This window comes from Primulina huaijiensis, chromosome 1 (assembly GCF_012295235.1).
Source record: "Primulina huaijiensis isolate GDHJ02 chromosome 1, ASM1229523v2, whole genome shotgun sequence".
Lineage (NCBI taxonomy): Eukaryota > Viridiplantae > Streptophyta > Magnoliopsida > Lamiales > Gesneriaceae > Primulina > Primulina huaijiensis.
Genome location: NC_133306.1, coordinates 8,149,211 through 8,221,299, shown reverse-complemented (window position 1 = coordinate 8,221,299; position 72,089 = coordinate 8,149,211). Strand labels below are relative to the sequence as shown.

The 72,089-nt window shown below is 36.5% G+C and overlaps 5 protein-coding genes and 2 long non-coding RNA genes across 8 annotated transcripts in view; 3 read left to right on the top strand and 4 right to left on the bottom strand.

The window, feature by feature from the left end:
• Positions 1–12,762: 12,762 nt before the first annotated feature.
• Positions 12,763–18,642, top strand: LOC140989616 (uncharacterized). The gene is made up of 3 exons (XR_012177545.1): positions 12,763–12,933; positions 13,238–13,372; positions 17,972–18,642. It is a non-coding gene; the product is annotated as an uncharacterized lncRNA (long non-coding RNA).
• A 1,337-nt stretch (positions 18,643–19,979) lies between these two features.
• LOC140981142 (photosystem II 10 kDa polypeptide, chloroplastic) lies at positions 19,980–21,619 on the top strand. The gene is made up of 5 exons (XM_073447433.1): positions 19,980–20,218; positions 20,334–20,392; positions 20,494–20,549; positions 21,235–21,287; positions 21,393–21,619. Exons 1-5 carry the CDS (start codon positions 20,059–20,061, stop codon positions 21,485–21,487), a joined length of 423 nt encoding a protein of 140 aa, XP_073303534.1. The 5' UTR covers positions 19,980–20,058; the 3' UTR covers positions 21,488–21,619.
• Positions 21,620–26,496: 4,877 nt separating this feature from the next.
• LOC140971008 (NAC domain-containing protein 21/22-like) lies at positions 26,497–29,661 on the bottom strand. Its single transcript, XM_073433040.1, has 4 exons — positions 29,285–29,661; positions 28,781–28,922; positions 28,279–28,475; positions 26,497–27,178 (listed from the first exon to the last, which is right to left on the bottom strand). Exons 1-4 carry the CDS (start codon positions 29,549–29,551, stop codon positions 26,615–26,617), a joined length of 1,170 nt encoding a protein of 389 aa, XP_073289141.1. The 5' UTR covers positions 29,552–29,661; the 3' UTR covers positions 26,497–26,614.
• Positions 29,662–35,425: 5,764 nt separating this feature from the next.
• On the bottom strand, positions 35,426–35,938 carry LOC140971000 (secreted RxLR effector protein 161-like). The gene has a single exon (XM_073433029.1). The coding sequence runs from the start codon at positions 35,936–35,938 to the stop codon at positions 35,426–35,428; it is 513 nt and encodes a 170-aa protein (XP_073289130.1).
• Positions 35,939–53,555: 17,617 nt separating this feature from the next.
• LOC140981136 (uncharacterized) lies at positions 53,556–54,705 on the top strand. The gene is made up of 2 exons (XR_012176040.1): positions 53,556–53,668; positions 54,378–54,705. It is a non-coding gene; the product is annotated as an uncharacterized lncRNA (long non-coding RNA).
• A 329-nt stretch (positions 54,706–55,034) lies between these two features.
• LOC140981129 (uncharacterized) lies at positions 55,035–57,230 on the bottom strand. The gene has a single exon (XM_073447412.1). It carries the CDS (start codon positions 56,982–56,984, stop codon positions 55,269–55,271), a length of 1,716 nt encoding a protein of 571 aa, XP_073303513.1. The 5' UTR covers positions 56,985–57,230; the 3' UTR covers positions 55,035–55,268.
• A 9,213-nt stretch (positions 57,231–66,443) lies between these two features.
• The window catches only part of LOC140981119 (uncharacterized), a 6,975-nt gene continuing 1,329 nt past the window's right edge, over positions 66,444–72,089 (bottom strand). The window contains exons 4-17 of one of the 2 annotated variants that reach the window (XM_073447399.1): positions 71,555–71,963; positions 71,273–71,391; positions 71,104–71,181; positions 70,742–70,882; positions 69,803–69,847; positions 69,201–69,367; positions 68,939–69,017; positions 68,748–68,833; positions 68,374–68,503; positions 67,913–68,045; positions 67,671–67,730; positions 67,537–67,640; positions 66,875–67,070; positions 66,444–66,647 (exon numbers count right to left, since the gene is read on the bottom strand). In XM_073447399.1, coding sequence (XP_073303500.1) covers positions 66,445–66,647; positions 66,875–67,070; positions 67,537–67,640; positions 67,671–67,730; positions 67,913–68,045; positions 68,374–68,503; positions 68,748–68,833; positions 68,939–69,017; positions 69,201–69,367; positions 69,803–69,847; positions 70,742–70,882; positions 71,104–71,181; positions 71,273–71,391; positions 71,555–71,963 — 1,950 coding nt within the window. In that variant the 3' untranslated portion in view covers position 66,444. Of the gene's footprint in view, positions 66,648–66,874; positions 67,071–67,536; positions 67,731–67,912; positions 68,046–68,373; positions 68,504–68,747; positions 68,834–68,938; positions 69,018–69,200; positions 69,368–69,802; positions 69,848–70,741; positions 70,883–71,103; positions 71,182–71,272; positions 71,392–71,554; positions 71,964–72,089 lie in introns of both variants that reach the window. The other variant, XM_073447391.1, reaches the window with a different exon arrangement.

The window sequence follows — 72,089 nt, the reverse complement described above, 5'->3', positions numbered from 1 at the left end:
TTCTTTCCTTACAGCTTCCCTCTTCTGCTTCTGGGCTTCCTCCATGTTGATATATTTTTCTGCCCAGGATAATAAGTCCTCGAAATCCCCGGGCACTTTTTTGGTCAACGATTTGAAGAATTCACCCTCCCTCAAGCCTTGTATGAATGCCGTAGTTTTTGTTTCAGTAGCGCAAGTAGGTACATCCAAAGCCACTCTATTAAATCTTTTGATATAAGCCCTCAAACTTTCATCCAGGCTCTGTTTGACTTCGAAAAGACTAAAAGCAGTCTTCTTGTATTTCTTGCTGCTACTGAAGTGGTGTAGGAACACCTTCTGGAAGTCTTTAAATGAATCCATACTCTTAGGAGTCAGTCCTTCGAACCACCTTTGAGCTGAGTCCACCAAGGTTGTAAGGAACACCTTACACTTGATTCGATCTGTATAACAGTGTAACATAGCCATGTTTTTAAACCGGGCTAAGTGCTCATCAGGATCCGCATTACCATCGTAATCTTTGACTTTGGCGGACTTGAAATTCCAGGGAAGAGGTTCCCGGACAATGATATCAGTAAATGGGCAACCCTTAGCAGTAGCTCGCGAAATGCTACGACTCTCCAACTGCCCTTCCAGAACTTTCATTTTCTGCCTTAATTCAAACAACCCCTCAGCCACGGTAGGTGATTTGGATCCAGCACTAGACTCCTCATCCTCTCCTCTAACTTCCTCCTCTCTCCACTCTTGCTCTTGCTCCTGCTCATGCTCATCAACTTTCCCCCCTCCCGGTGGGGTAACTTGATGAGAAGTGTCTTTCCTGGCCACAGCTTTCTCCACCGCTTCGGAGATTATTCTAGCCAACTCCTCCGGGGTCATGGTAATAAGATTGGGTCCTGTGGGAGGAATACCACCACCCTGCCCCGAAGCACGCGTATTATCCCCGTGCGCCCGGGAATTATCTTGGTTAGTTCTTCGAGCACGAGCCATATCAACGCCTTAATCTCAAGATTCCCACAGACGGCGCCACTGATGTGACTTCGTTGAAATGGGTGAGCCGGGTAAGGAGCTCCAACGAGTCAAATCAATAATTTATAGTTTTTAGGAAATTTGAGTGAAGATAATGGCTTCAATAGCACCTGCAAACAATGAAAAGAACTCGTGAATGGGCGCCGGAGGGGTGTCCGGCGTGGCCACTCCGATGTTTAAGTCAGCAGGTTGGAGATGAGTCAAGGTAATATTTGGTGGAAAATATGTGTAGTACTTAAGAGTTCAAAGATTTCAGAATCTGTAAATGACATTAATACCTGCTATTTATAGTAGAAGATGAGGTAGGTACCTCGATTCCAGTGCTACCTATTAAGTATGGTAGGTCGGCTGCCCATACCCTATCTTCTGATGACTTCTAGGACACTCCAAACCCAAGTTGTTCTGACAGATTAGACGTCCTGTATCAATCATACTCGAGTGTGGTTCAATTCTTGAGGTGGCTCGGGCAATTGATTACCCGGCTACTTATATGAGAGCTCGGGCGATGATTGCGTGGGAGACCGGGCTGACCGGGAGACCTGACTATTCGAAGAATACTTGGGAAATATGTAGTGATCGGGCTCTTGATAGTGTCCGGGTCATCAGCGACCCGGATCTTTATGGGGGTATCAATATACTTTGAGGAGTTACGTGCTTTCACCGTATAAAAAAAAGCTTTCACATTCACAACAATAGATTTTAATGTTCCTTAGTAAAAAAACATTATCTCATTCATTTCAAGGATCGAGTTAGAATGATTATATAATTTCCAATATGAATCAATAATTATTTTGACATAATAAAATAAATCAATAGAAATGTTAAATCATGATTTTAGATTAATTGGAATAGAAATGAAGAACACGTACAGTTAGAATATATGAAGAATTAAAATATGTAATATTTCTCATGATGAAATTCTGAAGGCCTAACATTTAATATATTGTGTATGAATTGTTAGTCTGTCGGCTGCTACTACAACTGATATCGTGACTACCTGATCAGGAGTCAGCTGATCAGTAGATCAGTTCAGCTGGACATTATGAGTTCAAACTGATGTCATTTCAATTTGAGATACTTCAGTTGATGAAGATTTTTCAGTTCAGTTAAACGAAGTTTTCAGTTTTAATTACTAATTCGTTTACTGAACTTTATGTCATCGGTTTTAAATCTTCTTTCAATTACGATATCATGATTATGTTTGATCAGTTTGGTTTTTCAGTTCTCTTGCAGATTTAATTGTCAAACTTTAAAACTTATAATATTCCAACACACTATCAGTGATACTTAGGGAATCATGGGGTGATGCTACTAGACGCTCTTACCATGATTCGATGGGTTTAATCAGAAATTGATTTCTGACATTCTTATGATCAAATGTTGGTGCATGGAATGATGCAAATAGGGGTAAGCCTGAATAAAAAAAAATTTTATGAATCACAAAGAGTTGTGAACCCATGACTAGATGTAATTCTGAACCATTGAGGGTCACACAAGCACTGGATCATTTGTTTTCGTTGAGAGAATAAATTCAAGGAGTTGAATTTATATAAAATTATGAGATAGTGAATTCATGAAGTTTAATTTATGATAATTAAAATTTGAAGTAAATTCAAAGAGTTAAATTTATAAAATTTGAAATTTTAAAATATTAAACTCAAAGGTTAAATTTATAAAAGATTAAATTAAATACAGTGAGAAGTATGTATAATGGGCTTGTAGGAGTACAAGTCCATCATGCTAAATAATTAAAGTTCTTAATGGGCTCTAATAAAATAATTTATTAAACTAGTTGGACTAGTTAAATTAATTAACTAAGCTCATTAAATTTAATTAAGGAACCATTGATAGGTGTTGTTTTTACGTGTTTTATTGCATTAGTTTTGTGTGTGTTTGCATTGTGTGTGCGTGCATTTCATATACATTTTGTTCGTTTTAGAATTAGCATATGCATATGATTGTGTCTAACTCGTACGTGATGAATTTGCAGGTGAAATGACCGGAGAACTGAAATCGGGACAGAAATATGCAAGCCACAAAAAACTGGAGAGCACTTGGCAGGAGCGAGTAGGGATTTCTGGAAGTGTTGACAGAAGAGTTGGCGCCCGAGCAGTAGGATCTTACCGCTCGAGCGCTAGTGGTGCCTTTGCCAAGTGAATATTACAGAAGACTTGGCACTCGGGCGGTAGAATCTTACCGCTCGAGCATGAGTGCCACACCTTAGAAACAGAATTACAGAGGAGTCGTCGCTCGGGCGATAGAATCTTACCGCCCGAGCGGTACTCAATTTGGAATAAAATATTGAAGATGATTTCTTGCCTTCAGGGGGAGGTTTCCAAGTGTGGTTGTACAAAGGAACCCTAGGGACGAAAAATTGGGGACTTTTCAGCAGCCAAGAAGTTGGAAGGAGAGAAAAAGCTTCGACAAAGCTTGGAGTTGAAGATTTTAAGATTTTCGGGCAACGTTCTTCGCGTTTTCGTCACGTCTAGTATTTCTAGTTTAATTCCTCTTATTTAAATACTGTTTTGCTTAGTTTGATAATAAATTCTAGTAGCTAATTTTCATTATTTGTTGGGATTTAAGGGGATCCTAACCCGAAACCGAGTTTAGTTAATTCATCTATCGACTTTTGATTTATTCTTGATTGTGCTATTATTTTCACTGCATTGTTGAAGCGTAGCTAATTTGAATAACGATTTCATATTGCGAGTGAGTTCGAGAGAATATCCCGTGATAGGAACTAGTAGCATAATCCGTGGATTTACAATTAACATAGAAATATGAAGTCGGATGCACGTCGATAGTCATAGTCTAGTAGGTCGAAAGCTAGGGGATTTTATAGAACGACATGCAATTCACATTTGATAAATAATTAAAGAGATTTAATTAATTCATTGTGTTGAATTAGTTTGGCATAGCTCGAGAGGACGTGTTCAATTGGATAGGAAATCCTGTCGAAAGCGTAGATTATTGTCGAACGAATTAAGTAAATTAGCGAGGGGTAGGTGAACCGAGATTCCCAACAAATTCATTTCTTATTGAATCTTTACTCAACCATTTTAGCTCATTTATTTCATCATTTAATTTGTGAATAATTTTGTTGAGCTTTTATTTAATCTGTAACGTCCCGAAAAATTTGAAGGTCCACGTAAACTACACGCATGCAAGTTTTCAATTTATTGTGTATTTTAATTAAATTATTTTAATGCATTAAATGCATGGTTTTAACATGAATATATATGTATATATATACATATATATATATATATATGATAATTTCTTGATTAGTTAAAGTTTCACGCATTTGAGTTTTAAGTTGCATTTCGCGCTTGATCGAAGAACGGAGACCGATGATATTCAGAAAATTATTTTTATGAAGGGATTAATTTTTATTAATCAATATGGAGTGTTTTTTTAGTGTATTTTTCAAAAATGGGCTTTATTGGATATTTTTACCCACATGATTATATTTTTAACCGGTACGCAAAATTTTGCGAGTCGGAGGACTTTTTGGGGGCTCGGGCAATATTTTCAAAAACATACCTAAACGAAATATTTTTCGGGAACATTTTTATGATGGTCGGGCTTGATTTAATGCTTAATGGGCCTAACAATTCTTTTATATCCTTTAATCTTTATTTTTGGCCCATTAGTACATAATTATATATTTTAAAAACCCACTAAACTAAGTCTAAACCTAATCCTCCATAATCAGCCGCCCACCCCCACCATTCAGCATCTTCTCTCACGTCTTCTTCATCAAAAAAATTCCAGCAAGCTCGGCCATTGAGGATTTCTTCAAGAAAGCTGCCTACCGCCTCTCCGTTTCACGTCCCACACGCGTATTTTCAAGCTTTTGATCATCTAAACGCTAAGGCACGCTTGTATTTCGTTTTTCTCATCATTCCCGCCATAGTATTGCTGAAATATATGTAAATGCATGTCCATCCTTTGATCTAGTGTTGTGTTACGTTTTTTCGAGTTTTGTCACGAAAATTGCACCTTTATGTTGCATACTCATGTTTTATTGATTTGTGCAAGGGGCTGTCGATTTTTCAGAGTTTCTAAGGGGGGTATATGCTGTAAGACGAGGTGACACGGTGCTGGAGGTTTAAGGGTGCATGGTATAGGAGAGGGCCGATTGGTTGGCTAGGCGGCTAGAACTTTCCATGGCGTTCGGTGAGGGTTCGGGAAGGCGCGGTTGGGGAAGGGCTGAACCATGCTAAGGTGAGATCCAAGAGGGTCCAACCGAGTCTAGGGGTGGTCCATAACCAGTTGGTCACGGCTAGCAAGTAAGTGGACAAGTTAGGAGCCGGTTGTGTTCGGGTAAGGCACGGTCGTGCTTGTTCTTGAGGAATTGGCTGCGAAGCTTGTATGGGGCTGAGACTGTGGGTTCAGTAGGTCCAGAGGGACCCTAGGGTGGTCTAAGAAAGGTTGATGTGTGGCTGGTCCCGTTAGGTGCAAGCTAGGATCGAAATTATGGAGGGTAGTGCAACTAGTGTTTTCGAATGGGACTTTGCTGAAAATTCCAGCAGCTTGTAGCTCATTTTCATGGGTCTTAGTGGGCTGTAAAAATGTGGTTTAGGGGCTGGTAGGATGTATTTTAGGCATGGTTTAAGTTTGGGAAATTTTGGTTGAGTTTCGGTTCGATTCGGGTTAAAACCGTGACCCCGGTCCAAGTTTTAAAACGAATCGATTAAGTGTTGAAACGGGCTCGAGTTTACCTCTAAGAAATACTGTTAAAAATGTTTTGGGACATTTTAAGAAGTTTGGTAAAATTCGGGTCAATTTTAGAGGTCCAGGAGAAAAACAGTAATTTTTGGGTTCCCGGGGCAAAATGGTCATTTTGCACCCGGGATGATATTTTGGATACTGGCAGCGCCCTGAGCACAAATTATGATATTTTAAATGATTATGTATCATGTTTACGATTTTTACGTTATTATGATAATTATGATGCATGCTTGGTTTAAAGGAAAAATTACGTATACACATGTTTTTATTAGGTGATGAATATGTCGACACATTTTGAAAAAAGTGATTTAGTCGTGACTAACATGATGACACGATGACATGTAAGGCCCGGACTCAGTGGGCGGGTAATGCCGTCGCTGATAATCTTCGCCGCCGGGTACCGCGGTTACACGTAGACGCATCCATCGACTGACGTGATGACATGATGATACGAAAGTCACAGCTAATGAACGGAATTCAAATTAAGATTTTAACACGTATATGTTGATATGATGATACATGCTATTACCATGTTTTGAAAGGTCACGGTTATGCATGCGATATGATAACATGATGAGACATGTTTTGACACGTTACGATTTTGCATGACACACTTATGTTCATGTTTTTAAGCTCATGAAATGTATGTTGATTATGTATTTTTCACTGCTGTGTGCTACGTAATGTACTTGTTATTATTGGTACAGGTGTGTTGAGTCTTTAGACTCATTAGGCGTGTGTGATGCTGGTGAGCATTTTGATCAGGGGACCGGAGGTGCCGAAGACTGAGTAGGCAGGCGGGATGTGCGTTGACACGACCCGAGGACCATTATTTTTCCGCATATTGATTCATGTGTTTTGAGAGGAGTTACACATTTTTATATGTTGATGATATTACGATTTTTACACGTTTACGTTTACGTTGATTTTGGATGACGTTAGTCATTTTTAAACTGCGTTATTTTTACAGTCAAGTGTTTAATATCATTTTTAAATGTTATATTTTTTCTGCATGCAAAATATTTAGATGTTTGTTTTCGAAAAATGAGCTTGTAAAAAAAAATATTTCCGCATTTTAAAACGAGTAGACATTCAGTTGGTATCGGAAATAATTTTTTTTTAAAGCTTGCAATTAAAAAATAACATTTAAATTAATCGTATTTATTTGTCAATAAAAGTAGCTAAGTTTAAAAATAGGAGACGTTACAGTTGGTATCAGAGCCGACCTCTCCTAGTACGGTGTGGGTTCGGGGACGAACCAAGTAGAAGTTGGTGAGCATGTGAGGCCCGGGGCCGAAGAGGGCGGGGGTGATCGCCGGTGCCATGAGGTTGCACAGACAGTGAGCGGCTCCTGGCAGGCTTCTAGGCGGAGGGAACATGAATGAACCGATCTTACACCGGAAGGAGAGGGATTCCGAAACTGTTCAATGTAATGGACTGTACAGTTGAAGCTGACTTAAAAGATTTGATATGTACTCTACTCATACCACGAAGGTGCATCTTCTTTTTGGTAGCTCATCACATAAGAACTCCAAAGTTGAGCGTGCTTGACTTGGGGCACTTTTGGGATGGGTGACCTCCTGGAAAGTTTCCTAGGGTGCGTGTGAGTGAGGACATAAGCACGCTGGAAAGACTCGTCTTGGTACAGTGAGAACAGTTGTCGAATCTGGGGCGTTACATAATCCTTGTAGTAGTAAACAATCATCCGAATTATCGTTATTAAAAGTTTAATAACTGAGAATAACAATTGCAAAATACATTCTCTAGAAGAACGATACTCGTACTCTTGTACACTATATTATTACTTGACATCATCCACTTGCGATTATTTCGACCTTGAATATTATTAATTTTTACTAAGGATCTTACAGTGCAAGTTTTGCTCGATCAAGTTTTTGGCGCCATTGCCAAGGACTGTTAATCCACAATTTTATTCATAGTTATTTACTTTAGCATTCTTGATTTTGTTTTGCTTGACACCTTCGATTTATTTGCAGGTATCCATCTCGGTGCATGCCAAGATTTCTAGAGTCTGAACTAGAGATATTCGATCCCGAGATTGAAAGAACCCTACGCAGACGAGACAACAACAAAGGCTTAGAGACATGATGAACAGGAACGAACGTCAGTAAGAGCAGCTTCATGAAGATCTAAGAGTCGAAGAGTCAAGGCGCATACCCATGCTGGAGTACGCACAACCTTCACTTGATGGAGCACGTCCAAGCATAGTGTGACCAACCATCAGGGCAAACAAGTTTGAGATCAAACCAGCCATTATTCAAATGATTCAGAATACGATCCAGTTTGGAAGGAATGCGCTAGATGACCCAAACACTCACATCGCCGACTTCTTAGAAATTTGCGATACTTTTAAATATAATAGAGTTTCTGATGATACTGTTAGATTACGTTTATTTCCTTTTTATTTGCGTGACAAAGCTAAAGTCTGGTTGAATTGTTTACATGTAGGTTCGATCACAAATTAGGAAGATATGGCCATGGTGTTCCTCTTGAAATACTTTCCTCCATAAAAAACTATGAAGCTGCGAGTGGACATAACTACCTTCTCTCAATTTGAGCAGGAGTCACTCTACTAGGCTTGGGAACGCTACAAGGACTTACTGCGGAGATGCCCACATCATGAGTTGCCCCTTGGATTAGTTGTCCAAACTTTTTACTATGGTTTAATTTTGTCTAACCGTACCATGATAGATGTTGCGGCCTATGGAAATCTGCTGAGGAAAACGGCCGAAGAAGGGTATGAGTTAATGGAGGAGATGGCTGCTAGCAGTTATCACCCTCAATCTGAGAGGAACAATCAGATGAAGAGTTCAGGAGTTCACCAGGTAACTGATTTTTCTGCTTTCACGGCACAATTTGAAGCACTTAATAGGAAAATAGATAGCTTGAATGTAAACGGGATAACGATGCGCATGCAAGAGATATTCTGTGATAAATACGGAGGAGAACATTTTGTTAAGGATTGTCAAGACAGAGGTCCTTTCTATGTGCAAGATGAGACACCATTAAATCAAGTGGGGATTCAAAACCGCCCTAGGAATGATCCATACTTGAACACATACAATCCTGGTTGGAGACAACATCCCAACTTCTCATGGGGTGGTCAAAACAGCCAGAATCGGCAGCATGGAGGACAATAGTATGGTAAGCAACCGATGTATAGACCTGAGCCTAGAGATGATAATTCTAGTTTGGAGCAAATGATGTCTAAATTTATCTCATCCATCGAAACTAGACTACAGAACTATGATGCATCGATAAAGGGGTTAGAAAATCAGATAGGACAAGTTAGCTAAGATGATTGCTAGTAGAGATCCGGACACCTTGCGAAGCAACACCTAGACTAATCCGAAAGAGCAAGTGAATGCCAGAGCATTGAGGAATAGAAAGGTACTTGAACAGGAGGGGAAGGAAAAAAGGGAGCCAAGAGAGGGAGCGGCTGACACACACACATATAAGTCTTCTAACTCTACACCCACACCCACTGCACAATCTAGAATTTTTATCCCTCCACTTTTTCCAGCAGCATTAAAAAAGGCAAAAATGGATGCACAATTCCGCAAGTTCCTAGAAGTATTCAAGAAATTACACATTAATATTCTTTTTGTTGATGCTTTGATGCAAATTTCTAGCTATGCTAAATTTCTGAAAGACTTCTTAGCGAATAAGAGGAAGTTAGAAGATCACATGACTGTAAGCTTAACTGAAAATTTCTCTGCATTGGTACAAAACAAGATCCCACCGAAACTAAAAGATCCAGGAAGTTTTTCTATTCCTTGCATGATTGGTGATGTTGTTTTTCATGAAGCTTTATGTGATCTTGATGCGAGTATAAATCTTATGTCTTTATCTGCATTCAAGAAACTCGGATTAGGAGAGCCTAAGCCAACAAGGATGTCCTTGCAACTAGCAAAAAAATCAGTCAAATATCCACAATGAGTCATAGAGGACGTGTTGGTACAGGTGGAAAAATTTATATTCCCTGCAGATTTTGTGGTACTAGACGTGGAGGAGGATATAGAAATGCCTTTAATTCTGGGGAGACAATTCCTTGCAACTGGCAAGGCCCTGATTGATGTGCAAGAAGGGAAGTTGAGATTAAGAGTAGGGGAAGAAGAAATTACTTTTGGTGTCTTTAATGCTCTTAAGCACACACTGCGCACTGATGACAGTTTTAGAATCGATGCTTTGGATTCACTTGTGAACAATTTTTTGCAGGACGCTGTGAAGGACCCATTGGAAGCCACCCTCACTACTGAATTAAAGGAGGGTGACTTGGACGAAGAAAAAGCAGAAATAGTGGCATACTTTAATGTCAATCATCCATGGAGGAAGTCAATAAGGATGATATCGGAGGATTTTGGAGATCGAAGAGACTTGACCCCTCCGAAATCAAGCATTGAGGAACACCAACGCTTGAGCTCAAGTCACTGCCTCTGCACCTAAAGTACGTATACCTAGGTGAGAATAATAATCTACATGTCATTATTTCGGCTGCTTTGACAGATGCTATGGAGGGAAAAATGCTGCAAGTTCTTAGGTAGACATCAAGGGAATAAGTCCATCAATCTGCATGCGCAAAATCCTGATGGAAGAGAAGTATTCACCCCTCGTGCAACCTTAGAAACGACTCAATCCAAAGATGCAAGAGGTAGTGAAAGCTGAAACTATCAAGCTTCTCGATGCAGGTATTATATATCCCATCTTCGATAGCGCATGTGTAAATTCTGTTCAGTGTGTGTCTAAGAAAGGTGTGATTACTGTGATCACTAATGAAAATAATGAACTTATTTCCACTAGGACTGTTACGGGGTGGAGAATGTTTATTGATTATAGGAAGTTGAATGATGCCACCCGTAAGGACCACTTTCCCCTCCTCTTTATTGATTAGATGTTAGAAAGGCTAGCGGGACATGAGTTTTATTGTTTTATAGATTTGTATTCGGGATATAACCAAATCACTATTGCACCTGATGACCAAGAAAAAACCACTTTCACTTGTCCTTATGGAACTTTTTCTTTCCGATATATGTCCTTTGGTCTTTGTAATGCCCCTGCTACTTTTTCAGTGATGCATGACTACTATATTTCATGATATGATTGAAACTTTTCTTGAAATATTTATGGATGACTTTTATATCTTTGGTGCAACGTTTGATGAGTGTTTGCAGAATCTGAATGCAGTGTTTAAAAGGTGCGAGGAGACAAGTCTAGTGCTAAATTGAGAGAAGTGTCATTTCATGGTACAAGAGGGGATTGTGCTAGGGCACAAGATTTCTAAAAAAGGGATTGAGGTGGACAAAGCTAAATTGGAAGTCATAAAAAACCTACCATGTAATGCCCGAGATTTAATTACTGTAATCAGAAGTGGATTAATTAACAGTATTGAGGTTTTAGGAGCTCGAGTGGGGTAGCCGGGCGTCGGTGCAATACAAGCCAAGAAGTTGGACAGAACCTGTGGCGCCCGAGCGGTAGAAAAGGACCGCCCGAGCGCCAGTGCACCACCAGCTTTGCCTTTTGACAGAACGTTTGGCGCCCGAGCGGTAGGTTTTGACCGCCCGAGCGCCAGTGGATAACAAGTGAGCACTCGGGGAGAACGTTCCGCGCCCGAGCGGTAACTTATGACCCCCCGAGCGCCGCCTGAGAAACAAGAAAAATGTGCCACGTCGCTTGGACATGCAATTGATATATATATAAGTTTCTTTCTCCTTCAGAAAGCTGAAGAAAGGAAACGAGAAAGCTACGGAAATCCTTACGCATTTTAGTTTAGAAATTTGAAAGTTGCCCAAAATCCGTCCGTCAGAATTTAGATCCGAACATATTTCCGTGTTCCTCTTGTCAAGAGCTACAAAAGGACGTAAGTTTTCTTATGTTTTGTTATGGTTTGAAATTATGATATTGAAGGAATTGGATAAGATTCATATATGATGTTCTTGGCATGTTAGACATCGTAGAATCGAAGTCAGATTGAGAAACGGACTGATTATGGAATTGTTATGAATTTTCAGGGTATATTGATTTATACCGGACAGACTTGAATTGTGACTGGATTATTGATTGTATTGGATATTGGTTATGGATTGTAACTGTTATCTGGTAATGTTGTATTGACGGGGATATTGAGATTTTACCGTTATACCGTGGATTTTGAATTAAATCCAGAATAATCAGATTCAGTGTTGAATTGAGAATGGAATATTGATATTATGATTCTCGATATATCGTTTCAGATTTACAGAGACAGTCTTGAGTTCAGAACTGATATTGCTTCAGACCGAGTCTACAAATGGAAGGTATAAGTCAATGTGGTATTGGGCGATCGACTTGAGTCGGTTTAGACTTGAGTTTCCCTAAATCACATACTTTACTTTATTAAATTGATGTTTGCATGGATTTGATTGATGTACTTGTTCTCTTGATTTATAGATAGCAGGTATTAGACGAGTAATCTTATGACAGAAGTGCCTGATGGTAGCGGGATCGCCACGGGCACATTGCACGATGTCACAAGATAGTGTATTGGCGAAAGTGCCAAAGTCTGTCACCGGATGATTGGCTATCGATGTGGATAGAATTGTAGCTTTTTCTATTACTGGTGATCGGTACCGTATTGATGTGGATAGAATCGTAACTTCTTCTATTACTGATTATCGATATCATATCGATATGGATAGAATCGGAGTTTCTTCTATTACTGGTGATCGATACTATATCGATGTGGATAGAATCAGAGCTTCTTCTGTTACTGGTGATCGATACCATATCGATGTGGATAGAATCGGAATTTCTTCTATTACTGGTGATCGATATGGAATGCCAACTTTTGGAAACCGGGATCCCTAGACTAGGATTGAGTCTAGTCTGAATTGTAAAGTTGCGAGCATTGTCGACAGTCTGATATTGATTATGTTTCAGATTTTGATACATATTGTTGTTATCTGTTACATGCTTTATATTTGTTTATATGATTTCATGTTTCGTTGATTTATGATGGGATTATATTCTCACCGAAATTATCCGGCTGTTGTCGTGTTTGTATGTGTGCAGGACAACAGGTGGGACAGGTTCAGGGTTGAGGAGATGAAGAGAGATCGTGATTAGAGTGGAGGCTCCAGACTTGGATTAGAGATAGGGTTGGACACTTGATATTAGCTGTTAAACCTTAGTTGAATAAATGTATGTGATACAGGACTTGTACTTTTATACTGAGATGTATATACGTTTTATTTCACTACGTTCCGCATTTAAAAAAAAAAATTTTAGACCCTGTTTTATAATTGATTAAATAGTCCCAATGATGATTAAGAACATGATTAGCGTCAGGGTCCCCACATACCACCACCATCATCAGTGAAGGGAGTTAGAAGTTTCCTAGGACATGCCAGTTTTTACCGGCGTTTCATTAGAGATTTTTCTAAAATTTCTATCTTCCCTACTCATGAAATATGTGCCATTTGATTTCAATTTTGACTGTTTGCAGGCATACAAGAACCTCAAGGAGCGCTTGGTGACAACTCCTATGTTGGTGGCACCGAAATAGGATCTGCCCTTCGAGATAATGTGCGAAGCCAGTGATACGGAGGTTGGTGCTGTTGTAGGCCAAAGGCGGAACAAGGTATTTCACACAATATATTATGCGAGTAAGACTTTAGATGAAGCACAATTAAATTATGCAACAACTGAAAAAGAATTACTTGCAGTAGTATATGCACTTGATAAATTCCATTAATAAATCATTGTGTTTACTGACCATTCCGTACTTAAATATTTGCTTGCTAAGAAAGAGGCAAAACCACGATTGCTTAGGTTGATCTTACTTTTACAAGAGTTTGACCTCGAAATAAAAGATAAAAAAGGTGTAGAGAACGTAGTAGTTGATCATCTTTCTAGGCTTGAGCATGTTAGAAAAAATTGTGAAATTGATGAGATAAATGATTGGTTTTCGGATGAACAGCTGTTAGAAGTGAAAAATTGTCCATGGTTTGCGGATTGAAAGAAATTCTTTTATGACATGAAATATTATTTTTGGGAAGAACCCTTCCTTTTCAAAATCTGTACAGATGTCATGATAAGGAGATGTGTAGCGGAAGAAGAGATGAGATTGATTCTTAGCCACTGTCATGACCGCGAGGTAGGTGGTCATTTTGGACCCACACGAACAGCATCCAAGGTACTCGAATGTGGCTTTTATTGGCCAACTCTATTTAAAGATGCACGTTCATTTGTCCTCTCTTGTGATAGATGCCAACGCACATGTAATATTTCTAATCGCCATGAGATGCTTTTAAATAATATTATCGAGTGCGAAGTCTTTGATGTTTGGGCGATATATTTCATGGGACCGTTTCCAACTTTTTTCACGAAAAAATACATTTTGGTTGTGGTTGACTATGTTTCCAAATGGGTGGATGCAGAATCATATGCCGCAAATGATGGTCAAGTGGTGCTGAAATTTTTAAAGAAAAATATTTTCAACAGATTTGGAACACCACGAGCAATCATTAATGATGGTGGCACACATTTTTGCCATAAATGTTTTGAAAAACTTTTGGGCAAATATGGGGTCACTCATAAAATCTCCACTCCCTATCATCCCCAAACAAGTGGTGAAGTGGAGGTGTCGAATCGGGAGATCAAGAGGATTCTGGAGAAGGTTGTGGGGATAAATCGAAAAGACTGGTCGTTCAGGTTAGATGACACGCTTTGGGCATATAGGATTGCTTTTAAGACACCTATAGGCACGACACCGTATCGGCTACTTTTTGGAAAAACGTGTCATTTACCTGTTGAGTTAGAACATAGAGCTTATTGGGCAACAAAAGCACTGAATCTTGATTTTGCCCTTGTAGGTGAACACATGTTGCTACAGTTGGACCAATTGAAAGAATTCGGGGGTCAAGCCTATGACCTGACGTTGACCTACAAGGAGTGTACAAAACAAGCACACAAAAAGCGCATTACACCGAAGGAATTCAAAGAAAGCGAAGCGATGCTACTGTATAACTCCAATTGCGCTTATTTCCTGGCAAGCTCAAGTCAAGGTGGACGGGCCTTTGTTTCCCTCGGGAGCCACAACTTTGAGAGATGGAAAAAAATGAGCCGTTCATAGTCAATGCTTAATGACTGAAACAATATTTGGGTGGCACAATGGAGCCACAAATTGGAGTCACTCGATTCCAAAATAATCAGAGCTGAGAGGAACCTACAGTCTAGCTCTAGACTATAAATTGAGAACTAATTTCTTTCTCTTTCCATTAATAATTTTTTTTCTTCCTTTTATTTATTTAGTTGTGTTTTTTTATTTTTTTTAAATTAGATTTTGATTGTTTTTATTTATTATATTGATTTTTTTTAAAATTTGTGAGTGTTCGCGACCGAGCGGTAAATCTTTACTGCTCGAGCGCGAACACCTCTGGCCGACCATAAATTACAGAGCAGTTTGCGCTTGGGCGGTAAATTTCTACCGCTCGGACGCGACTTCCTTTAAAGTCACGCCCCCTTCCCTTTTTCTCATTATGCACGAATTTTTCCCCCAAACCCTCCTAAAATCGCCCTTTTTTGTTTCTTCAGCAGGCATCGCTTCATTACGGCTTCAATCGACGTGGTTCTCACCCCTCAGAAGGAATTAAGAGGCATCCTCTCTCTCTCTCTGGTCACCTTCTACAACACTCTTTCTCATGGCCCCCAAGAAATTGAAAGGTAATATTAGTTCTTCCTCATCTTCTTCAATTGATAGGGCTCGATTTGTGAATGAGGCGGCTAGGGCACGATACGATCATGCTAAAATTCATAGAAACCCGATAACCGAGAGAGGATTTCGTATGAAATTTGAGGATAGACATCTTGGGCCTATTCCTAGTTTGAGTAGACGGAGATGAGAAAAGTTTGGAAATAAACCCACTGCCGCTGTTGTATCTGTTGTGCGGGAATTTTATGCAAATGCGGTGGAGCGGACGGATGGTAAGACTTTTGTTAGAGGTCGAATTGTGTCGTTTAATTTTGTCACAATTAACTCACTGTTAGAAACGGCCGAGGTTGATGACTCTAGATTCAAGGCATTGGTCTCTAACCCCGATTATATACTCGAGGCAAAGTGCCATCCGGGCGCGACTTGGAAACCGTTGGGCGGGCCGCCAAGTTGTTTTAATGAGAAATATTTGAAAGCCAAAATTGCCCTGTGGTATCTATTTGTGGCAAGAAGGATGATGTCGATCTCGCATAAGAGCGAGGTGCAAAAAGATCTGGTAGTGCTGTTGTTTGCCTTGTCCGAAGATTACGACATCAATGTGGGAAAGCTCATCAATTCGCAAATCGTGGTGAGTGTTCATATCAGCCAAATCGGTTTGTTCTTTCCCACTATCATATCGGAGTTGTGTGCCAGGACAGGGATTGTATTCCGTGATGACGAGGAGTGGCTGCAGCCGATAAAGGCTATTTGTGTGGAAGACCTACAGAGGAAAAGTGCTAAGCGACAGATTGAATTCCCCACTCACGAGGGAGGTGAGGGTGGATCGAGCACCGTCGCCCCGTACTGCCTATAGCCACAACCCTAGAGGCGGTCCCAGAACGATAAGATGGATGAGTCGCTCGCCTTCATGGCGCATCAGGACCAAGTCAACGCGAACTTTAATGATCACTTTTCCTACGTTGAGTCCTTGATGTGCACCATGCTCATCCAAGGGGGCGCTGACCCAGAGGCCATACCACCACCTCGTCCATTAATTCCCCCATTCCACTTTTAGTATGACTATCAGCAGCAGAGGGATGCACATGGGATACCACCGCCGGAACACGAAAAAGAAGAGCATTGATCGGGGGAGTTCACTGTTAACCCTTTTTTTCGTTTTTATTTTATGCTGCATTGTGTAGTTTGTTATCATCATTATTGCATTCTGTCATTTACATTGCATTTGTTTTTGTGTTCTGCATGTGTGTTTTGTTTATGTGTTTTAGTCTTTTGTGCAATGGGGACATTGCACACACTTAGTATGAGGGGATCGAGGGTCGTTTGTGTATTACATGTGTTGTTAATTGATGGTGAATCAATTATGTTGGTAGCCGATGATGATGTTGGGATTGATGAATTACATGTTTCTTAGTCTTGTCACTCGTTATTCTACCCTATCTGGTAAAAGCATGCATTTCAGTATGAACTGTGAATTTTTAAATGCACATATAATGGGTTTTGGTAGTTGTGTGAATGACAGTCGAGTTTAAAAAAAATTGTGGGGGAAACTGGAGAGACATGAGATGCGAATAGAATTTGAATGCATGTCTGTTGAAAGGAGTGACTGACCAGTAGCATGAACTCGAGTAGAAAACCTTAGTAAATTTAGAATAACCTTCTTCCCAATCGTGCATAGAACCTGAAAATTCGTCCCTAGGCCAAATAAATGAACATACCTTATATTCAGAGCCTAGGGAGTACACATTATAAAATTATGCAGTTATTCAAAAAAAAAATGTCAAAAACAAAATGGGATGTAAGGTGTGGGTAGGTCAAAAATGGATGAAATCTTATCCCTAGGCTGAAAATATGGAAATGTATGACGTCTAGGAATGTCGGATGAAAATTCTGACAAGTGCATAATGAAAATGATCGGTGTACTCCTAATCTTTTTGGACCACTTGAGCACATGTTGACATTAACCCCTCTAAATATCGTTGTGCAACCATGAAATTCTACCACATTGTGTTCATTGGTCGATCACGAATAGAAACGTAATTCAGGAGAGTGAAAACTTGCGTTGAATTGTTGGTTTGGTGACTCACATGATTTGTGAGTAAAACTACCTGAAGCACAAACTAGTAGAACCCACAACACATACGCAAACAAATTTTCGATTCAAAATAAAATGCTATGTGGTGCTGGAAAGGGGGTGTTAATGGATGTTGTGACGTGACTAATGAGGTATATTTCAAAAATCCACAGTGACATTAGATACCAATTTGCTGTTCCGCCATCAAGTTGCCTGTTTAGTACTTTTATTTTATGTCTTATTTTGTGTCTTAGTTGATGTCTATGACTTATTTTGCTTAAGGGCAAGCAAAAGGTCAGTATGAGGGGGTTGATAAATGTTGTTTTTACGTGTTTTATTGCATTAGTTTATTGTGTGTTTGGATTATGTGTGTGTGCATTTCATATACATTTTGTTCATTTTAGATTTAGCATATGCATATGATCGTGTCTAACTCATACGTGATGAATTTGCAGGTGAAATGACCGGATAATTGAAATCGAGACAGAAATGTGCAAGACACAAGAAATTGGAGAGCACTTGGTAGAAAGATCGGGGCTCGGGCGGTAGAATCTTACAACTTGAGCGCGAGGAGGGATTTCCAGAAGTTTTGACAGAAGAGTTGGCGCCCGAGCGGTAGGATCTTACCGCTCGAGCACGAGTGGTGCCTGTGCCATGCCAAGTGAATATTACAGAAGAGTCGGCGCTCGGGCGTTAGAATCTTACCGCTCGAGCGCGAGTGCCGCACCTTAGAAGCAGAATTACAGAGGAGTTGTCGCTTGGGTGATAGCATCTTATCGCCCGAGCGATACTCAATTTGGAAAAAAACATTGAAGATGATTTCTTGCCTTCCGGGGGAGGTTGCCAAGTGTAGCTGCATAAAGGAACCCTAGGGACGAAAAATTGGGGACTTTTTAGCAGCTAAGGAGTTGGAAGGAGAGAAAAAGGCTTGGACAAAGCTATGAGTTGAAGATTTCAAGATTTCCGGGAAACGTTCTTCGTCTTTTCATCACGTCTAGTATTTCTAGTTTAATTCTTCTTGTTTAATTATTGTTTTGCTTAGTTTGATCATGAATTCTAGTAGCTAATTTTCATTATTTGTTAGGATTTAAGGGGATCCAACCCCGAAACCGAGTTTAGTTAATTCATCTATCGACTTTGATTTATTCTTGATTGTACTATTATTTTCATTGCGTTGTTAAAACGTAACTAACTTTAATAACGATTTTATATTGCGAGTAGCCCGTGATAGGAACGAGTAGCATAATCCGTGGATTTACAATTTACATAGAAATATGAAGTCGGATACATGTCGATAATCATTGTCCAGTATGTTGAAAGCTAGGGATTTCATAGAACGACATGCAATTCACCTTTGATAAATAATTAAAAAGATTTAATTACTTCAATGTGTTGAATTAGTATGGTATAGCTCGAGAGGGCGTGTTCAATTGGATAGAAAATCATGTCGAAAGCATAGATTATTGTTGAACGAATTAAGTAAATTAATGAGGGGTAGGTGAACCGAGATTTTCAACAAATTCATTTCTCATTGAATCTTTACTCAATCATTTTAGCTTATTTATTTCATCATTTAATTTGTGAATCATTTTGTTGAGCTTTTATTTAATTATCGTAGTAGTAAACAATCATCTGAATTATCGTTGCTAAAGGTTTAATAACTGAGAATAACAATTGCGAAATACAGTCTCTAGAGAAACGATAGTCATACTCTCGTACACTATATTATAACTTGTTATCATATACTTGCGATTATTTCGAGCTTGAATATTATTAATTTTTACTTAGGATTTTACAGTGCAAGTTTTGCTCGATCTTAACCCATAATTAAGGTTATTAGGTTAAGGATTCATATTTTTGTAAGGAGGCCACAACCATAGCCACCATTCATTCATAATTTTCGAAAATGCTCTTCTAAAAGTTCTCCAAAATTTTCGGACACCTCAAAAGAGTTTAGGGTTTGAGCCGTCTTTTGGTTTTGCTATCAAACGATAAAAAATTCTTCTAAATTTTGTTTAAATCATAAGAGTGTCCAAAGACATTATTTGAAGTCAAATAAAATTTTTTACCTTCTGCTACGTTTTAGGCACGAAAAAACTGATTACCCAATAATTTCTAATTTGTTGTTCAAAAATTTAGTCAAAATTGGTTTATCAGTTGAAAGTTGGGCTTTCTGGAGAATGTTCTTTTACAGTGTACATGGGTTTTTAGTAATTTTCATTTGGGTTTTTAGTAATTTTCATTACATATCAATATATAATAACACCAATAATGAGTGTATTTAAACTGTATGTTAATTACGATGGACCAATGGAGGATCTCCACGTGTCAAGAACGAGGATAGGGAGTATACGACTTGTGTGGTCCGAAATCGCAACCGGTTAAAATAGTTTTGATGGCCATATCCAGAACTGATCCACTGGATCGGTGCCACGTGTCCAAATGGGTATCACCAATTCTTGATTTTCAACGCTTCACGCAATATATCTGAGGGAACGAAAGAAATTAGGAATCAGTGAGAGCGAGCACTTCACCGAAGCATATGGCATCCACAGTCATGAGTTCACTGAGCCTAAAGCCCAGTCCCATCTCCGCCGTGGTCGAGAGGTCCTCAGCCGCTAGAGGGTTGCCGTCCCTCGCCAGAACCGGCACTTTCAGAGTCGAGGCTTCAGGCAAGAAGATCAGGACCGACAAACCCTATGGTTAGTGCGTACCTCGCCTCATCGTTCCGTGTGTCTTTAAATGTTTGTACTGCAGAAATGATTCATACATACAAAGAAAACTCAATATTTTTCATTTGTTACGTAATTGTTTTAGGAGTTAATGGTGGAATGGACTTGAGGAATGGACTAGATGCCTCTGGTAGGAAGGCCAAGGTTCGATATTAATCATCACGTACCCATCGATCCAACATATTTAGCCACGCACCACGATATATGGAATCCTTATTATATATGTATATATTGATTAATCTCAGGGGAAGGGTGTGTACCAATTCGTCGACAAATACGGTGCTAATGTCGATGGATACAGGTGATCCGTTCATTCATTGTTTGGTGTCCATTTATGCAATAACATATATATATATACATATATATATATTGTAACAGTACTCGCATATGAATATCGAATAATCATATGATTTTATTTAAGATCTTTTGTAGTTGATTTATTAATCTTCTTCTTCGATGATATTAATACACTTCGATCGTCTGACACCGATCACAAACAGAAGGGAATCGATTTTCACAAACCAAATGCGTAAAACAATGGTGATATATTTCTTTGCTTTCGCTATCAAGTCTTCGGCCCCTCTCTTTTGGTTATAGATGATTATGTTTAGTGAAGTAGGATTAGGGAAGTTATATCTAGAAAATAACCACTCCCTCCAATAAATTTAAATTGTTTGTATCAGGTCGGGTCGGCCCTCATGGCCAATCCGTTAACCCACTTTAATTTTTTCCTTACAGATACTTTTGTCATGCTATCGAATAAAATATAGTATTAGTGTATATTCAGGCTGTACCTGTCTTCGATGAGGCAAAAATCTAATTAAAATTTAAAATGAGCCTTGTTGTGATAAATATCGATATATATGTAATAAAAAAAAAATCGGGCCGTCTCCATGGCCAGACGGTGGCCTTCTTGGCCTCGTAGAAGGTCCAGTCGAACAACATATTAAAGATCGTGTCCTAACTCTACGTTCAAATGTATGCAGCCCCATCTACGATGAGAAGGATTGGTCACCAAGTGGAGATGTTTATGTTGGAGGTAGATTAATTAATCTCTTTTTCCTTTTAAAAAATATTGAAGTATATGATTATAATAAATTAATGAAAAAAATTGATTAAAGAAGAATGGTCGTCCTAATCGCAGGCACGACGGGGTTAGCTATCTGGGCTGTAACTCTTGGTGGTCTTCTTCTTGGTGGTGCCCTTCTTGTGTACAACACAAGTGCCTTGGCTCAGTAATGAAACATGTGTTCAGTTACACTGGTATTAGTAGTTTAATTTGTGTTTGGGAAAACCTTATATTGTTGAATATGTTATTCTAATCTGTAATTTAATAAGGTATTAAATCTACTAAGGTTGTTTTCTTCTAAAGACTTGAGTCGATGTGCACATTGGGCAGAAACCTTTCTGCCCAATGAGTTCGATGAAAATAAAATTCGTAAGAACAACTTAATGAAATACAGAAGTGGGTGTTGAAAATTTTAAAAGCAATTGATCGATTCAATGTGCAAGACATATGAATATAAATGCAGCGGTTGTGGTTGGGAAAATTGTCATGTTTTCTGGTTTAGTATCTATTTTATCAAAGTTAGCATTTGCATGGTATGTTGGATCTCGGTTTTCTCGTGTCCAAAATGCAACGGAAGTTTTAAAAATTTTATTTTATTTTGACAATCAAAATATTCTTTGGACACTCATATGGTTTTAATGAACAAACACACATAGAATGATAAAGAATTATACCTTTGATGAATAAATTTCACTTGGCTCTAACTACACCGATATTAGCGGACGTAGCTCTTGTTGTAAATCCCTACGATCGTTCTTCGATCTCTGAATCAGGTCCACGACCGAATTATTTGTTTCTCTTCTAATTTGCACTAGATTGTTTCTCTTCTAATTTGCACTAAAAAATTAGAAGATGTTTTGCGTAGAGATAGAACACAAATAAGAAAACGACTCAATACTATAAGACGATTTTTTTTTCCCGCAAAAGAAAAGATATTTTTAAGAGCAACATGGGAAGAGCCGAAAGTTTTATGAATTCTCTGTTCAAAGATTTTCGGATGATTTGCTAAAAACTAAATTCCTTATTATTATTTTTCTAATCTTTGATTTACTTAATTAATCTATTAATTAAGATAATTAAAGATTCCAAAAAATCATGCCAATTTATCTTTGAAACTTTCTTAAAATAATAATCAAAATCATTATTTTATTTCTAATCCATAATTTACTTAATTAATCCAATTAATCAAGTTAATTAAGGATTCTAAATGCATCTCATATCGTGTCAAATCCCGATTAATGCATATATTATGAGAATATCATGCATCAAAATTATTTTGCTTTGTGTGCAAGATTTTAAATTATGGTATCTAAATATCTCCATATTACATAAATCAATACCATATTTAATAAAAAAAAAACTTAATGAGCTATATTTTAATTCATTAAAATATAATTTAATTATTAAAGCCCATTTGAACTTTAATAAATGAGCATGATGGGCTTATACTCTTACAAGTTCATGATCAATGCTCACATTACATTAATCTCATCATAATCCCGATCGACGATCCAACACCATCGATGTGACAATTTCAACTTATTGTTATTATGATGTACACTTTAATTTCGAAATCACCAGTATCTAAATAAGGTAGATGCACTCACTTTGACTACTTTAGCAGTTATGCTCTCAAAATTTCTATAAGTTTTTATAAAATTTATTTATAAGATTATCAATTGATCACATCAAACTTATTTCTTATAAATTCAACTCATTGAATTTATTATCTTAACGAGAACAAGTAAACCAGTGCTTGTGTGACCCTTGATGGTTCAGGGATACAGCTAGTCGTGTGTTCACCACTCTTTGTGATTCAGGACAATTTCCTTTATTCGGGCTTACCCTAATTTGCCCACATTCCATGCACCAACATGTGATCATGAGAATGTCAGAAACTAGTTTCTGATTAAACCCATCGAATCATGGTAAGAGCGTCTAATAGCATCGTCCCATGATTTCCTAGGTATCACTTATAGTGCCTGCAAGAACCATTCGATTATGATTAACGTACAGTACGGTCCTTTCATCTCATATATCCCGATCGAATCTGCAACCATTAGTTCATCGAGGGTTGCATAATAATTCGATAACTATGTGACACATATTTGAGAATAAATAGTGGCATAGCATGTACAATTGGAGAACTCTTTCTCTAACGTATATCTCACACTCTGGCTAGAGATTCCATGCACTATTATTTCATCAGATCACATAGGATATCCACACCCGTAGGTGAGCGGTGAATTCCCAACTACAATGCACTGGCTCCTACATGTGTCGCAACTGTACCCAATCTCGCCACCTGATGACTTTCTTGGAGTCGGTAAACGAGTCAAAACACAACCCTAGCAAATAGAATAGAGCCTCAGTGTTGTCCCGGGTCTTAAGGACTAATGGTGTACAATCATAACCACAGACTTATCATCTCGATGAATGATAACCACTTGGAAAGTCCGAGGGAGGGTTATTTGGTATAATCATCATATGACTACCCATCTGCATGTTTGTACATCTCTATGCTCTTATCAAGAAACGCTGTACACAACATCACAGATGCTAGTCTCGAGCTCAAACGACCTATATCCATGTTTTAAGCTGCTGAATCGACTAGGAACGAATTTAGATTATACAATGTTTACAAATGAGTTTCAACATCGAATTACGATTCATTTGTATTAAAGCATAACAAGTACTTTATCTATGCTGCTTGCATGGATATACATATAAAGTAAAACGAAACCATTAAAAAGTAAATTATATTAAAATAAAGATTGTTTATTACACTTGAGTCAATAAATTCCCCAGTCAACAGTTGGCTTACAGGACATCTAACATGGTATTCAAAAAATACTTGCGTGTTCGACGTATCATGACCATTTGAACGAAAAATAACTAAAATCGACATAAACAAGTGTAGTTAACGAAGATATTTTCTTGTAAGTTTCGAGAGAAGCCCAGTTGGAAATAAATTGGGTCCTGCTTCGGCATGGGCTTATAATTTTCTAGCCTTAAAACTGCATTTGGATCCCTTACTAGCAGTTGCGGTCCGGCCTTGTTTATTGAGCTCTGAATTGCATTCAATGGCTTTTTCATAGCTACGCATTTAACAAGACTTTCTTAATTGTTATTATTTTAGCTAAAATCAATAGGTTCCAATAATTTGTGAGAATTGAATAATTATCATAGTTATTATAAATTAAAATAAAATTTAAGAAAACTATAAAAGTATGTCTCAAGAAGATTTAACTAAAATTGTGACCACAAACATTAGAAAAGTAGGTGAAGATTAAAATTTTTAAAATGTTCAAATATACAATTATCTATTTATATGTGTTTGAATCTTTTGGGGACAAACAATTTTACCTTAAATATGTTGTCGATTACAATCAATTCTGACCTCTTATTTTAAAATCTATTTTTTTTTTAATTATTATTGGAGTTGGCTAAGGAGAATAGTTAGGTTAACATATTCTTAGGTATTTTTGTTGAAAAATTAATTTTAACAGCATGCTATTCAAATACGATTTCAAATATTGTCATTGAAAATAGTTTCATCTCGAATGAATTTTTTTTTTTTTAAAAAAAAAAACTGAGACATCAAGTAGTCAAATGAAGATGCTGAATTCTTTTTATTTATTTACGAGCAGTCAAAAAAGTGTAATATACAGCTGGTACAGTAAACAAATTACTTAGGTAACCTAGCATCGTCAAAATTGATGTATTTTTTTAGGAATTAATGATGTCTTAAAAAGACAAAGTAGATGATTTTGAGGGTATTTAGATGGTGAAAACGTCATTTGTGGGTCAATAATTTTTTTTAAAAGTTTGGTCGCAGGTATCCTTCAAGAATGCCTTGAAGTCGGGTATCACAGACCAAATCTTGGCTCCACAAACTAACCTAATTTTATTTTATTAGGACGTTATATAAAATAATATTAATTAAATATTCTTATTATATTTAATTTCTCTTGTCGAAATATATGATTTAAAGTTGGGAAGATAACATTTCGTTGAAAGTTTACAGTCCCAATGAGGACTAATCTGACCCGACTAAGAAAATTCTAATATTTCATTTAAATTAATTGGAAGGATACAAAATAACCACCACAACTTCCACTGTATATTGATAATATTGTAATGTATAGTAATCAGAATACGAGAGAGTAAGATAATATGAGTTTTATTTTGTGTTATATAAGTTTTTATTAATTGATTTTATTTGTCAGAAGTTACGAGTCCTTGCAAATCTGAGTGATGAGCTAATAAGGATTTAGTAGTTTAATTTCACGAAGGTCTCCCCATCGGTTTAGTTAAATGAAAGTGATAGTCAAATTAATTATAATTATTTATCAAAATATCAACGTAATCCTTTGTTGTTGGGAAGTGTTTGGTCTTATTTGACAATTACAAAATTTCAACTATCTGATATAATATCTTTTGACATTTTAACAAAAGGAGGGTTTGATTATTGAGTAAGAGAGGAGAAAATGATGCTCTTATTCTCAATTAACTATTTTTAATGCTTGACACCTGTATCCTTTCATTTTATAATTACGTTATATATACATTAAATATATATATATATAGTTTTGATATGATGCCTACTCACTCAACTTGAGTACTCATCAATGAGGTGTCATTCATCTATTAGATGCGATGAACCATAGACACGAAGTTGGGCATGGTGAGTGGACAAAATATCAAAACTATATATATATGTGTGTAATATTCTAATAATCAAATCGGGGCATTAAATCATGTTTACAAAATTCCCTATAGATGTAGATACACATGTTTTCCCACATTTTGCTACGTACTAACAAGGCAATAACTAACCAAGCAATTTGGAAGGAGACAATAATTATATTATGATAAAGATCGATGTTGTATAAATTATAGTGTAAAGATTTATACATTGTTTGAAAAAAATTTCCTCACAGTCTAAACTTGTATATTGAAAAATTAAATCACTATATTTGGATAATCAAATTTTCAATTACCAATGGATAATTCAATAATCAGTCAAGTTTATACGATAATTATAATTACATTTCTTTAACTAGTAAATAAATAAAATAAAACAAATATTATTTTTAACCAAATAAAATACCAAAAGAAAATTGGGAGGNAGAAAAGAATATAATAATAATAAAAACTTGAAAACTTATTAATTAATTAATGTACACTAATCTTACAAATTGGGAGTGCAATCAATACTTTACATTAATTCTTTGGATAACTCAATTGAAACTTCAAGTGATTAAAATGATCCCAAGTTTCGCATTGAAGACGTATTAGTACTGATTCCACAAGGAAGACAATCCCGCTTCAGATAAATAACTCTCCGAACTTCCTTCCCCAAAGCTTGGAGACCCATTAATGGCCGCCGCCACGGGGTTATTATCATTCACACTTTCTGTTTTGGCGAGATAATTCAAAACATCTTTGATCACCTTCTCATCGCAAGAAGTAATACTGCTATAATGATGATCAGTGATAGTACTATTCAACAACGGCCGATTGTGAATCACGGGGTACGAGATTAATGTTTGTCCCAAACTTGGGATATTATTGTTCATCAGTTTGGTGGAAGATTCGGAGAAGTTAGGGTTTGTTTGGGTCATGTTTGTATTGGAGAAGCAGGGCACTTGCTGGGGATAGGGATGGGTTTGGGTGAAGATGATGTTGTTGCAGGGTTCCATCAATGGCGGGAGTGAGAGGGATGAAGAAGAAGAATAAGAAGGATTAAGTAACTGCAGATTGTGGCCATTAATGGAGTGTAAGTTCATATTTTCTTGTTTGTTCGGGGTTTCTGATCTGTTCTTGTAGAACATTCTGCATAGAACCCAGTCGTCCTCCTGTATATCACATCCATTTATAATCATCACAATATATCTAAATACGTACATTGAGACACGTATAATATAATGATGATAAATTAATACATTTAAATAAGATAACGGTGCATGACAATTCTTTTATAGAATTCGAGTCAAGTATTGAACTAAACAAAAATATATAATCAATCAATATTTATTTTCCACATCAAACCTTGAACATTTAATTATTATTCAGATTATTAAAAAAAAAACATTTATTATCTTTGAGATAAATGAAAAGTTTGAACTGTTATTTTGTTATATGCATAATTGTGTGTGATCTTCAAGATTTAATATGTGAAGTTTTAGTTCTTAAAAAATATGTAATATTCGATGTGTTGTTTGCAGCAGGATCATATATATGATATTTATTGTTCTCATGGGATATATTGTCTGCGTAGTAATATATATGTATATATTTATACATACACGAGAGGCATGACATATATATTTTTATATAGTTGTATGAAAATTCATTAATTAGTTGTCTTTCTAAAAAAAAAAAAATAGTTGTCGCTCTCTAGATGTCAAAAAGATTCTACTTTCGGGTGAGCATATACAGTTGAAAGGCATAAAAGACAAATGACATTATGTCAAGTGAAGATTAAATTAGCAAATGGCCAAAGAAACTTATTGTCGTGCTACATTATCTACAACTAAAAAGACGACAATTTACAGTAAAAAACGATATAAATTCTTAACAATCTTTATTCTAAATGAAAACAGCCTGTAACTTAATGATGTCCATAATATTGACAAGTTGAAGATATTACCAATTAAAAAAATCATCAACTTGTTCAGTAATATATTAATCATAGTTAGTGAGATACTAATATTAATTTATAACCTGAAAATATATTCATTCATATTAATCTATTAATTATCTAGCTTTCTGTATCAGAAATGCCTTTTAACTTTTAGAATTTCTAGTTTCGCGACCAACAATTATAATCACATTCTTCTGTGTATATTAATGTTTGTAGTCAGCATGACATATATTTCAACATATATAGATGTTACGTTTGACTTGTGAAATAAGACGATAAATGATATAACATGCACGAACATGTATGTTTTACCTTGACAGAATGAGTATGTTTCACGCCGGGGCAAGGGGCTCCTTCAAGGCGAAACTCGTGCATGACCCACTCGGTTTTCCTTCCTTTAGGGGCACGGCCCTGGTAGAAAACAAGAGTTTTCCGCATGCCGACTTGGGTCTCGTTGCGATTCACGGTCCGGTCTTTCCCCGTGGCCTTCCAGTATCCAGAAATCGTGGCTNATATATTTTAAAAGATAATTTATTTATTCATCCTCTTCTGATCCATGATAACCACCTCCGAAAAAAAAATTATAAATCGAATATTTCACAAGATTAATTGTTTACACTAGATGATGCGGAATTATTGATGGCAAAATATGTGGCCAATAATGTGTGGGAAATCTTTACAAATTAAGCCCATCTTGATAGCTAAGTATCATGAGAGAGCCACCAATAATAAAGTATGGGCATTAATCAAAAAACAAACTTTTAATTATTGAAAATATATAGCCAATAATGTCACACCATATTCTCTAGCTAACCATCAACAAACAAGCTATTTATCGAGATGTGTCTTTGTGTGATGGGGATTAACTCTTGTAAATAAACAAAGAAATCACTATTCTCGTTTGGAATTCGAGAAGGCTTTGATGTTGATAAAGCATTAAATTCTATAGTTATCATCTATTCGAAAATATTGACGACTGAAAATTTAGACAATTACAATTGTCAAGTCTGATATTTTTCCCCCCGCAAATTATGATCTCGAATCATGTCTCCATCGATCTTTTTTGGTCAAGACAAGTTGTCGATTTCTTCAAAAAAGTTGGTGAATGAGAAATCTTTAGGTGTAGTTCGGAAGTACATATAGATCCTACTGCTAAATATTAACGTCAGATTAATACACCAAGAAATCTAAATGCATGAACTAATTGTGTGCGTGTCGATGTACCTATATTTCAAGCTATATGTTTGAAATTCAAGTTTCTTTGTTACATAGGATGATTATTAATTATCATAGAGATTTGGAAAGTAATTTATTAAACAAACAAAAATCTGATAATACGCGCGCGTGTGTGTGTACACCCACCCTTGTATACATACATAGGGACGTATAACTGAGAGAATAGTAACAAATTACCTGGAATATCCCAAGGTTCACACTTGTTAAGATCTACCTGGATCAGCAAAGAGGTGTGTGGGGTGCATCCTGTCACCCAGTTCATCAAGTAATTGCATATAAGTTCTTCATCTTTTGGATGGAACCGAAAACCGGGGGGTAACCTCGCCTCCACCGTGCTTAAACTGGTCATTTTCAGGCCGCCGTGGTGGTGGGTATGTGTGTGTAAATTAGTGAGATATCAGCCTGAGAGAGAGAGAGAGAGCCTGTGAGAGAGAGAGAGAGAGAGTGATTATTGTTAGATTATGCCTATGAATAGAAACTCCTGTGTATAAAATATATATACACAAAGAAAATTATGTAGCAGTTGCCAGTGGGCAAGTGTTATTTATTTTGATTATTATTTTTACTATATTTAAGTTTTGTTTTATGGGTAAATTACTTGTGTGGATATTTAGATTATAAAAAATCAAGAAATAAGTCAGAGGGAGGGGAGCGTCCGTGGGGTTTGGAATAAAGTTGGAAGACTAATAGTTGCTACGTGTTTGCTGAATGAGATAGTGGATACGTGTGTGAAAATGGTGCCGAAAGGATGCAAGTATACTACCTCTCCAAATCAAATTTATCGATCCAAAAACAACTTAAAGTTTTGATAATCGAAGTTCTTGACTAAAAAAATTCACCGGCCCGTCTACTCGTACCCACGCGGTAGGGATGATATGTATGAAGATGACAGTTACATGTTGATGAATTTTTTTGGTGATGTGCAGATAAGATCAGTTCACACCAAATTTGTCTCCAGACTTCTGGTTCATTTCAGTGACGTATATATTGAAAGGTGACATTTTGGAGGGTTCATTTTGTCAGCTACTGAACATTTTCAAATTCGTGATTTATCACTAAGCATCGACTTTGATATAATTCTGTGAAATTCTATCAAAAAAATAAATATATTTTGTATGATTATTTCTTTAATTTTTTTTTTTTTGGGAACGAATTTTGTTTGATTATTTCTGATTGCACGGTGCGTTGCAACATATGTCTGCGGGCAATTCATTGCAAACTTGACTTCTTCTTTTTTGTTTTTTTTATAAAAAATTCTTCTTAGTTACCTAAAAATTTCAGTCCAGGGTGCGCTGGTCTAGTCGTGCTCGGGAATGCGTCTTCCTCAGTTGCTAGTGCTTTAGTGGACTTAAACAGCTAGATATTTCCTTGTTGGGCCACGTGCTATCTGTATAAAAACTTTTTTTTGTGATTAATTACCAAATTTTTATAAAGTAGCATATACATATATATATATATATATGTTGATCGACCGAGACGTTGCATGGTTTTTTTTATAATTAATTCGATTTATATTTATCAAACATAGTACTCAAATATTAATACTAAAATTTAACATTTGAATTTATAGGATTTGACTCTATATTGGTGTTGAATTTGACTCAACCCGGAACCGACAAACCTAAACTAGTATCAATTAAGCATAACTAGACAAGTACAAATGGTTCATATTTGGCAAAGAAAAACAACAGATTGTTTGGGGGCATGGCAGCAAGAGAGAACCATTTTCTTGATCATTAAAAGGATAGAATCAAGCCATTTTCGAACGAACAAACAAGAAGCAAGAGAGGAGGCAATTCACCAATCGAAGTGTTTAAAAAAATATTTGAATTATATCTCGAAATATAAATCTTCAGACGACTCCAATGGATTGAGAAACAAGCAAGAAAAATGAATCAACCTCTGTAGTAAAAAAAAAAAAAAAAAAAAACTCATAAAAAAACGACATCCCACGCGTCCCTCAACCAAATAATTAATAATATAGTAACTGATGTAGACTGGCTTACTTTCACCTAGTTTTTGTATGGCCCACGCACAAATGCTGAAAACGAAAGAATCGTGATTTTTTTACATACTACCGCATCTATTTCAGGAAGTTTAATGTTGACTGCTAAAGCATAATGCATATATATCAGCTACTGATTTTGTCCAAATACTTTGAACTGTTCAGTCATCCGCCTTTATAGTGATAGCAACCTTCAGGTTATCCTGTTCCAAACAGTCACATTGTTATCTTGACAACTAAGAATTTACATATTCCCCCAATCACTGTGCGCAAAACGACACTTTTTTTTTTCAAAAATGAATACCCGAAACTTCCACAAGCTGCCAGTTGTCGCGCCAAAACATGAGTTAACTGTAGCAAAGAGAGAGACAGCCCTCAACTTCAACTTACACCTTCGTGAGAGTTCCATATTGAATCAGAAAGGGTTTCTAAATTTTTTAAAAAATAAGAATTCAAATTTCCATATTAACCAGATGCCTAAGGTTTCACGCTTGCCACACAATATAGCTAATACTTTTAGCACCAAAAAATCTGCATGTGCGTCTGCGGGCCGGTGAAATGAGATATATATATATAATCCAAAAGAAAGAAATAACATTTATGCAAAGTTCATATGGCTCAAGGAAGCTTGTGATCAAAGGGCTCGGTCTAAAGATGTTAAATAAAAGGGGCATGAGTATTAGCAATATTGGGTGGCATTTCTCTTTCAGAAAGACTAGATTCCTAAGTTAAAAAGAATTGTATGGGGGGTGAACAGGTACCACAAGTGAAGTCAACAAAGACGGGTTCTCAGGAAAGCGACTGCACAGCATTCAATTCCATCAGACATTTCTCACTTTATAAACTAAGCAAATTATATATAAAAATGGCTAAAGATTGTTAGGCAACAAAGATTACCAAACATATTAGACTCTCTATCATACCATACGAGCTTTCAAATTGCGGTAAAATACTGAAACAGTAAGTCATTAAATAAATAAATAAAAACCTTAATGATGTATTTGATCAAACCTCAAGTCAGTAATAAGATGAATACTTGTACTGGTAAACAATGTTGTCTTCCCTTCAACACCACCCATAACATTCCCAAACAACTCACACATATATAAAGATGAGAAAAAAACGTATGAAATTACTTTTTGAAACTTACATATCGAGTATGTTTGGATTTAAAAGCATTTTGCTTAAAGAGATGCTCTTTTTAAAAGTGTTTTTTTAAGCAAAAGTTTTAATATTTCTGTGTTTGGATAAATAAAAGAAAACATTTTTTTTAGTATGAGTTTTTTAGAAAGCACTTAAAAATTATATATATGGGCTTTTGGAAAAACACTTATTTTAGCTTAATTAAGTTCTTTTAAATGCACTACAATACCTATTCAATCATATAAAAAACTATAAAAGCATTTTTTTTAAAAAAAAATAGCACTTTTAAGGAAAAAAAAACTAATAAATCCAAACGGACTCCATGTTGTATCAACAATAAATCAATAGTCACTACAAGAAAAAAGGCCTACGACAACGGTTTTTTCCCGTTGTTGTAGGCCTTTTAAAACCGTTGTTAGAAGCCCTGTGGTTAAAGGGTGTGCTCAAAGACAACGGTGAAAAACCGTTGTCGTAGACGTCTAAAGATGACGGTGAAAAACCGTTGTCGTAGGTATACAAAACCGTTGTTAAAGGTCATGTGGTTAAAGAATTCGCTAAAAGACAACGGTGCTAGAGTGTTGTTGTAGTTACAATTTACGACGATTTTTAAATCATCGTTACCCGTCGCTAAAATTAGCGACGGTCGTAATTAAAATAGTCGCTAAAGAGCGACGGTTTTATACACCGTCGCTAANGTCGCAATTAGCGACGGTTATTTTTTCAACTGTCGCCGATTTAAAATTAGCGACGCTTTTATAAGAACTGTCGCTTTATTTAGCGACGGTTAAATATAAACCGTCGCTAATTATAGATCGGCGACGGTTTAATAAAACCGTCGCTAAATGTAGCGACGGTTTTACAAAAACCGTCGCTAAATTTAGCGACCGTTTTTGGAAAACCGTCGCTATATCTACATCGGCGACAGTTTTACTTAAAACCGTCGCAAATTTTAGCGACGGGTATACATAAACCGTCGAAATATTTAAATTAGCGACGGTATAGTATAACCGTCGCTAAATTTAGCGACAGATTTTACTTAGGCCGTCGCGAAATCTAATATTGACAACAAAATTTGTAGAAAAACCAGTTGAAAGACAACAGTTTAATACAAACCGTTGTCGTAGCTTGAAGAAAAACGCTTATACGACAACAGTTTAAAAACCGTTGTCGTAGTCCAAAAAAAAAACGCTAATAGACAACGTTTTTTAAAAAACGTTGTCGTAGGCCAAAAAAAACGCTCATAGACAACGTTTTTTAAAAACCGTTGTCGTAGATATTTCAAAGACAACGGTTTTAAAGAAACTGTTGTCTTTGAGCGGATTTTTTTAGGCTACAACAACGGTTTTTGTTAAACGTAAAACGATTTTTTTAGGCTACGACAACGATTTTTTTAGGCTACGACAACGGTTTTTGTTAAACGTAAAAAGACAACGATTTTTGTTAAAACCGTTGTCTTTGATGTGTTGTTAAATAGGATTTTTGTTGTAGTGAGTTCCACAAGTTCTTGTTTTGCAAAGAAAAAATCTAGCTAGAGCAGAAATTAGCTGTCTACACATCAAAAGATTATACTCGAATTCAAGTCATTTTTTTCAATGTGATAAGAAATCTTAAGATATCGTGGGCATTTAGATTGGCCTGAATACTTGAGAATTAGTGCTATCAGATTGTTCTATAAGTGAACCACGTATATGAAAAAAGAAATAAATAAGTAGAAGCAGAAATCCTCAAAAAATCAAACTACATACACATTTAGATGCTGGCATTTGTATGTTGACTCCATGTAAAAGAATGATTGTTGAAAACCATGGAATGCAAGATTTAAACATTAAAGTTTGACTGAAGGCGGCACTAACATCGGGAGGCATCCCCAACCATGCATTAATCTTCATCGACATCTGAAAGAAGTATTTTATCCAAATGGATTGGTTCAAGCATAGGATATAGTTGTTTTGATCTAATCAATGAGAATATATGCATATACTTACATTGTCCAAAGATACTTGAGGTTGTAATAACAATCAAAAGAGTGAATACATATCTATACCCATACGAAGATAAAACTTTCAAAAGCCAAGCAGCTTCTTACTTTTGTCCATTGCAACTGATGCTGGCTAGAGCTTGTAAAGGAGCTCATCTCTTTCACGTAAAGGCCCTAAATTTTACAAGAAAATCAGAATAACAGGTTTCCGATTTTATACAACACTTGGTTTTCCGGAGGGCATTAAGTTCAAATCTACTAGTCAAGAAAATCTAATTCAGAAATGAAATAAAAACTTGCTATACAATTTAATAAAGCAGGAGAAGGGCCAGTAAAATCAATGATAGAAGGATGGTATACACAAACGTTAATCAAATATTGCAGATTCTTCATTCTTCGCAATATCAATATTGTTGAATTAACCAGATATGACAATCTGCACCAGATGGTTTCAATCTCGAACACATGCAGCAATTCACAAAATTTAGAAACACACAAGAATTACGTGGTTCAGCCTTTCGGCTTACGTCCACGGGAGAACAGCACAAAGTCTTTTTATTCAACTCAACCGAAGTACAAAGTGGAAATTTAAAGAAAAGAAGATTCACACAATTCTCACAGGTTCTCTCTTTTTTTCAATCACTATCCTTGTCTTCCTTTATGACTGTAGGGCCTTTCCTTGTAATTTTTCCTTTCCGAGAGCCATCACGATATATTTATATCTCCCGACCCAACTCAAGCTTTCCCTCCTTTATTACTGGTACTCCTTGGTTGGTTTTAAGTTGTTGCAACTGTCAATCACTCAGTTCTTATCCTTGGCTCATCTCAATCACAGGGCCCTCACGTGCCTTCCATTTGGGAGACACTTCCCTCAACAATCTCCACCTTGTTTTCCAAATCCAGGCTGTTCTCCAGTACTCCTCGGCCTATTTAGACTCCACCACATTAACCAAGTTCAAGCAATGCTTAAACTTAGCTTGTGGTAACGCCTTTGTCATCATATCAGCAGGATTTTCATGTGTTGAAGTTTTCTCTACCTTAACTTGGCCCTTTGTCGTGATGTCCCTTACAAAGTGTAGTTTGATATCAATGTGTTTTCACATCTCATGAAAAACTTGGTGTTTTGTAAGGTGTATTGCTCCTTGGTTATCACAGTGGACAGCTACCCACTGTTGAGTAATTCCAAATTCTTCTAGTATGCCTTTGAGCCATATAGCCTCTTTTATTCCTTCTGTGAGTGCTATATATTCTGCTTCGGTTGTAGACAATGCAACAACAGGTTGGAGAGTAGCTTTCCAGCTGATAGCAGTTCCATAAAGCGTGAAGATGTATCCAGTGAGTGACTTCCTGGTGTCCAAGTTCCCTGCAAAATCTGAGTCCACGAATCCAACAAGTGGTTTTTTCTCATTCGTCTGCTGTCTGAACATCAGTCCCAAGTTTGAAGCTCCTTTCAAATATCTCATGGTCCACTTCAATGCCTCCCAATGTAATTCTCCTGGGTTGGCCATAAACCTTGATTCCACGCTCATAGCATATGCAAGATCTGGTCTGCTGCATACCATGCTATACATTATGCTCCCTACCCCATTTGCATAGGGCTTGTTCTTCATGTTTTCCTCTTCATCCTTGCTGCTTGGAGAATGATCAGTAGATAATTTGAAGTGTTGGCCAATCGGTGTACTTACTTGTTTTGCTTCCAACATCCATCCTAGCTCTTTGAAGTACCTTCCTTATATATTGGCCTTGATTTAGGAACAAGGTTGCGTTTCCCTTGTCCCTTTTGATGTTCATCCCAAGTATTCTTCTTGCTTCTCCTAGTTCCTTCATTTCAAACTCAGAGCTTATTTTTTCTTTGAGGACTTGCAAGTCAGTTCGACTTTTACTTGCTACTAGCATGTCATCCACATAGAGGAGCAAGAAGATCTTGGGTTGATTTCCGTCATTTCTTATACATACACAGCTGTCAAAGTTACTTCTCACAAAGTGTATTTGTGTCATGAACTCATCAAACCGTCTATACCATTGTCTGGGACTTTGCTTGAGACCGTATAAAGATTTATTTAACAGACACACCTTTCCTTCATTTTCAGAGGTTCTAAAGCCCTCCGGTTGTTCCATGAATATGGTTTCTTCCAAATTTCCGTGTAGGAATGCTGTTTTAACATCAAGTTGCTCTAATTCTAGATCAAATTGAGTGACCAATGCAAGCAAAATTCTGATGGAAGCATGTTTGACTACAGGGGAATAGATTTCGTTGAAATCAATACCTTCCACCTGTGTGTATCCCTTTGCCACTAACCTAGCTTTGTATTGTACTTCAACCTTTCTTATTCCAGAGTCTTTAAGCTTGAATATCCACTTGCAACCCACCACTCTTTGCCCCTTTGGTCTGGCAACTAGCTCCCATGTTTTGTTCTTGCTTAATGAGTTCATTTCTTCATTCATGGCTTCACGCCACTTGTTCTTCTGTTGGCAGGTAATAGCTTCTCTATAGGAGGTTGGCTCTGAGTTTTCTATATGCTCTGCTATATTTAGTGCAAAAGAAATCATATCTGCTTGTCCAAATCGCTGAGGTGGTTTTATTTCTCTTTTCTTTCTGTCTCTTGTCAGCATATAGGAGTCATTGTCTTTATCAGTGATTGATTCATTTTCTATTGGATCTTCGCAATGATTAGTATCCGTAGGATCTTGAGGAACTTCATTTGTATACTCACAATTCTCCACCTCAATCTGTGTTTCCATGGGAAGTTCACTTGACGGATTTGATGTGCCTTTATGTTGGATATCTCCCATTTTGCTTTCATCAAATATTATATCCCTCGAAATGAAGCACCTGAGCCCTTTATCTTCTAGATTCCACACCTTATATCCTTTCACTACATTAGGATATCCAATGAAGATGCATTTTACTGCTCGAGGCTCAAGTTTGTCTCTTTTGATGTGAGCATAAGCCAAGCAACCAAACACTCTTAGATTTGAATAATCTGTGGGAGCACTTTTCCACATCTCCATAGGGGTCTTGAAGTTTACTGCACTTGAGGGACACCTGTTGATCAAGTAACAGGCTGTAGTCACCGCTTCCCCCCAAAAGACTTTTGGTAGACCAGCATTTAGCAGCATGGAACTAGTTCTTTCCAATAAAGTTCTATTCATACGTTCAGCTACCTCGTTTTGTTGGGGTGTTCCAGCAACTTTCTGATGCCTCAAGATACCCTTCTTTGCACAGAGTTGATTAAACAGATCAGAGCAATATTCTAATCCATTATCAGTTCGAAGGTGTTTCAGTTTCATGTCCATTTGGTTTTCATATAGTATTAGCCATTCTTTGAACTTGGTATATGCTTCATCCTTTGTCTTAAGTACATAGACCCAAAGTCTTCGTGAGTAATCATCTATGATTGACATCAAATACCTCTCTCCAGCATGAGTGGATGTCCTTGAGGGACCCCATATGTCAGAGTGAACATACTCGAATGGCCTAGAAGTTGTGTGTTTACCATGCTCAAAGTTCACTCTCTTTGCTTTTCCTAATATACAGTATTCACATGTATCCATTCCTTTGATGATGTCTCCACAAAGAAGTTTTTGTTTAGATAGCTCCATTAGACCTCTTTCACTTACGTGGCCAAGTCTTAGATGCCACAGCAATGTTCTATTCATCTTATCCTCTGCCACAGCTGATCTTCCCAGCACTGTATTTCCCAGCAAGATGTACAGAGAGTTCTTTCTTACAGCCTTCATAATCACCAATTTTCTGATTTGAAGGAGCAACCATTTGATTCTAATGTACCTAGGGAGATCAGATTCCTTTTGAGGTCTGGTACATATCTGACTTGCAGTAAGATTTTATAGGAGCCATCATCCATTCCAAGTCTGATGGAGCCTATACCTTTTACTTTGCATGATCTGTCATTTCCAAGGATGACCACTCCCAAATCTGTTTCATGAAGAGTTTCAAACCAAGACTTTGTGGGACACATATGGAATGTACATCCAGAGTCTAAAATCCATTCAGTTGATGTCCCTTGATCTGATATGGTCAATGCCTCTGTCGTGTCGTATCCATCAGATGCAACAGAGGCTTCACCATCTTCATTGCCTTTTTATTGATGTTTCTTTCTCCTTTCGGGGCAATTTCTTTTGAAGTGTCATTCCTTGTGACATAAGAAACACCTATATTTGATTTGACTCTTGGATCTTGATCGTGAAATGTTCCTTATTTGCTGTCTTATAGCAGGTCTCCCTCTTGCATTGAGGCTTTCTCCTTGTCCATGTCCATGAGAGTTCATTCCCTTCTGTAGTTCTTTGGCCCTTATTGCTGATTGGACTTCCTCCAATGAGATTGATTGTTCCCTGCCGTAGAAAATTGCATCCTTGAAGTTTTCATATGAAATTGGGAGAGAGTTTAACAAGATTAATGCCTTGTCCTCTCCTTCCAATTTAACTTCAATATTTTCCAAGTCATCCAATGTAAGGCCCAAGATTTTGATTACCGTAATCTGAAATGATTTGGTGATAATTGATGTAATTATAGACGGAAAGGATTAGACCGGGAAAGACGGAAGAAAACACGAAATACGTGCGAGGACAGAACACCTTGCGCATATGCGCGACAAGGAGCCGTGCATATGCGCGACAGTGGCAGAAGACCTCGCGCATATGCACGAGTTGTGCGGAGATGTGAGTTGTATGACCCGAGAGCCTCGCGCATATGCGCTGATGAAGGGCGCGCATATGCGCGAGCTGCCGAGAAGGTTATCTGCCGAGACAGTAGGTCTCGCGCATATGCGCGNTATATATATATATATAATGTTTCATTTTCTCATATTTCAAAGAAGGAAAACCGATAGCTTTGAAGAAAATCCTTACGCCTTTTATTACTGATATGATCTGAAATTATGGTATTGTCAGAATCGGATATGATTCATATATGAGGTTCTTGACATGTTAGACATCGTATAATCGAGAACAGATTGAAGAACAGACTGGTTATGAACTTATTATGGTTTTTCAGATATTGAATTGAGATTATTCAGATTTATGAGATTATGGATTAGTTTGGCTATTGATTATGGTTTGTTGTTGATATCTATTGTTGTCTGAGTTGACGGGGATATCAAGACTATACCGTTATACTGTCGATATTGAATTAGATTAAGTATTAATCAGAACATATCTGAGTTGAGTTGACTACTGATATTGTGCCTATTCGATATTGTCATTGCCAGATTGAGTATGGACAGATTTGAATTAGAGACTTCGACTTCGTCGAACCAAGAAGACAAAGGTATAAATTGATGTTGATGCGGGATTGCACAACTCGAGTTAGATTCGACTTGAGTTTCCCAAAATCACATACTTCTTCTTATTGCATTGATATTTGTAATTGAATGAGATTGATATGTTTGTTTTATTGATTCATGCATTGAGTCATAGGCGGATGCGCCTAGTCGTAGACGATTGATCTCGTGACAGGGGTGCCTGAGATAGAAGTGCCAGGGCAGATATGCCTAGTTGGGCGGATGTGCCTAGTCTGCGACGGATAGGTCAAGACACCTGATGTTTGGTCATATCGAAGTGGATAGAATTGGAGTTTTTTCTATTACTGATGTTCGATATGGAAAGGGCCAAAGTCCGTGAATAAGAACATACCACCACCCCGATCGGGAGTGTAGGTGGGTGTATGTTCTTATTCCAATCGGGATCCCTAGATTAGGACGAGTCGAGTCAGAGTCTATAAGTCACGGAGTGTGATTCAGAGTTGCAGTGAATTGTTTCTGATTTTGATACATGTTATGAATATCTGTTTCATGCTTTTACACTTGTTATATGAAATGCATGTATACATGATTTATACTGGGAATGTAATTCTCACCGGAGTTATCCGGCTGTTGTCTTGTTTGTATGTGTGCTTGACAACAGGTGGGACAGGATCAGGATCAGGAATAGGATGAGAGCGTATAGTTAGCGTGGAGATCCGGGCCCAGAAGCAGAGTAGGATTCAGCCCTTGATGTATAGATGCTGAACCTAGTTGAGATAGATATCTGTAGTACATATGTTGTACTTTTATACTGATATGTATATTAACTAGATTACATTACTTTTCCGCATTCATAATAAAAAAAAAAGAAAATTTTTAGTCCCATTTTTCTTAATTGTTATTTGACGTTAATAATGATTAAGACATGAATTAGCGTCCAGGTCCCCACAACAGGTGGTATCAGAGCAATAGGTCCAGAACTGTAGGTTTTTCAGACTGAGATAGAAGCTAGTGAGCGGGGTAGAATGAATTTTCTTTCCTTGCATGTGTTTGCTAGCATGTGATTTATTATAATGTTGAATTACATTGTAGATGCTAATGTTGCAATATGTGCTTACTGTTTTTGAAAATACATGTTACCTGAGTATCTGAGTTGATTGGTAATGTGTATTATTTGGAAATGAATCAAAACTCATTCTTGATCAGAGGTAAGCTGATCAGAAAGAGACTGAGACGGATTGTCTCATATGATTGCTGACTTTTGTGATCATCAGATATTCCTCCTCGAAGAATTATAGAACGAGGTAGTACTTCGAATGATCAGATGGATGTGTCAGAAACTCTGATGAAAACACAGTTGATGACGTTTCAGTCATTCCAACCGCCGATTCTGAAGGGTACTGAGACGCCAGTCGATTGTGTAAATTGGCTAGAGGACATAGAAATGCTATTTGAATTTCTTGGTTTCACAGATGATTGTAGAGTTAAACTGATTGGGAACCAGTTACGGGAAGTCGCAAGGAGTTGGTGGCTGGTAACCAAAGAAGCCTTAGAACAGCGTGGTCCGGTGATTACATGGAAAATTTTTAAAGTTGAATTCTATCAAAGATTCTTTCTCGTATCATACAGACAAGATAAAAGTGCAGAGTTTGCATATTTACGACAGGGTCAGTTGAATATTGATTAGTATTTGGCCCAGTTCTTCACCTTGCTACGTTTTGCCCCTCACGTGGCTAGGAATGAGGCAGCTGTATTTGATCAGTTCATCCAGGGATTGAATCCGGAGATACGTACATTGGTAAATGTGAAACAACCGAATAACTTTGCTGATACACTGAACAGAGCCAGAAGAGCAGAAACAGTTCTGATGAGACAAAAAAAGCCTCGTATGTTCTTCTAGCACCGAGACCACAACAACTGCCTCCCAGAATCGAGAGTGGCAACAGCAGTGGTGGAAAGAAAGAACAGTTGAAAGCTCGAAAGAAACAGTTCAAGAAGTTAGGAAGCGGTTCATCTAGCTCCAGTGGTTCTAGCTCGAATTATACGGGGATTTATTGCAGAACTTGCGGAGGGAGACATCCCACGGAGCAATGCCAAGGAGTGACTGGTAGATGTAATATCTGTAGATAGCAGGGACATTTTGCTAGAGTTTGTCCACAGAGAGGTTCCCGGAGATCTCATGGAGCAGAATCATCTGGTTGTATTAACCGAGGAACAGACCCAGGATGCACTTGATGATATAGTGGCAGGTAACTGTTCTTTGGTGATTATTTTGTGTATATATTGAGAGACACTAATACATCCTATACATGATTTCTGAATGTATTGCATTGATATATGCTTTATCTGTCGGGTCTGTATTTACTGTCGTAATTATCTTTTTACCTTTTGGGGAAAAGTTGATATCGGTGAATTCTGTGAAACATCATCTACTGCAGTAGAATGAAAATGAGATTGAGTTAGCTTGTATTGTACTGGTGTTGTCTAATTCTGACCGCATTATTGATACTGATATGTTGACCAAGTACAGAGCTATCACATCCTATTTCCAGGAAATGGTAAGATTCGGACCTGAAATGGCCAAAGATTGAACATGCTACGGTAAGGATTCTAGATTTAAAATACCTTTGATATATGTGATGTTCATGACTTGATGATTATCGAAAGGAACGGAGTGATTCCTTATCGATTCAGTTGATTTACTGAAATTGAGCGTATCGTTGACTGATTTGCCAGTAGTAGGAAAGTTGCTAAAGTCTTTCCAGATGAGATTCCGGGTTTGCCTTATGTCAGGAAGATTGATTCCAGCTTTGACTCATTACCAGGTACTGTTCTTAGTTCTAGAACTCTGTACAGAAGGATACTGAGTAAATTGCAAGAATTGAAAGATCAGTTAGAAGAGTACTGGCCGAGAGTTACATCAAATTGAGTGTTTCTCTTTGAAATACTTCAGTTATGTTTATGGGTTGATGAACCTTATGTTTAGAAGTATTTTGATAATTTGATGCTTGTTTTATCTATGATATTCGGTTATATTCGGAGCATATGCCTGACTGAATCGAATATGTGAAAAAGCGCATTGAATATTCTGAGAACTGAGATGTGTATACAGAAATTGTTGAGAGGTGCATCTTGATTGAGATAGATTGTATTCAGGATAGTTGATATCCGAAGATAGTATACCAACTGATTTTAGCACAGTTGAAGCCGTGATCAGTTGGATGAGAACGACATCAGTGTCAGAAATTCGTGGTTGCATGAATTTAGCAGGATATTATATACGATTGTTGTATTAAATCTGCTTGAGGCTTGTTATCTTTTAAATCAGTATTTGATACAGATTACATATCGTTGGGACTCTATACGGTGTGAATTATATTAGAGCGGATTTTGCCAATTAAAGTAGTTCAGAAATTTGATCAGAATGTTCAGAACATGATTTTGATGATTAGAGCAGAGTATCAATTAGATATCAGGTATGTGATACTGTATAGTATGTGACTAATCGACTTGGTTGGGCCGAATATTTGAATTTGAAATGACAGATATGATTGGAAGTGCACAACTGATAATTCTAAAAGATAGTTTTGATAGAAACAGATAAGATTAGTTGTGGCAAAATTTGTACTGAGATGTCTATATTGGCCACCAATAGGAGAGAATGAGAGGAACCAGGAGATTGGTTATAAAAATTATTGATTCCTGAATAGAAATGGGAGTACATTTCTATGGATTTTGTGATGGAACTATCGCAATATGTTCAAGACTGTGATGTGATATGATTGTGATTGACAGATTGCTCGAATCTGTATATGTTATTTTGTACAAGAAGATGTACAGTCATGACCAGACGACTGAGTTGTATGTCAGAAAAGTAGTCAAATTGCACAGAGCGCCAAAATTGAGTATATCAGACCGTGATTTTCAGTTGCTTTCGTACTTTTGGCAGATTATACAACAAGCTTTTTCACATATCATCTACAGATTGACGGATAGTCAAAACGGATGATCCAGACCCTGGAGGATATCCGTGAAGTTTTAGTGCGTGATTTTAGCACTAGTTGACAAGATTCATTGTCACTTTGAGAATTATCATACAAAAATAGCTATCAGATGAGTATTAAGATAGCTTCATTCGAGACATTGTACAGTGAGAACTGCAGATTTTCTTCGTATGGAGATAATATCTCTGAGGTACCTGAGATTAGACTTGATAGGATCAGAGATATGACAAAGGAATTGAAACTAATTCGGTCGGAAGAAAATGAAGACAGCTCAGAATAGACAGACTAAATATGCCAACGTCGGATGATGACCGTTGGTATTTGAGACAGAAGGTTGGATATTGGAATTGACTGGGATTGAATAGATTGACAGCAGATGATAGTGTGGTTTGTTATGAGCTGTTGATTGGTATATCCGGATATTGTATAGCCAGTATTTTTGAGATTGATTTTATCTAAGTTACTTCGAGCTGCATTATGAGATTATGCTTCTTGAATTATTATTCCAGATTGGAATCGGAAATCCGTGAAAGAAAGAGAATTCAGTACGACGACTATTTCGCTGTTGCAAGTACAACAAAGTCGTCAGGGCATCGAAGAATCTACCTGGAAGACTGAGTCTGATATGAGGTAGCAATGTCCAGAGTTATTTCACTGATATGGGTTTTTGATTGATTTTGTTATACATTTCTTTCTTTATCTGATATGATTGCTGGTGATTTCGGGGACGAAATCATATCTTAGGGGGGAGGAATGTAAGGCCCAAGATTTTGATTACCGTAATCTGAAATGATTTGGTGATAATTGATGTAATTATAGACAGAAAGGATAAGACTGGGAAAGACGGAAGAAAACACGAAATACATGCGAGGACAGAACACCTCGCGCATATGCGCGACAAGGAGCCGTGCATATGCGCAACAGTGGCAGAAGACTCCTCGCGCATATGCGCGAGTTGCGCGGAGATGTGAGACGTATGACCGGATGAAGGGCGCGCATATGCGCGAGCTGTCGAGAAGGTTATCTGCCGAGACAGTAGGCCTCGCGCATATGCGCGGGGCTTGGGCGCGCATATGCACGAGTCATGCAGAAGGGAAAATCGACACTTGGTTCACCATGCAACATGATATATATATATATATATATATATATATAATGTTTCATTTTCTCATATTTCAAAGAAGGAAAACCGATAGCTTTGAAGAAAATCCTTACGCCTTTTATTTCGTAGAAATTTGCTTGTTCAAGATCCGCCCGTCTGATTTGCGATCCGGATACAGTACTGTACTCCTCTCGATAATGGCTACACAAGGACGTAAGTTTTATTCATTTCTGATATGATCTGAAATTATGGTATTGTCAGAATCGGATATGATTCATATATGAGGTTCTTGACATGTTAGACATCGTATAATCGAGAACATATTGAAGAACAGACTGGTTATGAATTTATTATGGTTTTTCAGATATTGAATTGAGATTATTCAGATTTATGAGATTATGGATTAGTTTGGCTATTGATTATGGTTTGTTGTTGATATCTATTGTTGTCTGAGTTGACGGGGATATCGAGACTATATCGTTATACTGTCGATATTGAATTAGATTAAGTATTAATCAGAACATATCTGAGTTGAGTTGACTATTGAATTGTGCCTATTCGATATTGTCATTGCCAGATTGAGTATGGACAGATTTGAATTAGAGACTTCGACTTCGTCAGACCGAGAAGACAAAGGTATAAATTGATGTTGATGCGGGATTGCACAACTCGAGTTAGATTCGACTTGAGTTTCCCAAAATCACATACTTCTTCTTATTGCATTGATATTTGTAATTGAATGAGATTGATATGTTTGTTTTATTGATTCATGCATTGAGTCATAGGCGGATGCGCCTAGTCGTAGACGATTGATCTCGTGACAGAGGTGCCTGATAGTGATGGAATCGTCACTGGGCCATTGCACATTGTCACAGAGCAATGATTGGCAGAAGTGTCAGGGCAGATATGCCTAGTTGGGCGGATGTGCCTAGTCTGCGACGGATAGGTCAAGACACCTGATGTTTGGTCATATCGAAGTGGATAGAATTGGAGTTTCTTCTATTACTGATGTTCGATATGGAAAGGGCCAAAGTCCGTGAATAAGAACATACCACCACCCTGATCGGGAGTATAGGTGGGTGTATGTTCTTATTCCGATCGGGATCCCTAGATTAGGACGAGTCGAGTCAGAGTCTATAAGTCACGGAGTGTGATTCAGAGTTGCATTGAATTGTTTCTGATTTTGATACATGTTATGAATATCTGTTTCATGCTTTTACACTTGTTATATGAAATGCATGTATATATGATTTATACTGGGAATGTAATTCTCACCAGAGTTATCCGGCTGTTGTCTTGTTTGTATGTGTGCTTGACAACAGGTGGGACAGGATCAGGATCAGGAAGAGGATGAGTGAGTATAGTTAGCGTGGAGATCCGGGCCCAGAAGCAGAGTAGGATTCATCCCTTGATGTATAGATGCTGAACCTAGTTGAGATAGATATATGTAGTACATATGTTGTACTTTTATACTGATATGTATATTAACTAGATTACATTACTTTTCCGCATTCATAATAAAAAAAAGAAAATTTTTAGTCCCATTTTTCTTAATTGTTATTTGACGTTAATAATGATTAAGACATGGATTAGCGTCCGGGTCCCCACAAAGATCTTGATAAACTCATCAATCTGCTCAGAGATGTTCTTCTAGTCAATGATCTTGAACGAGTATAACTTTTGTTTCATGTACAACCTGTTGGCGAGTGATTTAGTCATGTAGAGTGATTCGAGTTTGGTCCACATAGATGCTGCTGATGCTTCTCTGGAGACCTCATGCAAAGGTTTGTCTCCGAGACACAGATTGATTGTGCTTTGTGCCTTCGCAAGATTTTGGGTCTTTTCTTTTGGATCACCCGTCATGGCTTATTCTCCTTTTAATGCTTCCTCCAGACCTTGTTGTATTAGGATTGCTTGCATTTTGATTCTCCACAGGCCAAAATCGTTCTTCCCTGTGAACTTTTCGATGTCAAATTTCATTGATCCCATCTTCTTGATCGTTCTTCGTGTCGTGTCGTGGCTTCGATTCCCACAGACGGCGCCACTTGTTGAATTAACCAGATATGACAATCTGCACCAGATGGTTTCAATCTCGAACACATGCAGCAATTCACGAAATTTAGAAACACACAAGAATTACGTGGTTCAGCCTTTCGGCTTACGTCCACGGGAGAATAGCACAAAGTCTTTTTATTCAACTCAACCGAAGTACAAAGTAGAAATTTACAGAAAAGAAGATTCACACACTTCTCACAGGTTCTCTCTTTTTTGCAATCACTATCCTTCTCTCCCTTTATGATTGTAGGGCCTTTCCTTGTAATTTTTCCTTTCCGAGAGCCATCACGATATATTTATATCTTCTGACCCAACTCAAGCTTTCCCTCCTTTATTACTGGTACACCTTGGTTGGTTTTAAGTTGTTGCAACTGTCAATCACTCAGTTCTTATCCTTGGCTCATCTCAATCACAGGGCCCTCACGTGCCTTCCATTTGGGAGACACTTCCCTCAACAAATATAAAAGCCATAAAATAAATAGTTGACATCATTTCTGCTATGAACATATTTCTCTCTGTTCACTATAAATTATGTCTCAATCTCTCTCCTTAGAAAAGGCATACATATAATTCAATGCATAATATCTTTATAAAATATGCCATCACGTGATCCTCAAACAAGGAAAAGAAAAATTTGTAAATAAACTCTTTTGTTAACCAAATCTTACAAGAGCATCCAACAACTCTTCTCAGCTACTGAGTACCAATGGCCTTTCTTCATGTGCATGTTAAGCACCTGATTATTGTAACAGATATAGGAACAATGTGATTGCCATTCACGAAAACTTGTTATGAAAGATGATTTCGTAGTTTTTTCGCAACCAAAGATACATTTCTAGGAGATAAAACATGGTTAAATATAGGCATCATAACTTCTACAAGCAAGTCGCCTTGTTCCTGTAGGAATGATAATCTATCAAGCAGCAGAAGAGTTTCCAAAACAGGTCCCAGTACAGCCGAAGAGTCCAGTAAGGCCCAATGAGTTTCCTGCTGGGTAGAAGTTGATAGCAGATTATGAAAATCTTTATTGTTATCCGCATCTCATCCATAATATTTTTAAAAGTCAAACAGTTAAACTTGTTGTTAGGACCAATGGAATCCGGATTTCTCCACACTGGTATGATATTGTCCACTTTGGGTTTTTAACCCTCATGATTTTGCTTTTGAAACCACCCAAAAGGCCTCATACCAATGGAGATATCATTCCATCTTTTTTAATCCATGATCTTTCTCTAGATCTTCCAATGTGAGACTTTGGTTGCATCCCAATAATCCTCTCCTCAAACGAAGTTCCACTATTATTCTCATGGTCCGAGCCTCCCCTCAAGCCTTATTCGTCCTCCAATCGAAGTTACTCCACTTCACTGCGTTGGAGCGCACGCCTTACATGAATACTAGGAGCATAAACCACCTCGAGAGTTTAATCAAAGATTTTTACAGGGAGCCCTCACCTCCTTCGTTTAGGTATCGAGGATTCTACTCACACGGCTCGATCTAGACCATGGCTCTGATACCACTTGTTAGGATCAATGGAATCCGGATATCTCCACACTGGTATGATATTGTCCACTTTGGGTTTTTAACCCTCATGGTTTTGCTTTTGGAACCACCTAAAAGGCCTCATACCAATGGAGGTATCATTCCATCTTTATTAATCCATGATCTTTCTCTAGATCTTCCAATGTGGGACTTTGGTTGCATCCCAACACTTGCGTAAGCCGAAACCCCGAGAGAATTCTATGCCTAGGTGTGGGATGGTTGGTGTCAGACATAGACGCACAACATGCTTATGAACATATTTGTATTTACATAACAACATATGCACGGAAAAAAATGGTCAGTTTGAGTTGCTATAACTTTCAAGAAATTATTCAATCTTTTGGAACAAGAAACTAGTCCCCATCATCAGAAATATGAAAGGCAATTCAGGAGGAATATAAAATTCCTAGCACTCAACTCCAAAACTGGGGTGAAACCACAAAATACTACTTCATACACAAATGCCTTTCACCAAACATAGAATACATAAAAATTCAACTCCAACCTCATACAGAAGCAAATAAAGTTAACACGAAAAACTAAGAAACTGTTGGCATGAACTCGTTTTCTAACCACCACATTAACAAACTCGACGTGGTAAAAATTTCATTTTCCCATGTCTAGAAATACACGAACGTTAATATCCATCGAGGAGAGATGTGTTGCAGATCAGGAATTATTTATAAAGCATAATCGAATAACAAAATTTTCTTGGATATTGGTAATTGTAAAACAGATAGAATGAGAAAATAGAGGATAAATTCACAGAAACCAACAAAGTTTTGTATTGGGTATATAACATTGTATGATATTCGAAATATTCACCAGAAGAACATCCAATTCTTGTTGTGAATCTAGACTTTATATCTATGATATATTCTTTGTTCACAATGTTAACGCAGGTTCTTAAAGGTATAAACCAGGACTTTAACTGTTATGTCGAGGACTTTAACACCATGCACAAATAAAGATTGAACAAGAGCAAAACAGAAAAACCAACACAAAGAATTTACGTCAATCGATCGTAAATAATCTACATTCACAGGTATGTTTATTAAACTTGACATGCACATTATCATCACACAATTGGCTTATGCTTATAAGATTTGAATTTAATCCTTCAACATGAAGCACATTGTGGAGCTTTGGTAGTCTTTCAACATTCAATATTCTCTTTCCAACAATCTTTCCTTTAGCTCCTCCTCCATAAGTTACTCTACCACATTTTTGTTCAACATAATCGGTGAGATATTCTCGTGATCCTATCATATGGCGTGAGCTTTCACTATCAAAATACCAATGACCTGCAGTATTAGTTTTTAACAAAGTATAGACAACATTACAGTGAGTTTTTATCTTTGGTACCCAAATTTGTCTTACCGTAAATCGATGGTGGGAGGTGTTGCGGGAAGTGTTGGACAACATTTGGGACAACATCCGACTCGTCTTTCGATTCGAGCAGTCATCCCTGAGTTTAAAGCAGTAGGGCCTGATATGTCCAGGTTTAAAACAGTAATAACATACATACCTGCGTTTTCTCTTCGTAGGAATAGGTGCAGCAGGTTGTATTGTCGGTGGAGAGCTTTTGATTGGTGACTTGGATTGTGGTTATGGAGATGTATCACCCTTTCCCTTCACAAAAACAGTCGAATTGGATGATTCACCAATCTCAAACACACTATCTTTGAAACATAAGCCTTCCTTGTCATCTCTTTCCATCAAAAGTATGGAATCAAGCTTGGATGTGCTTGAATTGAATTTGGACAAAGTCTCAGTTGCCTTTTGAAGCTCATCCTTGGTCTTGCCTAGTTCTAGGTCTTTTTTGCTTGGGATTACTTCAAGTTTGGCAACCACGGGTTTTAGTTCGGTGTTCTCCTTCATGAGAGTTGAGTTAAGCTTGTTTCTTTTGGTCCAATCGGCATACAACTCCTCATAAAGCTTTTGTACACTCTCAAGAGTGATTTCTTTATCATCAGCTTTCAATTCATCATCTACACTCGAATTTTCAGAAGATGTAGATTTTAAACAAACTGATTTTGAACACGTGTTGCGCCTAGATGTGGCAACACCTAAAAGATTCACTTGCAGCCAACGTTTTTCTGTCAACAGTTCAGTTAAAGAGGTGTCCATTTAAATATTTCTTTCAAACAAAACAAAAACCAGAATCAGCACTTAGTATATCAAGAGTATGCTCTGATACCACTTGTAAGGATTTATTGTTCGACAGATGTAATTAAATCAATCAGTAGTATAGTAAAATCGTAAATTTGTGTTTTATCAGAATTAAGTATTGTGTCAAATGTTACAACATTTAAGACAACATGCAACGGAATATTAAAGTTTGTAACACAAATCGATTTTAAATAAATAGGATGGACAAGATTAAATATGCACAAGTATAAATACTTGTGCGGTGCCTCGAGGCAAAAATTAATCACTAGAAAACCAAACTGTTTACAAAAACTTATCACTAGTGATTTTCACAAAAATCAATTTCCTCAACAAGTTGATAAAATAAACGCTTTCTAAAACAAATAACCAGAAAAAAAAACGTATTCAAGAAAGCAAAAACGTGAGCCAAAAACTTGGAGCAACAAAACTATCTTCAGCCAACTTCGTCACGGATGTTGTCTGAGATGTTTCCAACATTCAAGGCAACACGCGGTATATGCACTCTTCACAACAGCAACGCCTTTGAAGAATTATTTCTCTGACATCCCACGGCGCGCACAAGTGCATGTATATGTGTATGATCAAGAGGGAAGGAAGCTCAATGATGTCCTTGATATCTTATTTATAGATATAGACTTTTATCTCCACAAAGAAACATATTTCACAAGGAAAGTAAGAGTTTTTTTAGAAAAAAACTCTTTATAAACATTAATACCATATATATCTCATTAAATCATTATCATAAATATTATATCTAGAAGATCTTTATCATAAATATAATATCTAGAAAGGTAAAACCCAATATTCCACATAATCTTATCAATAGAAAATTAAATTTAAGGAAAAAATTATATCACAATAAAATCTTAACATAATTATCTAGAAAGGCAAAACCATAATTAAATATTAAATATCATATCAACAAGGAAGAATATATCTTGAGAAATAAATTTAATATGAAAATTATATTTCCCTTTAGCTCATATCACGACAATCAGTAGTAATAACGGATCCCAATTCTGACATTGCATCTCCAACATAACAGGCATGTGTCTCACCTCGTCAGCAGATCGATACAACAAATCATACAAATGCAGCATCTTCAATTCAACGCCTATCAATTGATGAGCTACTTAAAAACATGTTTCAAATTCCTTCCATCATTATTCTACAAAAGCTACATGCTCGATAAGAAGATGATGAGATACCAACAAAACAGATCATTGATGACCCTGAACCACAAATACCTACATCCAATCACACATAACAAGAACCACCTGCACTTGAACTGACACACACTTCTCCACCAATCTCACCTCCAAATTTCATAGATCAAGATCAAGGATATGATCCATAATTTCCACATTTGATGGAATATATTTCATTCATCAATCACTGGTGAATATGCATAATGGTATCACTAGACATAGGGAAGATTAGATGACATCTTCTCTGGATCTTGATCTTTTCAAGAAAAATATTTTTGAACGGATTACTGGAGTGCTCAAAATTATGGATATGTAAAGTCAGATCTCCGAACTTCAACATACTCAAAACAGGCATATTGTTGATCTTATCTGCCGAATTGAGAAGCGAGAAGTTGTGTTGACAAAGACATATTGAAATCGATTCCATAAGATTGTGTAAATCCTTTGGCCACCAAACGAGTTTTAAATGTGTTGATACTTCCATCTGAGTTGTGTTTGACAATGAAAAACCAATTGCAACCCATCGACCTTTTTCCTACTAATTAGATCAGATATGATCTAAGTCTCGTTCTTTTCTAGTGCATGAATTTTTTTTATATAAATATTATTTTGAAAAAAAGTTAAAAATAAGCAATGCAAATTTTTTTTAATAAAAGGAATATTTTTTTAATTAAAAATAAACAATACAAAATTTTTTTAATAAAAGGAATATTATATTTAATTGTCAAATCAATTTCCTAAATCTATTTTAAATCTTTGCTAAACACATAAAAAAATTTCCAATTCCATGGATTTAAAATCCATATCAAATTTTAATTTCAAATCCCTATTTTTATATATCTAAACACACCGTAAAACTTTAGTAGCACTTTTAAGAGTTAAATTAGCACTTTTATTAAACTTTTAGCACTTTTAAACCCATAACAACTTATTCATCTGCCAAAATAAAAGAAAAGACTCTTTTTTTCCCCTCTTCCAAAGTTACGTAAAGCACAAGACAGGGAAAAAAAGGTTCGTCAGCTAGGCTTCAGAGTAGGATCGATTTTTTTTTTTTTTAAATGGAAAAAATCTTACTTCTTGTAGGTTGATTTGGAAATTTTGGTAAACATTATTGTTGTCACAAGTCGGACCACCAAACCTCAACATTTGCAGGAAAAATTTGTTAAATAATTTCGATCAACTATTTATTTAAGAAAATAACATCTTTATATGTATTTGAAATACACATGAGAAAGTCATTTTCTTAATTAAATAGTTGACAGTGGTTAAAAAACAAAACACCCTAACATTTTGTATCTTGTAGTATAGAAGATATAATTTATTATTTAAAAAAAAAACTTTTTATTTTTTTATTATTTTGTAGGTATCAATTTACCCANCATATTGATAGATGATAGTCAATTTGATATTGAAATTGTAACTTAAATAAACATTTAAATAAGTCTAGTTTGTATTTGATTTTATTTTAAAATAAACAGAAGTGATTTTGACGTTCAAAATATAACTATATGCAAAATTCCAAAAACTAGAAATTATATCTTCTAAAAAAATATTTTTTAAGTGTTTTTTTAAAAATTTAATCCTTTCATTTCTCCAACTAAATGGACTTTAGTTATCAACATTCAAAATGTATAATTATTTTCTTAGAAGTGAGACATTTTTCAGTGAGTCTCATGTGAGACCGTCTCACGGATCTTAATCTGTGAGACGAGTCAACCCTACCCATATTCACAGTAAAAAGTAATACTCTTAGCATAAAAAGTAATACTTTTTCATGGATGACCCAAATAAGATATCCGTCTCACAAATACGACCCGTGAGACCGTCTCACACAAGTTTTTGCCAACATTTTTTAAGTTTCATAGTAAGCCGAAGCTGGAATATTGGATGTACTCCTTCCAAATTTAAGGTTTAGTCGGTTTGAGTTGATACCACTTGAACTAGATTATTGGGGGATTTCGAATCGAGCTTCGGAAATTTTGTCGATATGAGGGCTAAAGTAGGCTCATCCTCTTCGTTTGGTTATGAATCGTAGTCAATTAGCGTAGTTTCCTTCAAGTAAATCTTTTATTTTGTTTTTCTAGCTAATGCTTCTTCTTTTCTTGTTTCGTTTATTTTATCACACCGATTGTTTACTTTGACTCCTACTGGACGAGTATGTACGTGAATTTGTGATTACTCTTTTTTTTTTTATTAACGAAAAATTATGTCTTGGTTTTTGGTGTTTGGTTATGCTCTGTCCTGCATATAATGGTTATACCTTTTTAAGCAATATTCATGATGTTCGATTTAAATAATGATTATGGAAGGGCTCATTCTTCTTGGAACTTGATTAAAAAAAATAAAAAGGAAGAGCTTGTGAATTACTGATTTCTTTGTGGCACTGGACAAATTGAAATACGCTGTACAACAGTTTATATGATCCCTAACCCTTTAAAATTATTGTTAGTGTTTATTGGTTGTGGATTGTGGGATTTGTTGCGTACTAGTGTGAGTAAGGACTTGGGAGCTCTGTTTGTGATGGCATATTTAACACTTTGATCGAATTTAAATTTTGAGTCTGTTGTTTACTTTTTTGCTTGAATATTAACTTTGTTGAGATAATGAAGAAGGTTCTTCAATAAAGTATAAAAAAGCTTGTTTGGATTTTGTTAAATTTGTTTTCCCTTTTATTTTTGAATTTGAAATTCAATTTAATGTTTCTATAGTGGAAGAAGAAGCGCATGAGGAGGTTGAAGAGGAAGCGCAGGAAGATGAGACAGAGATCCAAGTAGAAGATAAACGTGGAGTTGGAGGTGCTTCTTTTGGGATAAGCAAGCTCATTTTTCATCTGCTGCCTGGCAACTATGATGCTTTCGAGGAAGTTTTGTAGAAGAACTTTCCTGCTATTTATTTCTGTAGTTTGTGATATTTTTCTGGAAAATTTCTAGTTTTAAGTGTTCTAGTTTTGTGGATTTTGAACTCTGTTTCGACGAGTTAGCTCGTTGGAAGTGTTTTTATTAATGGTTAACGCAGGTTGCAGAGGATTATGTTTAATCTACTCGGTTACATACGTTTTCTTTTTGTTAAGTATTTATTTGGTATCTTTGGTTGTCAGAGCTTCACGGATTTCTGCTGTAGCCTTTGAATTTATTTTGTTACTTTAGCTCAATCACTTGTTTCAGTCAACAATGATGCTGGTTTCTTCATTTTGAGAATTCTTGCTCCTCTAATTATTTGGCCTTCATAATCATGAATTGAAAATTATCAACAATTATGGCACATCATACATAATGGAAAACAAGCCCTCCGTCTTGTCATCTTGACGAGGGGTAACTTAAATGTGATGTCAAAAATTTAAATGTTAGAAACGTCAACATTTCAAGGAAATTCAAATCGAAATACTTTATCATTTGACGATTTGCCGCTCCCATCAAAACGTAAACGAAGAGGTTGTCATCAAATGAATTGTCAATCAAACCTCTCATCACCCTCCTATCCTTTAGTGATACAAAGATCATACACAACTCCCATTCCACCGTAAGTACTTCAACCCCTTGATCCCGCTAGAGCATCATAAAATCGCTATTGTTTCGACTCTATTGTTTATCATCTCGCTTTCATCCCATATGCATAACCAATCCTTCAAGATCATATTGCATGGTGAGCCTATCCACCGTATTCCGACTCACGACTCGCTTGACATTCAGCTCCTTCAAAACCGCTCCGGCCAGCTCCTTTTCATCTTCGTGAATAATCCCTTCAATCAAAATGGTATAGGTAGCCTCACTAGGAAGGTATCCCTTTTCAATCATCATTTCAACCACCTCAATAGATATATCTGTTCTTCCACATTTGCACAATCCAAGAACGAGTGTATTGAAATTGTCAACACCGGGGCGGTGGCCGTACTCTTCCATGACTCTAAGCACATCCATGGCAGCACAAAGCATTCTCTCAATACACAGTCCTCTAATAAGTGAAGAATACGTGTAAGAATCAGGGTTGAAACCACACAAAGTCATTTCATAAAGTAACTGAAATGCTGAATAAGTGTTTCCTTTCCTGCATAAACTCGTGATCACCGCTCTGTAAAAGTCGTGAATTGTGGAGTCCTGTTTATTTCTCAAACTCTGTATGATTGAGAATGCTTCTTGAACCATTCCTTCCTCACAAAGCCTGGCTAGAGCATTGTATGTACCCTCATTTGGGCTACAGTTTCTATATGCCATTTGGTCTAGACACTTGACAACAGAATCTAACTTCTTTTCCTTGCAAAGCGAAGCAATGACAGGGTTGTAACTTGTAGCATTGGGTTGGAACCGGCCATCTCTAAACAACTCGTCCAAAACTTCGAGAGCCTGATCGGTTCGACCATGAAGTGAAAGTGAACCAATCAGTATATTATATGTCACTAGAGATGGTGAACGATCATCCCCTACCATCTCTGCAAGAAGCTCATTCGCCTCTTGCCAGCGTCCCTCGTGGCACAAGCTTCTCAACAAGATGTTATAGCTCACAACGTTAGGGTTATATCCCTTTTCGGGCAAATCACGAAAAAGTTGCATTGCCTCCTCAATTTTACCTTCTTTGCACAAACCAGTCAATATAACATTATAACTCACCAGATTCAGATTCCCACCCTTCAAAATAATATCATCTAACAATCTCCTAGCTTCATCAACTCCACTCACTTTGTATGCAGCCTCAAGCAAGATTGAATAAGTATATGCATTAGGGACCAATCCCTTTTGCATCAATCTTTCCACAAACTGCAAACTTTGATGCAAATTTCCGCGCATACAAAGCCCTCTAACAAGAGAATTACAAGTAACTATATTAGTAGGGTACCCATATTCCTCCATTTTTTCGACTAGCTGCATAGCATGTCCAACGCTCCCCCTCTTACACAAATGATCAACCAAACATGAATACGAAGCCGCATCCGGAATACTACCGGACCTAACCATCATCTCCATAACTCTAGTAGCTTTTCTTAACTTATTGAACTTACAAAGATCATACAAAAGCTGAGTGGCATTAGCAACGTCAGGCTTGTGGCCTTTCCCTACCATATACTCCAAATACAGGAAAGCGTCGTTCAGCCTAACTTCTCTGGTTTTTATGTCGTTCCTACCAGACCTCCAATTGGGCAGAGTAAAAACACTATCTTTCGGAACAATGGCTATCTGGGTTGAAGACAATACTTTAGAAAAGCCATTACTAAGTGGGAAAGATTGAAATTTGGGAGCCTGGGCTCGAAACCCAGAAGATTTTCCTCCATTTTCTGAGGATGGTTTGGCTATAGGAGACGATGAATGCAAGAGAATAGCCATGAAATCAAGAAACTCTTTAATTCAAAAAATCTTGAATTTGATAGTAGTTTCTTTCTCTCATGAGAAGAATCAAGCAACCGGGCGTGTCAACTGAAAAATTCGAGCGATTCAGCCGCAGCATAAATTAAAGCAAAGGGTAATTATAAATGAGCCGAGTCCTCTAATCTTCACCTGCGGTCTCTCCCTCTTTGAGTGAACTTGTTTCAGCCTCCCATTCCATTGTGGATTACTTTATCGAATTTTATATTTAGAGTTGCCAAAACTAGTTTCTTAAATTTTATATATAAATATAAAAAAAACTGGAAAATAAAAGAAAATTAGGCATTTCAACACTTGGCCAAGTGCTGTCCCCTCTCCGGTAAAACTTAGAATACGGTATCTTTTATTTTATACCACTGTAATTAGGGATGTAATCGAGTCGAGTCGAGTCGAGTCGAGCTGAGCTGAACTCTTGAATGTTTGAGCTTGGTGTTGGTCTCACTTGCGGTAATTTGAGATGATAAAACACGAAAATAAAGAATAAACTGGACACCGAGATTTACGTGAAAAACCCCTAAAAATTATTAGGGTAAAAACCACGGGCAAGATGAAAAGAATTTCCACTATAATATTTTGTGGTGTACAACTCACTCACTATGTTTCCAAAAAGATCACACACTCTCTTAATACAGGAGAACAAACACCTCACAAATATTATAGAATGCTATAAGTTGAGAGAAAACTCGAAGAAGGGATGATTTCAGAATGAAGGGGAGCTCTATTTATAGAGCCCCTGTCAGTGTGAAGACACGTATAAAACGCGTCTTCTGAAATTTCCACGAAATTTCATTTTGTTCAACAGATGCAGCCCACGTTTTATTTTTATTTATTTGACTGGTCCCCCCTCCCACTTTTGCCGACATTTCTCCCACTTGGAGATTTGATTGAGAATCAAACACATCTCCACACATCCTTTCAATCTTGTCATTCCCTGCTGCTTACGTTTCTGCAAGACCACTTGAGGATCTACACCACTCAAATTTGTCAATGTTCACTGGCTTGGTCATAAAATCAGCTATGTTGTCCTTTGTATGGATCTTCTGCATATCCACGCTTCATTTTTCTACTACTTCCCGCACAAAGTGAAATTGTACTCCAATGTGTTTCGCCCTGGAATGAAAGGCTGGATTCTTTGCGATGTGCAAGGCACTCTGACTGTCACAAAACAAATAAACATTTTCTTGTTTGTGCCCGATCTCTTCCAATAACCTTTTAATCCATATTGCCTCCTTGCAAGCTTGAGTAGCTACCATGTATTCTGCCTCTGTGGTAGATAACGCCACAACTGTCTGCAGTTTTGACACCCAGCTTACTGCTCCCCCTGCAAGTGTAAACACATAACCAGTAGTAGATTTCCTCTTATCAGGATCACCTGCATAATCTGAATCAACATAGCCCCTGAGTGTAAAATCCGATCCTCCATAACATAATGCAGTATTCGAGGTACCCTTAATGTATCTAAGGATCTTCTTAACATTGCTCCAATGCTCTCGTCCAAGATTCGTCATATACCGACTAACTGCTCCCACTGCTTGAGCAATGTCCGGTCTTGTACAGATCATGGCGAACATCAAAATTCTCACTGCTGATGCATATGGTACTCGAGACATCTCCATCCTCTCTGCTTCACTGCTATGACACATCTCGGAGGATAACTTGAAGTTAACAGGAAGAGGGGTCGATATTAGCTTGCTATCTTGCATGTTGAAGCGTTGCTAGACTTTCTTCAAATAATTTTTCTGGGAAAGCCAGATCTTTCTGTTACTTCTATCTCGGTGAACTTGCATCCCTAGAATCTTGTTTGCAGGTCCCAAGTCCTTCATATCAAATTCCCTAGCCAACTGTGCCTTCAATCCTTGGACCTGATCTTTGTTGGGGCCTGCTACCAACATGTCGTCCACATACAACAACAAAATGATATAATCATCACCAGACCTCTTGAAATACGTACAAGGATCTAGACTCAGTCTGTTGTATCCAAGGCTCATGATATAGGAATCAAATCTCTTGTACCAACACCTCGGCACCTGTTTGCGACCGTACAGAGATTTGTTCAACCTGCAAACCAAGTTCTCTTTGCCTTTTTCCGAAAAACCTTCTGGCTGGAGCATATAAATTTCTTCTTCAAGATCTCCATAAAGAAACGCTGTTTTCACATCTAGCTGTTCTAGATGTAGGTCAAACACCGCACACAATACCAACACTACTCTGACTGTTGTAAGCCGAACCACAGGAGAAAATATCTCATTGAAGTCAATGTCTTCTTTCTGAGCATACCCCTTTACCACCAATCTAGCACGATACTGCTTCACTTGGTTATTGCCATCACACTTGATCTTATAGACCCATCTATTTCCAATGGCTTTCCTTCCTCGTGGTAGTGTAACAAGATCTCCAGTTTTATTCTTGTCTAATGCCTCCAACTCTTCTTGCATTGCTATCATCCCTAAGGATACATCCGAGCTTTGAGTAGCCTCGTGGAAACTCGATGACTCACCATCATCTGATAATAGACAATATGCAATATTGCTTTCAGTGATATAATCTGCAAGCCAACCTGGTGGTCTTCTGTCTCAAGTTGACTGCCTCACATTGAAAACTTCAGACTCAACATGTTCTTGTTCTTCGTGCTCTGGTACTGCTTCACAAGAAATTTGACCTTCATCCATCTTATTTTCCACCTGAAATATAGTAGTTTCTGAACTCAGTGTGCCTTTGTCTCCCTTTACTTTATCTTCCTCGAGATAACATCCCTGCTGATGAGAAGCTTGTGAACAGTAGGATCCCACAAGCGAAACCCCTTTACTCCATCAGCATAACCCAAGAAGATACATTTTCTGGATTTCGAATCCAACTTCGATCTTTCTTGCTCATTGTACAGAACGTACACCGGACTTCCAAATATATGCAAATGAGAATAATCTGTCGGCTTTCCGGTCCACATCTTCATCGGAGTCTTCAGATCAATCGCCACTGAAGGAGAACGATTGATAATATAACAAGCGGTTTTGACTGCTTCCGCCCAAAATGACTTGGCTAGACCCGCAGTCCTCAACATAGCTCTTGTTCTGTCCAACAAGGTCCTGTTCATCCGCTCCGCCACTCCATTTTGTTGAGATGTGTAAGCCGTTGTGAACTGTCTTTTGATGCCTTCATGTTGACAATATGCATCAAACTTGTCACTGATATATTCTCCTCCATTGTCAGTCCTCAGACACTTGATTTTGTTCTCCGAATCAAGTTCAACCCGTGCTTTGAAATCTTTGAAGATCTGAAAAACATCTGATTTCTTCTTGATTGGATACACCCAACATCTCCTAGAAAAATCATTAATGAACGAGACAAAATATCTCGCTCCTCCTAGGGATACAACCGGTGCTTGCCAAACATCCGAATGAATTATTTCCAATATGCTTTTGCTCATGGCAGTAGAAGTGCCAAACTTTAATCTGTGTTGTTTACTGGTAACACAATGCTCACAAAAGGGTAGTGACACTTTTGTAAGTCCCGACAACAGCTTCCGTTCTGAGAGAATTTTCAACCCTCGTTCTGACATATGCCCGAGCTTTCTATGCCATAACACTGTTAATTCTTCTCCTGAACCATTTGATGCAACAGCTAGTTCTGCCTCTTTGTGTGTTTCTCCCAAAAGTACATACAGATTTGCAGCAACCTTTTCCGCCTTCATAACCACAAGCGCGCCTTTCACAATTTTCATGATCCCGTTCTCGATCCGAGTTTTGCACCCGATGTCATCCAATTGCCCCAAGGACAAAAGATTTTTCGTCAGTCCTTTCACATGTCGTACCTCTTGTATGGTGCGAATGGTGCCATCAAACATTTTAATTTTGATAGTACCGATCCCAGCGATTTCCAAGGCATGATCATTTCCCATGAATACAGATCCTCCTGAGACTGGTTCATAATGATCAAACCATTCTCTCCGAGAAGTCATGTGCCACGTCGCTCCTGAATCCATAATCCATGTGTCACAAAATTTGTGTCTGCCTTCTGCGACCGTTGCTGCTTCGCTGAATAATATTTCACCACTGCCTGAAGTACTGGCCACATTTCTTTGAGAACTTTTATCGATACTCGTACACTCTTTCTTGAAGTGCCCTTTACCGCCACATTTAAAGCAGTAAATATTTTTCTTCTTACTTCTCGACTTTGATCTACCTCGTCTTTGGCTCTCACTGGAGTCACGGTCCATTAATCTTCCTCTTATCATCGGTAAAGCCTCTGCCTGCTTCGATGTTACCAACATGTCTTCCTTATTCTTGCGCCGACTTTCTANATAACTTTGGCTGTTTTTATCTCAGAGATACTTGACAAAACTTCGTCTGCTATAGCCAAGTGTAGATTGGCAACAGCGTTGTCATTCATCTCATTCCACTTTTCATCATCTGTAATCTCCACCGGTCTATCTCCAATAGCCGCCAAGCAATTCTCTTTTCTTAAAACTGCTTGTATCTTTATTTTCCACAGCATAAAATTGCTTCCGTTGAACACTGGACAAAATAATCCCGCCTTAAATAAAAAATCTCAAAAAATCTTTTCTGATGTGGAAGATCAGTCTAGACTGCAACCACAGAGCATACTCAGAATTTTAAGAAATTTAAACCAAGGCTCTCATACCACTTGTTGGTCCCACTTGCGGTAATTTGAGATGATAAAACACGAAAATAAAGAATAAACTGGACACCGAGATTTACGTGGAAAATCCCTAAAAATTATTAGGGTAAAAACCACGGGCAAGATGAAAAAAATTTCCACTATAATATTTTGTGGTGTACAACTCACTCACTGTGTTTCCAAAGAGATCACACACTCTCTTAATACAGGAGAACAAACACCTCAAAAATATTATAGAATGTTATAAGATGAGAGAAAACTCGAAGAAGGGATGATTTCAGAATGAAGGGGGGAGCTCTATTTATAAAGCCCCTGACAGTGTGAAGACGCGTATAAAACGCGTCTTCTGAAATTTCCACGAAATTTCATTTTGTTCAACAGATGCAGCCCACGTTTTATTTTTATTTCTTTGACTGGTCCCCCCTCCCACTTTTGCCGACACTTGGTTCGTTTATAATCGAGCCGATCTCGATCTTTATTTAACGAATATATGCATAGCTCACGAGCTTATTCAAGCATTTATCGAGCCTAAACAAGCTTAATAAATATGAATTATACATTTAAATTTTCATTAAATTAATTAAAAAATAAATTATATATTTAAAGAAAAATATATTATTCTTATTAAAATTTGTAAATTTATTATAATAAATAAGTTTAATAGATTTTTCTATATATTTCATAAATAATAATATGCAAAATCAATAAATCAAATATCAAAACTATTATTTTTTCATCTAAAACATTACTCATAAACTTACCAACGAACATGTTCACGAGCTAACAAGCCGAGTACTGTAAAGCTTGAGTTTGGTTTGTTTATCTTAACAGGCCTCATTAAACGAGCTCAAACGAGCTTTTATCGAATCGAGTTTCGAATAGCTCACAAATGGTTTGGTTTTTTTACATCCATAACTGTAATTATGAAATTGCGCTCGAGCCTTTCGACTGCAAATTATCAACTTGTTCGTTTAGCCAGAGGGTGTACAAATAAATGGAAATATATAAAACTGGAAAATTTCGAAAAATTCGACTTAATTTTAAATCCAATTTGATTTGCGGTTCAAAAGTATTGATCCATCAATTATATCTAAACTAAAACTGTGAACCAAATCAAAAGTGTATATGATTGGGGGGATCAAGCTGAAAACCAAAGTTTTACTTCATTGATCGTTTTGTGAAATCTTTGTTTAACTGTGATGTTTAATTGGTAAAGACCAATAAATGATGAAATTAAATTTTAAATCAAGTGAAAAATTAAGAAAATGTAGAACACTGTAGTGCATGAACTTTCGCTTTGTACAGTGACAGAACATAAGGTGAGACCAAGTGAGATACTTATATATATGAGTCTCATTCAACTTAGCTCATTATAATATTTTTATTAACTCACTTTGTCCTACGTTTTTACTTCACTAACTTTGCAGTGTGACTCATTCAAGCATTAGCTTTTTTATTTTTTTAGTACATAATAGCCTCCACACTCACCGACTTCAATCTTTAGAATTCGGTATTAGTAGTTTATAGGTAATAGACAATTATTTAGTTTTTATTTTCTGTCTTTTGATTAATTGTGTAATTTTTTATGTTCTACATAATTCATTTTTATAATTTTTTATTGAATTTTTATATTCATGATTAGAAGTGTTGCACACATACAATATAAAAATAATATATTTTAAAATGTTAATATTGAAGTATCGAATAAATTTATTAAATCATTATTTAAGAATTTTTAGAAAAACAATATACATAATAATTTAGATTTAAAGATTAACATACAAATAAATAATTACGATGAATATCTTATGAAATAAATGGTGTTAGTCCAAAAGATTAAATATGATTATTGTAGATGAATTTTTCTTAATTAATTAGAAAATTTTCAGCAAATGTGCTGAATTAATTAGAATGATTTCAATATAGTATGTTGATAAATGTTTTTCCATATGAGTTAGTGATTTAGTCGTTATGAACATTTAAAAAAAATGTGTCTTTATAATAACAATATCTTTCAATTTAAAATATTAAATGAAACAAATTATCAAGATAAAAAAATTAATTAAGAAATTCAAGAACATGTGGTTACTCAATTAGTTTAATTGACACTCTTTTAGTTTGCTGATTTAATAGATATTAAATTTACAATCACTGAGTTTGACAAGAAATTTTGTAGAATAAAATACAATTATAATAAATTACTTGATTGTATATGTAATGAAATTTTGTATATTTCATATATGTTTGATTTATTTCATTTATAAAGTTGAATTTTATATATTATGATATAAGATTTGTTATGCATCTTAACATCGATAAATTCACTAAAAATTTATATATTAATTCCCACTACCATATAATTCTGGTTTCGCCCCAGACTTTTGTGTATTCATTTGCTTGATATTATTGTTTCTCATTTTACCAAGACTCGTAATATATCAAACATGAAAGTGAATATTAATTTAAAAAGATGATAATATTTATATATTGTAATAAACATATTTACCCCCCACGATATTGATAAATCTAACTTAAAAATAATATGTTGACGAACATATTGTCAAAAATCCAAAAATACAACTCAAACGTCAATTGTGACACTCAATTTTGAGTGACTACCAAAATGTCTCAACAACCCACAGTTTTTAGATAAGATAGTAACATCACAATTTTAAAATCAAATGATATTTTCTATTTTATATCAAGAATTCATGATTGAAAATCGATAATATTATATATATATAGATATTTAATATAAACTCGTGCGAGTTCATTTAGGCGCACCTTTAAATGAGTGGACAAAATTTCAACTCAACTCATTTAAACTGTTTGGCGGTGCATGCCAAACCGACAGACCCAACCCAAATTGACGGCTCAAATCACAACGATCTTTTACTGTGTTTTATTTAAATAATTTATAAATATAAACCGCAAAAAAAATTTCGGTTGCAAAAACTTTAATTTAAATACATAAATTCTAGCAAACAGTCACAAGTAAATAGATTTAAAAATTTAAAACTATTTTTGTAAAAAATTATATCACAATAAATTTTTTGAACATATTTTATTAAAGTATTTTTTAATATAAACCTTTGCGAAAAATATTTTTTTAAAGCATAAGTTATAGTCAACGTCACAAAAACAAACTAACGAGGACATGAAAAAAAAACTAATAAGATATCAAAGAAAATTCATAATTCGATAATGAGTTATTTATAAATTTTAATTAATTTAATTTACATAATGAAAAGATAAAAAAAANATATAATATAATATAATAGATAATATATATGTGTGTGTGTGTGTGAAAATTAATTTAAAATTACATTTCATTTCTTGTTAATTTTTACAATTATGACTTATTTGAATATAAATCTATGAATTAAAAAAAATAAATATACAAGCACATATGTGTGCACCGATACACTAATATGAATAAAAAGAGCAAGTAAAAAATATTTGTTACGATTAAGAAAAAACTTGTTTAGGCACTTTTGTTGTAATTTTATTTTTCGTTTTTTAAACTTTTATAAGTTACTCATCAATGCGAGTTTTTTAAAAAAATTCATTATTATTTCAAGAACCAATGTTACGAATAGAGGTGCAATCAAGCCAAGTATCATACTAATCAAGCTCGAGTCAAAAAGAATTTAAAATATTCGAACTCGAGCTCAATCAACTCGAATATTAATTCTCAAGTTCGAGCTCGAGATCAAAAAACTCGTGATTTATTTTAATTTTAAATAAATAATTAATAAATATATATAAATAAATATATGTAATCGAATAACTAACGAGCTACTCGAACAAATCCATAATATACTCAATTAATTCAATCAAATCAAGTGTGAGCTCGAGTTTTGGCTGAGCTGGAGTAGAACTCCGCTAGTCACGAAAATATTTGTATGTAAGCCATGTTCTCTAACTCTTCGGTTATTCAATTCATCCGCTTACTCTGTTGGCCATGGAATCCACTTGGGCTTGCATTAAATTTGACAATTTGAGTACAAAAATTACTTTTAGAAATATATAAATTATCAATTAGATCAAAACATAAATTCGAACATCAAAAACATTTTAAAACACGTGCTCAATTAAATATAAAAGCTTTTTAAACGGCTGTTTAAATCCGAACATGCTCTATCTAAATTGAAACAGCCTGAAGTCAAACTAGTAAAGTTTAACAAAAGTATCAACTTTTTTAAAAAAATTAAGACAACTATCATTCCTCAAAATCCTGCGAGATATTTCTCCAGATAAAAAAAAAATCCTCAAATTTCAGATTAATTTTCTAAATATGAGTTTACTTTTTTTAAAAAAAATATTGATTCAATATTTTTAAAAGAAAAAAGGACACTAGAAGCATTTTCATTAGCGTTACAAATCATCAATTTTCTTTTAAAAATTCTCGAGCAGGAAAAATTCTCAACAAAATCTTACAAACTGCTTTCCGAAAAGTCTCACATATATTATGCATGTGGCATCAACAAATCTTCAAAATCCACATGAAATACTCAACAATACCTCCACTTGAGAATCTCGTTATACAAAAATACCCTCCTTTTAGTATATCACAAAACAATCAATAGATCTATATCTCCACAACCTTGCTTCAACCCAGCACCATGATATCCCACTAATCTCTATAAACTAACCGCATTCCCCTCTAAGAATATGGCATTGGATTGCCTCCTTCACCTACATGATCTTTTTCGGTCTGCTATAAGCATCGCACAGTCTCGTCACTGATACCAAGCCAAGGGCTAGCTAGAGAAATTTAATCGGTTCATTCAACAACCATAGACCTCCTCTCCAGTAATGATTCCAAAAACTCTGAACACAACTTTGGAAGAGGAGGAAGGCTGTGAGATGGTCCACTGAATATAGTCTTCCACATTTTCTCCGATGGGATTGATGGGAGTGACGTCTGATCTATTGTCAAGCTGAATTCTGGCAACTCACCGTAGATGGATGCATAGCCAAATCTTTCTGCTAATTGAAATGCAAATTATATAATACACCGGATTCGGTTACTGAAGTAGCAGAAAAGTGGTACAAAAGCAAGAAATTAATGGAATTCATCATAAGAAAATTCTAACAATCATGTGAGATATCTGAGAGAGATAGCGTAGTGCATATACATTAAGTGGGACACATGTTTTCAAGCAGGAGCCAATGGCTGCAAATAGAGCAATGCAGTATAAATCAAACCTAACCTGTTTCCTCCGGATTGCCGAAATTCCTTGGGCCAGAAATGCTAAGCTTGTCGTAAGATTGCTCATCATATGGATCGAATAGAACATACTCATGAGTACCATCTATGTAAGCAAGCATGTCAGTTGTTTTTGATTCAGCAGCATCCTCATCTACTTTTGGACTTGACTCCACAAAAGAAAGCCGTCCACCCTCAGCCTGGAACACGAGAATGTTTTAAATATCAAGATGTGAAGGCAATACTTCGGATTAATATGAAAGTTCCAATTCTAACAAAATCATTTTGTTGGCAAAACTTTTTAATTTTCATCAGCATTCTAGTGGGTATTCAGTAAACATAGTCGTTCCTCACATATTCTCAACTGTATTTCTACCACTGTCAGAGGCGTTGGTATTTCCAATCAGTGGCCAAGATGACGGTTTCCTATTGAACAGGTAAATGACGGAGTATTTAAAAGGCAAGATTAATCACATTTTGTTGAACCAAAAAAGAATCTGGTCAAGTAGCAGAAGCGACAACAGTTCTCGCATCATATATACTTGTACGACACCTAAGATAACCTCATATACGTAACATAAACGCCACTACCGAAATGTAAAATTACCTCAGAATCAAATCGTGAAGAAACGAACAAATAGAAAAGCATAGGAAGGAGAAAGTTACCTTGCTGACAAACCAGGTTGCCAATGGCACTGGATTTTCTACATCAAAAAACAAGATAACCCCATCCGGACCTGGTGATGCAGCATGATCAGACTCCATGGTTGGTGATGCAGCATGATCAGACTCCATGGTTGTAGGTGATTTGAGGCGAGCAAGAACAGCAAAGGAAGAGTTGTTCGTCGAACAAGTAATAGCTGCAAACATTAAGACACCATTAACCTACAAGAAATGCACTACAGGTCACCCAGGTACATAATATAAACACACCTACAAGTCTTTTCCAGATACTTAATTGTAGATATCAAACAATTAATACATCAATGAACAGATACTCTGTTAATTAGAACAGTTTCCCCTGGAGGAAACAGCATATCACCTTCTGCATGAAGCCGGTAGGACCAACATGTTGAGAGCTTTGACATACTCCATATAGTCAGCTGAGGGTTGGAACCTTGTGAAGCAGATACAAGATACGCAGACTTCCCGACAAATGAAAGGGTTGAAATTGGCTGCACAACACGTAAATATTTTTAGTGACAATACTATTAATGGAAACATATAACAAAAAACCGATAAAAAATTATCTCGAGTAAAATCTTTAGTATATGCCAATTTGATCGATGGCTACAACATTGACGGTCTAAAACTCTTGTTCATGCAATCATCGAGTAATTATTGTCACATTATTATAATTCAGCAATAACGAGAAATGTCCAGCCCCATTAGAAGAATACTAAAACAAGAACATTATCAAGGGAGAATCCACTTTTCCATGAATAATGACTGTCCCAATTCATGTTCCAAATAATAATGAAAATGCAGATGTTGGAAAAACACCTCAAGAGTATCTCCAACGACAGCCACCAGAATATTTCTATCTGGATCCCACAAGGTAATAAATTTATCTGCAGCAACAGCCAAAACAGTCCCATCACTTGAAAATGCAGCAGCGGTCATAGGCTTCTTCCTGCCAAAAGTAACCTTCGGTAATGCATCCTTCGATGACAGATTAGCTATTCTTTTCATAAATATTCATACAGTAGATGAATTGAAAAGTAAAATTGGCCATAACAAAACCATAGATATGAGTAAATCATATAACTTCAAACTTGATGGATTTCAAAACACAGTTACATGTTACATATCAGTTTATCAAACAGGTTTATCAGATCAAATCATAAAGCTGAGATTATCTTCTGCATAGAGAATACTTGTATGATCCAACAGCGTGGCATGCCCAGCCAGTACTCTGATGCGAATGATCCTGCAAGGTGGTCTTGTATTTACGAACCCAAGTCTGCCATTTGAAATGGTTAACTAAATATGAATAATCAATAACTAGATAAAATTATAAATGTTACCCACCTATCAACTAGATAAAATTATAAATGAGACCACCTACCTTAAAGTCGCCACCATATGAAGAACTGACGGCCATGTTACCAGATGGACGGAAAGCTATGGAAGATATCCCAGCCTCCCTGCATAGTATTTAGCCCGAAGCATGGGACTCCATTAGTTAATTTGAATGCTAAAGACAACTCAATCTTAAATTTATCAGACTGGCACGATTTAAATGATTTGATCTTGTGAAAACATATGAAATATGAAATTACGTCTAGACTCTGGATAAAAAGTTGTAAAGGATATAAAAAGGAATAAACCTGTGAGGCTCATATATGATGGTAGATAAAGAAAAGTCTTTGTTCTGAGTGTAACATGACCAGAATTTAAGACTCACAAGGCTGCCAATTCCTTCCTCAGCGAGTCTGGTTTCAACAGTGATCATTGTAGAACAATCAGAGGAAACGGCCACTAAATCCACTTTTACCTGCAAAGTTTGTCAGATTGCTTTAGGCTGACAACAAAAGAATTAATAAATGACTTTTCATAAATGACTCAGAGAATTCACCTTTCAAGAAACTGCAAAAATGGAAAATATATTTACAAGCAGAAATTGATTATTTATTATGAGAAAAGGCTTAAAATAAATAAAAAGAAAAGATCCAACCACCAAAACAGATTTTCAAACCACAAAAGATCCAACCACCAAAACAGATTTTCAAACCACGCATACAAAAGTAGATTTTGAATATACTGAGAACTAACATATACAAAAGAAAACGAGGAATGCAAGTCAAAAAGATAATACTCGTCGTCCTTGTGAAAACTATGAAATCTAGATTAGTGTTACAAAAGGAGAAATTCATTCATCCAGATTTATTAGGATTCCTATTGATATGAATAAAGATGAGAGGTCCTATACCGTTATTTCATCACCTGGATGATGGTTCCTTTGACATATTTGTACCTGAAACATGCAAACAAGAGATCATTTTCACATATAGTGAGAAAAAGAGAGATTGGACTGCGCCAAGAATAATGGGCAACCTTTGCTCAACATGCAGAGTTTTTCTGGGTAATAAAACTTAATATAAAAAATACTTGTTTACCAAACCCAAACACTTCATGAAAAACCAGACATTCAAAAGCAAAAGGCCACTTCATAAAAATTAAAAGCAACCAAATTGAGTATGATCTCAGGAACTAAAACTCCAAACATGATTCATCTCCAGTCTTAGCCAAAGACAGATCACAGATACCATGTTAACAGCATAGTAAAACCAGTGAACAAAAATCCATTCGATTTTCCCCACCACAACAGAAGGTAAAAATGCATAGCATGCCAAAAAGAATCAAGCCAAAAAAATTATCAAGAAAAAATTTTCATCTATGAAACAGAAACAAACACTAGCATCTATTTTCCTTCTTTTCGGTTTTCCGCAAAACTTACTTTCTCTTCTTTTTAAATCTTTAATCTCCTGACATGATAATTACTTATAACTAAATTTTTCATCACTTACCAAAAATACTCTATTAGTGTGTTACATGACTAAAAAACTAATACCTTTATATTCATAATAAAAAAAATTATCCAACAATTACTGACATGTTTCGACATCTATAGTACCAGGTTTATTTTCTCAAAAGAAAACTGAGCATACATTGTATTTCCTGAAAATATATTTCCAAAACTCTTCCGCCAAAACTATCAAAACAAAACCTAAAGAGCGTTAGTCTTCCTCGCAAGCGTGAGGAGATACACAAACGCACATGTAACAAAGAGAAGACAACTGAAACTTTTGGAATCATAAAATGACTTGAGTAAAACACGAATTTAATTAACAATACTGTCCATGCTCACCTCTGAAATCTCACGATCATCAAATAAACTATAAAATTGAACACAGTAGTTCTCCGTAGGTACTACAATCACTCCGGCAGTGTAATTGATGACAACACCCGAGCCAAATCCCTTGTAAATTCCCAAAAAGGAACTTGGAAGCTGAAATTAGGAAAAAAAATAGATTCTGAGCACAAGAAGAGATATTCATTTAACATCAGAGCGAAGGGTTCTAGAGTCAACTGTTTCCAATCCCTAATCCTTGTGAGTTTTACTTATAAAAAAAGCCTTCGTGACATCCTACTTTGTTGACAAAGTACATATTTTCCAAGGTTCTCCGATCCCAATCAGTTTGTAAAGGTCCATAATAGATTGGAACAAACCCTAATTCCTGAAATGGATCTTGAAATCTCCATCGAAGGCATTCTGAGTAGATGAATACGATTATCTGCACAGGATATCTGACAAAATTCACTATTAAAAACTAACTCAAATGAAACATATGGAATTTGTGAATAACACGACAATTACTGAAATTGATGTAATTCTTACACAAGCTAAAGAAGGATCGGAAGAATTTATGAAATGTAGAAGTGGAGATCCAATTCGTGGAAGAAATTTTTTCTTTCCAGTGTCTAACTGCCATACCACCAAAACTCCCTCTTTCCCACCTAGAAAGTTAAATATTCTTTTGTGAAACAACATGAAGTTTCATCTCAAAATCAAAGAGAATAAATTAGAAAAGGCGGCGGAGAATGGTACCATATAATGTTACCCAGTATAATGAGCTTTTCTTTCACTTTAATCATTATAATTACTAGAAATTCATGATACCTGAGTACAAATAAGCACCGTCCGAAGAAAAGAAGAGAACATTCACTTGTGAAGAATGCCAATGCCATGTGGTGCAAGAATCTGCATCATCGTCACCCCTCACCCCAGGCCTATCTTCTACATCTTTGTCTATTCCTCCATTGATTAATTTATCACCATTAGAGAATGCTCCATTCCCAACACCTCTCCATAATAGGATTCTTCCTGTAGCATCACCTGCTGCTATCACCCTTTCAGTCGGATGAAATGCCACAGTGGTAAATGATTTTGTATGATGCAATCTGACTTTCTTATAAGCGACACTTTCAGAATCTTTCCCTGGAATTTCCCATATTCGAAGTTTGCGCTTTTCATATATTCCAATGTATTTCCCGGAGGGACTAATTATCAAGGAACCTGGTTTTGTTGTCTGCAAAACAGTAATACATGGCCATAGAGAAAATAAGTAAAAAAGAATAAACAAAAAAAAACATGGATAAGCGAATAAAAAGAACTACAGTACAGACAACAAGTTTTTTTTTTTTTTTTTGATAGG

What these genes read in the sequence shown, in the direction of transcription:
- LOC140981142 (XM_073447433.1), top strand. Translation starts at nt 20,059, where the DNA reads ATGGCATCCACAGTCATGAGTTCACTGAGCCTAAAGCCCAGTCCCATC. An exon ending in CAGGACCGACAAACCCTATG is followed by an intron (nt 20,219 to 20,333) that starts GTTAGTGCGTAC and finishes TAATTGTTTTAG; the next exon opens with GAGTTAATGGTGGAATGGAC. An exon ending in TGGAGATGTTTATGTTGGAG is followed by an intron (nt 21,288 to 21,392) that starts GTAGATTAATTA and finishes TCCTAATCGCAG; the next exon opens with GCACGACGGGGTTAGCTATC.
- LOC140971008 (XM_073433040.1), bottom strand. Translation starts at nt 29,551, where the DNA reads ATGACCAGTTTAAGCACGGTGGAGGCGAGGTTACCCCCCGGTTTTCGG. An exon ending in GTATTATCAGATTTTTGTTT is followed by an intron (nt 28,923 to 29,284) that starts GTTTAATAAATT and finishes ATTTTCGAATAG; the next exon opens with ATGATAACTATAGAATTTAA. An exon ending in AACATACTCATTCTGTCAAG is followed by an intron (nt 27,179 to 28,278) that starts GTAAAACATACA and finishes TGTGATATACAG; the next exon opens with GAGGACGACTGGGTTCTATG.
- LOC140971000 (XM_073433029.1), bottom strand. Translation starts at nt 35,938, where the DNA reads ATGAAGAACAAGCCCTATGCAAATGGGGTAGGGAGCATAATGTATAGC.
- LOC140981129 (XM_073447412.1), bottom strand. Translation starts at nt 56,984, where the DNA reads ATGGCTATTCTCTTGCATTCATCGTCTCCTATAGCCAAACCATCCTCA.